This window comes from Ambystoma mexicanum, chromosome 9 (genome assembly GCF_040938575.1).
Source record: "Ambystoma mexicanum isolate Mex_15411 chromosome 9, UKY_AmexF1_1, whole genome shotgun sequence".
Lineage (NCBI taxonomy): Eukaryota > Metazoa > Chordata > Amphibia > Caudata > Ambystomatidae > Ambystoma > Ambystoma mexicanum.
Window position 1 is genome coordinate 1,521,295,395 of NC_090931.1, and position 72,089 is coordinate 1,521,367,483.

The 72,089-nt window shown below is 44.4% G+C and overlaps 1 protein-coding gene across 1 annotated transcript; it reads left to right on the forward strand.

The window, feature by feature from the left end:
* Positions 1–2,360: 2,360 nt before the first annotated feature.
* Positions 2,361–52,774, forward strand: LOC138489407 (zinc finger protein 391-like). The gene is made up of 2 exons (XM_069617130.1): positions 2,361–2,858; positions 49,793–52,774. The coding sequence occupies exons 1-2, from the start codon at positions 2,760–2,762 to the stop codon at positions 50,204–50,206; spliced, it is 513 nt and encodes a 170-aa protein (XP_069473231.1). The 5' UTR covers positions 2,361–2,759; the 3' UTR covers positions 50,207–52,774.
* The last annotated feature ends 19,315 nt before the right edge of the window (positions 52,775–72,089 follow it).

A 72,089-nucleotide genomic window follows, 5' to 3' on the forward strand; every position in this document is an offset into this window, starting at 1 on the left:
GCCTGTGTGCCCACAGGTGGATGGGGTGCCCCCAGTCCTGAGCTGTCTGCTGGGTGTACCCTGCCTGGATGTTATGTAGGGTGCTCCCGACATATGCAGGGTGATCCCTGTATCTCAACACGCTGCGTGACCGCAGCCCATGCTCCGCTGGGTGCCCCCAGTATGTCAGCTGGGTGCCCCCAGCCTTGGCTGCCAGCCATGTCTGTAGATCCCCTGCCGGGCAACTCTACCATTGAGAGCCGGTGACTCTGCTGGGCAAAACTAGCGTCATCTGGCATTGCAGGCCTGGGTGCCCCCAGGCCTGGAAGGAGCCCGTGTGCCCACAGGTGGACTGGGTGTCCCCAGCCTGGATGTTATGTCGGGTGCTCCCGACATTTACAGGGTGATCCCTGTATCTCAACACGCTGCGTAACTGCAGCCCATGGTCCGCTGGGTGCCCCCAGTATGTCGGTTGGTTGCCACCAGCCTTGGTCTGCCTGGCCTGGGTGCCCCCAGGCCAGGACATAACAGTGAGGTGCAGCTTTGTTCACTATGGCATAGCTCTCAACACATCCGCTTTTGGCCGGTGTCACCCGCCTTGAAAGCAGATGAATCACCCGCCAAGTCCCTCATACGCCCATTCACTTCTATGGGCCCCTCTCCCGCCCAAAAGAAAATTTGGTGTTTTCACCCGCCTTGGTGACAAAAAAGGTTGGGAGCTATGCCTATGTCACAGTGAGCAAGGGACCCACGTCTGGGCATACCCTCTCTCACATAGCGAGACCAACTGCTTATCAACTGCCTATTATCAAATCCTATGTAAGGAAGCAGTTAATAAGACTGTGGGCCTCATTACAAGTGAGGCGGTAAGGGGTTAACGGCACTGGTAAAGGTGCCGGCGCCGTTAACCCCCTACCGCCTCATTACGAGGTTCCCTCACAGGACCCGCTCTGGACGTCTGGTCAGACCAGACGTCCTTTGCGGGTCCCGCGAGGGGACTAGCATGCTAACAACGGGCCCGTTGTTAGCATGCTCCCCATTCCAATTGAGCCCTATGGGGGCTCAAATGGGAATGGGGATGGTCCGGGTTCCCTGAATGGGGAAATACCAGGCCCTCCAACTTCGGAAAGGCCCGGTATTTCCCCATTCAGGGACCACAGACCCGGACCCGAGTTTGGAGGCAGCCATGCCCTTATTAAGGGCATGGCTGCCTCCAAACTCGTAATGAGGCCCTGTATGATTTTATGATTTAATACACATTGGGCCTCATTACAAGCATGGCGGTCCGGGAACTACGGTACCGGTAAGCATGCCGGTACCGTAGTTCCCGGACCGCCATACTACGTGCTCTGCTTGCGGGTGCCATGGTTTCAACCGCCAGGTTTTTCCTGGCGAGTGTAACGGCACCCATGAGCAGAGCAAGTCGGATGCACCGGCACAACTCTGTATGTGCCGGTGCATCCGACCTCCCCATCCCGATTCAGACCTATGGGGCAGAATGGGGATCGGGAGGCCCTTAATTCCGGCACCCGCAAATAGGCAATTACCGGGTCAGCCAAGCTCGGCATGACCCGGTTCTTGCTCATTCGTGGGTGCTGGAAAAAATGCAACTCCGGCATAAGGGCACGGCTACCGCCAGAGTTGTAATGAGGCCCATTTTGTAAGTGTTTAATACATGCTAAGGAATAACATACCTCTCAACTCACATACTTTTTTGTGCGTGTCACCCGCCACTTAGGCAGCTCCCTCACCCTCCAAGCTCCCTACACGCCCATAGGAATCAATGGGCTTTCGCCCGGGGGTCTTCACCCACCCAAGGGCCATACAAGTTGGAGAGCTATGGAATAAACAGTCAGTGAGCATTGTATGAGCAGCTTCCTGATGCTTAAAGAATACATTAACTGCTCGTAGGAGGGAAATGCTTAGAACTGCTTGGGAACTGTTACTCAAACATCACACCTGCACCTGCCCGAGGAGTTCTTGGTTAGAGATAAGCAGCATGTCTCTTTGCCCAGGAGAGAGAGCGCAAGAAAAAGAGAAAGAAGGAGAAAGAAAGCGAGAGAAAGAGAAACAGAGGGGGAGAGAGAGAAAGAGAGCAAAAGGGAGAGGGGTGAGAAAAAGAGAGAAAGAGAGAGAGAGGAAGCGAAATAGCCGGCCCGTAAAAGCGGCATTTAACCGATATCTGACCAATGAGATCACTCTCACTCTTTCTCAGAGTGGTTCCTGAGGGGCCACAGGGGCGTGGGGTGCTCTGGGAGCCATTAACATGGGCTTGATGGAGCGTCTGTAGGGCCAGTCTCTGCGCATGCTCTGGAGAGTAGTGTCTCTTGATCTTGTGATTAGTGTCTCTTGTTCTGCGCAGCCTCAGTGCAGTCCTGGGACCCTCCACATCATGGGTCTCCCAGGACGCTCCTCTCTTCCTTAGTGGGTTTGCTCTGAATCCTGCAAGAGGTCCCTGCAGAGTAATCCATTCAGGATCTCTGGGGAGAAATCCATCCAAGATCACTGGAGGGGAATCGACCCAAGATCACTGGAGAGGAATCCACCCAAGACCACTGGAGGGAAATCCACCCAAGATCACTGGACGGGAATCCACCCCAGATCACTGGAGAGGACTCCATCCCAGATCACTGGGGATAAATCCACCCAAGATCACTGGAGAGGAATCCACCCAAGATCACTGGTGAGGAATCCATCCCATATCACTGAAGAGGAATCCATCCCAGATCACTGGAGATAAATCCGCTTAAGGTCACTGGAGAAGAATCTACCCAGGATCAATGGATAGAAATCCACCCAAGCTCACTCCACCCAAGATCACTGGAGGGGAATCCACCCAAGATCACTCTGGAGAAATGGCTGGGAAAGAGCCAGATGAGGTGAGTTGCCTCCAGGGTTGTTTCTTTAGGGACAGGGGCCATTGCTGCCAACTGGACCCATGTCATGGGGCTCATCTTCAGCCATCCCAGGCATTTTAGCCAACAGTGTGGCATTCTGGGAGTTGTAGTTTCAGGTGTCACGTTAATTACCGTCCTTTACGTGTTAATATTCCCAACCTGCAGCGTGATGTTGTCTAGACAAACGGGACAGGCTGAGGGGCCCTTTATGAAATGGGGCCTGTTTCCAGGTGTGCAGCACGTATAATTGTATTTATGGAAGAGGAAGCTGAGTGCTTCTATCAGAAACACGGTGCATAAATTATAAGGTTGGTGAGTGGAGCAATGGTCTAACAGGGCACTTTACAATGGCAGTGAATAGTGAGCAGGAAATGATGGAGGTGGCACAGGAGGAAAATACAAGTGGACAACCTGGGCAAGGGGCATTATAGATTGCCAGTACACATTGAACATTATTTATTCTTACTTATAATCTCCTGTAATTGAAGGTGAAGTTGGGGATTAATAGGGAGGGTTGATGGTACTGAAGCAAACCTACATGTCTCCTGCAGCTCAGGTGAGTCTCCAGAAACAAAACACTGTCTCCCAGCCTCTGCTATTGGCTTTAATAATGACAATAAATGCACTGTCTGGCAACCACACCCTCAGGCGTTCTGCAGGGCAGCACCAAGGAGATGGGTGGGGGGTGCTGTGCTGAGCACTGCACATGCCACATTTCTCTGCTGGCAGTGACCCTCACATATGGCACTCCAGCAGTCCTCCAAAAGTAGGTTTATCATTCCCAATAAAACCAAAATCTAAGCCTCTTTTGTCCAGCAACATTGTAACACATTAACTGTGTGTGCATTCTCATCTTAAGCGTATCATTCTCTGAGGATTTCTGTGCATGTACAGATCCCCAAATGCACACGCATAAATAGCCTGAGACCCGGCCTATCCTCTTCTAGAATTCTGTGGGTCTCTCAAACATAGCGAGGCCCTCTTAACATGGGAGAAGAAACGCGAGAAGGATGGCTACCCCAACTGAGTAGCAGATGCCAAAGCCAGGTACCAGCAAAGCCAAACTCTGAGGCTCTCTGAATGAGAGATTATGGCTCAGGGCTATAAACACCTAAATGTATGGGTGAGCGTCTGGAAAAATGAAATGCACACCAAGTCCATTGTGTGTTATGTACGTGGCGGTTCAAGCATAAACCCTCATATTACAGAGATACTTGACAAAGAGAAAGCTCTGTAGTCATTCATATGTTCTCGAAATTCCCTTTATTTTTTTGTAAAGCAGCAAGGATCCCTCATTAGTGCCATTTGTCCCATTACCCATTCTAAGATCGGTATTTACAGTACAATGGGAGTGTACAGGACTGTGCATTTTACAGTGAGATTCTCATATCAGAATATATTGTTTGTGTTTTGGTTTGCAGCAAACCTTACACAGATTACAAAAAATAAATAACAATACATACACAATTCATTGCAATCCATTCAAAGCAAATATATCTATGATTTAGAAAGAGAAATCATCTATATCATCATCATCAAGGTTTATAAAAAAATCTATAAACCGAAATAAAAAACAACATTGGGGGTCATGAATGATAAAGTGACCGTAGACCAGGGAAGGAAGGCAACTCCATTGCCATCGAGGAAGTTGGCCCATACAGACCCAGCCCCGGCTCCATTAATTTATGTGAGAAAATCCAGAACATCGCAAGGGAAAAATAAAGTCACCAAAACAAAAGTCTAGACCCGCGGGCAGTCAGGGCAAGCCGAAAGAAAAGGTGAATACCCAAGAAACATCAAAAGTACTGGAAAAGATACCTACCGAAAAAGCCCTATTAAAAATGAATCTGCCATCAAACTAAACGGGAGATTCCAGACCGACTAAAAGAACCTACAGAAAAATCAAACCCAAGGGCCAGCTTCTTTCTGAAAGTCTGAAACATTTCTTTCTGAAAAAGAAATTACATGCGGAGGAGTCATCTAAGGAATCAGCCCACGAAATCTCAGACGCCGGGCTTCTAGAGGGTGCAGGTGAGGCTTTGGATACCGAGATACAAGCTCCGCCTCAACTGCCAAGTGTCGAAGCAACTGATAAAACCCCTCGAAGGCACGATAGTAACAGCCCGCCTAGAAATGGCCCAGGGACGTGTATGGCGGGATCGGGAGGGAAATAACTAATCTCAAATGAGAATCCGATGTAATTAGAATCTTGTTGCCAAGTAAAATACCAAGTGACACAGTGCCGGGAATACCGTACCACATGAACAGTACGACAATTACGTTTAGAGAGAGGGGGAGATCGCATGGAGCTGGAATGACCATCGAGGATGAACTAACGGAGTCCAGAGGGATAAATCCACCACAAATGAGATCACTAGAAATAGATACCCCCAGATGAAAGTCTAGAGAGCCACATCATCAACCGCGTAGGAGTCATGACCCCCCGGAATGTCCACCAAAATAGGAGAGAGAAGATCGCATGACTCCCAGGAATCAAGACGGAACGACGCAGCAATGAAAACAGATCTAATGTCAATTATGTCTACGGTCACAATCGCCCTGGCCCCCTTCTCAAAATTGTACAAAGCTAAAGTACACCCCCCTTTTTGACTTTATCAGAGAAAAGGAAAAAGATCACAGAAAGGCCCTGAGCATCTCCCAAAACTTAAAGTCCAGTCAGTCTCTCGAAGTACAGCAGAGAGAGTCATCAGAGAATAAAAAGGACTTAGAAAGAAAAGAGAATAGGAAAGATCGGATCCCACAGACTCAGACTACATCGGTAGAGAGGAACAGGCCCTCACCAGATAACAGGAAAAGGAGGTCTAAAACTGAGGCAGAGGAAGTGAGAAGAGAAGAGCAAAGGAGAGAAAAACCTCCAAAAGAGCATAGAGATAAACAGACCCATCAAAAAAGCTCTACCTCAGATCGGAAAGATCAAAGACATAATTGCACATTCAAATTAGAATGTCTGCTGGAGAAACAAAATAAGTTAATTCTAAATAGGAGCACCGTAATGCAGATTCTTCACTCTGTTCCATATTTATGACAAATACAGTCGGAAGATATAAGGATTGTCGAATTTGGAATAAAACATCGAACAGACATCGTATACCTACACATACCTTCACCAATTGCCAAAGGAATGTTGAGAGATGCTATAGAGAATCTACGCACTGTAGGCTTTGATCTTACGCTTTGTGAATGAACAGACTGTAAAGAGGCAGAGAGAAAAAGAGTCACAACGCCAAGTTAAAAAGAGAGCGAGCCATTCAAGAGAAAAAAAGAGCTTGCCAGTTCCAACAGAAAACCTATCTAAGACTCCGCCCAAATATAGTGACCCATTGCAAGTTGCCAAGAAGCCATGTGGTCCAAGCACCAGTATAAAGGTCATCTTTGAAGTAGACAACACGAAAAATTGACCCTCGGCGAACGATGAAGAATCTGAACTGGAATGCAAAGGGTTACAGGGGGAGGACTGGTCCTGGATAAAAGAAGCACTATCAGGGGCACAAGAATAGCCATCCTGGAAGAAGTTCTATGAGGAAGTGACAACTCGAAAAGTTGTTTTACCTTCAGAAACACACTTAAATCAAGGCATAATCATGGCATCATAGAGCATCAGGGGATTTACCCACCTGACGAGACCTAGCGATGTGAACTTGTGAGCATATGACATCCTACGCCTACAAGAAACTTGGCTGTTGAAGACCCCTCATTTGGATGGTTTTCGTGTAATCACAGCCAATGCTGCAAAAGGTGAAAAAGGCCATCCTTCCTCATGTCTAGTGATAGCCTTAAGATCAGGATCCGTCATGAACACGCGAAAGACCCTGCACTCAGACCTTTACTGCCTGGCTACCCTTGTGGATTGGCAAAACACCCCAGAAAACAGCAGTGAAAGCAGAAGTCAAAAGATGGCTATAATTACTTGCTACTGGAACCCTCAGGCTGTGACAGAAGCTAACTTCCTCGAACTAATTACAACTACAATTGACGCTGTCCTGCTAAATAATATCGATGCACATATAATAATCTGTGGTGACCTTAACACTATCTGCCCATTGACTAGGAAGAGAGGAAACAATCAAAGGTCAAATTCAACAGCTCTGAAAAGGGGTAAATCATGAACAAGACTAATGAAAACCAGAGATCTACATCAAATGAAACTGAAAGAGGGAAGGGAGAAAGAGGTTGTTCCAACTTGGGAACGAGGGGATCAAATGGCTGACCTAGATTATATCGTTGTCTCTACCGAACTACTCCCGTATATTCGAGGTTATAAAGTCATCAGAACAGCAAACAGTGACCACAACTTATTGAGCATGACTCTTAGTTTGGAAACATCACCTTGTAATCAACATATGAAGGCTGCGGAAGCAGTGAATAACGGGTGGAACCGATTGAGACTCAAGTCAAAAGACCAAGTAGCCCTAACAAAAGTCTACACCAAGGGAAAGGAAGGAGACGGAAAGCCATGGAGGACGATCGATTTTAGACCGCTCTTAGAACCCTTCAGTACCAAGAAGTTGGGAAACAACACAATAAAAGAAACTGGCTGTCACAGTTACGATCCTACTCTGGTGGAAAAAAGGAGATCAATGAGACGTCTGAAGAGAATGGCAGCTGGGTCTAATCATCCTGACCTCAAGGCTCAAGCCCTTAAAGCAATTCAAGAGAATAAATCCTGGATTATCTCCTATAGGCACAATCTACTCCAACAAGACTCGGAAAATATGTTAAGAACTCTAAGCGGAAAAAAGTCTAAGGACTTTCATTAAAACACAGAGATAGGTCTGCAACGAGACGCAACAAAACTGCCTGAGTAACCAAGCCTGGAAAGAGTACTTCCTATCTCTGTATCATGGGTCTATATAAAAAACCCTGCCACGGATTCCCTGATACGAAGATAAACTGTGGGATTGTGAATACGAGGTGATAGATATCCGAGAGAAGATAAAAAAACTCAACAGATCAAGAGCCCTTGGTCCTTACGGACGCACCAACCTAATGCTATTAGAACACCCAGAGGAATGGTCGATCTTCATACAAGCAGTCTTCAAGAACATTTCAATACAAAGGAAAATTCTGGACCCATTGAAGCTAGCCACAATAGTTTCCATCTACAATAAAGGGTGATAAGACCAACCCACAGAATTCTAGACCTATCGCATTACTTGACGTGATAGGAAAACATTTTGGGTCCTTTTTATTGGCGAAATGTGTGGACTGGACAATGGCGGCAGACACAATAGATCCTTTCCAAACTGGATTTGTTAATTCAGTTGGAACCTCGGTAAGCATCATGCTACTCATCATACTCAAAAGCAAATCACATCAAGGAAGGGGGAGGATATTTATCGCGTTTGTGTACCTTGACCAAGCCTTTGATTGAGTGAACCGTAAACTGCTAGGGGCAAAATTGGAGGAAAGACAATGCCCTAGTGAGTTAATGGAGCCTCTAATTGCCCTCCACACTGACACACAGATCAGAGTTCACCTAAATTGTGCAGGACTACTCTCCTCCGCTATCCCTACATCACAAGGGGTAAAGCAGGGGTGTCCCTTGGCTCTGTCTATTTACAACTTCTTTAAATCGGATATTCAGGAATTTGATCCTGAGCTGAGAACCTTTCCACCAACAATCGGGGAGGAGAAGATCACGCAAATGCTATATGCAGACAACCTCCGTTTAATCAACCAGACCAAAATAGGTCTACAAAGGCAGTTGGACAGTTTACAGCGATATGTTAACCTCAACCAGCTCGAGATTAACCAATCAAAAACAAAAATAATGTGCTTCCAGCAACACACTTCTGAAAAAGATCCCTTTACTTGGACGTTGGGGACAAATGCAATAGAAAAGGTAGAGATATTCAAGTACTTGGGAATTACGGTAAACAACAGCTGTGCCGAGATTCCGCTGCAAGAATCTCTTTTGGACAGAGCAAAGACACTGGCCACGAAAGCCAAGCTTATGGACATGAAATGTGGGCGCTTCTCTTTGGTAGCTGCATTACATTTCTATAAGGGAAAGGTGATGCCCTCACTTACTTACGGCATGGAGGCAACTCTGGCCATACCTGAGAAGATATGGCCGAGTCTGGAGGCCATTATCTGGAAAAGGATTCTTAACTTTGCCGAAGTCAACTCCCATGGCAATAATTAGCAGAGAACTGAGTATTACATCTCTTCACGCATTTGTCAAATGGAAAAGGCTGGCCCTTTTTCGTAAAATCATTCTGCTGAATCCCCCGCTGGTACTGAGGATCATAAACCAAGAGATAATGAAAGGATTCTCATACCAGCTGACACAATGGGTCAGCAACAACAAAAAGAAATTGGACAATCTAGGTTGCTCAGAAGACGATTTAAGAACGAACCCCTTGAGAGTGAAAAGAACATTTCTAGAGCTGGACTGGATAACTACCTTAGATAGGGCTGAAGCCTGCAAACTTGTTAGAGACATACCAACTGTACACACAAAGCTGAACCAAGTATGTCCATACCTCTTGAAGTTTCCAAATAGATCACATAGAGAAACTTTCATGCAAATAGGTTTCAATTTGATGGAAACAAATGAGATTAAGGCAATCCGAGGCACGAACCAATCCAACCTGTGCAGGTTCTGTTTGGATCCAGCGAAAGAAGAAACAATCCGACACGATTATGAGCTGCCCAGGCCTGATTGACCTGGTTCACTCCCCAGCCAAGAATCCCTGGTTTGCTTCTCTGCCAGGTTTCCTTTCCCCCCTGATGAGATCCAATGGTCTGCTCTGATTACATGAGACGAAATGTTTGTCAGATTCCGATTAATAATTACATCCATAGGAATTCCAGGTTGGTGTTAGGGCTTGGCCCACTCTGAAGTGGACTTTACGTATATTGCAATCTTCTGTTTCACATGAGTAATACAGTGTAATTGCGCCAATTTTGCTGATTGTTTGACCGAGAGTTGGAGGATTTACCTCCAGCATTTTTCTCAAGGTAAATACTCAACTCCAGGACTCTACTTGTAATATGGCAGAGCGGGAAAAGTGGCGGTAATTCCAGGACCCTTCCTGTAATATGGCAGAGCGGGACCAGGACCCTACCTGTAATATGGCGGAGCGGGGCCAGGACCCTACCTGTAATATGGCCGAGCGGGATCAGGACCCTACCTGTAATATGGCGGAGCGGGACCAAGACCCTACCTGTAATATGGCAGAGCGGGAAAAGTGGCGGTAATTCACTCATATTGGTTTTGTCATGGTGTATGATAAATAAATGGGAGTCTGCACGCCGGAACTCAATGCTGCAGAGGCAAGGGCTAAGCCCCCTTACAACAGTGTAGTGTGAGCCATGCTTCTACCTTGGTTGAATGATATCATGGCTGAAGGTTAAGGTTGTGTCACGGGTACAGCCTACCTCTGTGGCAGAGAGTGGCCTGTGACATGAGCATCATGGAGATCAGAGAAGTGACGGACGAGCGGCGCATTGATGCCTAGCGCATAGAGTAGAACACAGATGGAGCACTGGACTGAAATGCTGTTTACTGCACAGGCAAGCTGCTACTCTGGAAGTGCTTGGAAGAAATACTACCAGCAAACATAGCAAAATGGAGGACTTCTGTTTATTGTATTGGGCATGTGCAAAGCAGTGTTCTTCTGGAAGGGCACACAATCAGTTCTGTGGAGAGCTCTCTCCATGCACATTCCAAGCATTGAGACGCTGATTCATGATGCAGTCCCTTTCTCAGCCTTCATCATGGAGCAGCCCTTCTGCATATCATGGCATCGTCCTTCTGTGAGCTGGTCCTTTTCATCATGGATCAGCCCTCCTGCATATCATGGCATCGTCCTTCTATGTATTGGTCCTCTTCGTCATGGAGCAGCCCTTCTGCATATCATGGCATCATCCTTCTATGCATTGTTCTTCATCATGGAGCAGCTCTTCTGCATATCATGGCATCGTCCTTCTGTGAGCTGGTCGTCTTCATCATGGATCAGCCCTCCTGCATATCATGGCATCGTCCTTCTATGCATTGGTCCTCTTCGTCATGGAGCAGCCCTTCTGCATATCATGGCATCATCCTTCTGTGCATTGTTCTTCATCATGGAGCAGCCCTTCTGCATATCATGGCATCATCCTTCTGTGCATTGGTCCTCTTCATCATGGAGCAGCTCTTCTGCATATCATGGCATCATCCTTCTGTGCATTGGTCCTCTTCATCATGGAGCAGCCCTTCTGCATATCATGGCATTGTCCTTCTGTGCATTGTTCTTCATCATGGAGCAGCTCTTCTGCATATCATGGCATCGTCCTTCTGTGAGCTGGTCCTCTTCATCCTGGAGCAGCTCTTCTGCATATCATGGCATCGTCCTTCTGTGCATTGTTCTTCATCATGGAGCAGCCCTTCTGCATATCATGGCATCGTCCTTCTATGCATTGGTCCTCTTCATCCTGGAGCAGCTCTTCTGCATATCATGGCATTGTCCTTCTGTGCATTGTTCTTCATCATGGATCAGTTCTTCTGCATATCATGGCATTGTCCTTCTGTGCATTGTTCTTCATCATGGATCAGCCCTTCTGCATATCATGGCATCGTCCTTCTGTGACCTGGTCCTCTTCATCATGGATCAGCCCTTCTGCATATCATGGCATCGTCCTTCTATGCATTGGTCCTCTTCATCCTGGAGCAGCTCTTCTGCATATCATGGCATTGTCCTTCTGTGCATTGTTCTTCATCATGGAGCAGCCCTTCTGCATATCATGGCATTGTCCTTCTGTGCATTGTTCTTCATCATGGATCAGCCCTTCTGCATATCATGGCATCGTCCTTCTGTGACCTGGTCCTCTTCATCATGGATCAGCCCTTCTGCATATCATGGCATCGTCCTTCTATGCATTGGTCCTCTTCGTCATGGAGCAGCCCTTCTGCATATCATGGCATCATCCTTCTGTGCATTGTTCTTCATCATGGATCAGTTCTTCTGCATATCATGGCATCGTCCTTCTGTGAGCTGGTCCTCTTCATCCTGGAGCAGCCCTTCTGCATATCATGGCATCGTCCTTCTGTGCATTGTTCTTCATCATGGAGCAGCTCTTCTGCATATCATGGCATCGTCCTTCTGTGCATTGGTCCTCTTCGTCATGGAGCAGCTCTTCTGCATATCATGGCATCGTCCTTCTATGCATTGGTCCTCTTCATCCTGGAGCAGCCCTTCTGCATATCATGGCATCGTCCTTCTCTGCACTCGTCCTCTTCATCATGGAGCAGGTCTTCTGCATATCATGGCATTGTCCTTCTGTGAGCTGGTCCTCTTCATCATGGAGCTGCCCTTCTGCATATCATGGCATCGTCCTTCTGTGCATTGTTCTTCATCATGGAGCTGCCCTTCTGCATATCATGGCATCGTCCTTCTGTGCATTGTTCTTCATCATGGAGCAGCCCTTCTGCATATCATGGCATCATCCTTCTGTGCATTGGTCCTCTTCATCATGGAGCAGCTCTTCTGCATATCATGGCATCATCCTTCTGTGCATTGGTCCTCTTCATCATGGAGCAGCCCTTCTGCATATCATGGCATTGTCCTTCTGTGCATTGTTCTTCATCATGGAGCAGCTCTTCTGCATATCATGGCATCGTCCTTCTGTGAGCTGGTCCTCTTCATCCTGGAGCAGCTCTTCTGCATATCATGGCATCGTCCTTCTGTGCATTGTTCTTCATCATGGAGCAGCCCTTCTGCATATCATGGCATCGTCCTTCTATGCATTGGTCCTCTTCATCCTGGAGCAGCTCTTCTGCATATCATGGCATTGTCCTTCTGTGCATTGTTCTTCATCATGGATCAGTTCTTCTGCATATCATGGCATTGTCCTTCTGTGCATTGTTCTTCATCATGGATCAGCCCTTCTGCATATCATGGCATCGTCCTTCTGTGACCTGGTCCTCTTCATCATGGATCAGCCCTTCTGCATATCATGGCATCGTCCTTCTATGCATTGGTCCTCTTCATCCTGGAGCAGCTCTTCTGCATATCATGGCATTGTCCTTCTGTGCATTGTTCTTCATCATGGAGCAGCCCTTCTGCATATCATGGCATTGTCCTTCTGTGCATTGTTCTTCATCATGGATCAGCCCTTCTGCATATCATGGCATCGTCCTTCTGTGACCTGGTCCTCTTCATCATGGATCAGCCCTTCTGCATATCATGGCATCGTCCTTCTATGCATTGGTCCTCTTCGTCATGGAGCAGCCCTTCTGCATATCATGGCATCATCCTTCTGTGCATTGTTCTTCATCATGGATCAGTTCTTCTGCATATCATGGCATCGTCCTTCTGTGAGCTGGTCCTCTTCATCCTGGAGCAGCCCTTCTGCATATCATGGCATCGTCCTTCTGTGCATTGTTCTTCATCATGGAGCAGCTCTTCTGCATATCATGGCATCGTCCTTCTGTGCATTGGTCCTCTTCGTCATGGAGCAGCTCTTCTGCATATCATGGCATCGTCCTTCTATGCATTGGTCCTCTTCATCCTGGAGCAGCCCTTCTGCATATCATGGCATCGTCCTTCTCTGCACTCGTCCTCTTCATCATGGAGCAGGTCTTCTGCATATCATGGCATCGTCCTTCTATGCATTGTTCTTCATCATGGATCAGCCCTTCTGCATATCATGGCATCATCCTTCTGTGCATTGTTCTTCATCATGGAGCTGCCCTTCTGCATATCATGGCATCGTCCTTCTGTGCATTGTTCTTCATCATGGAGCTGCCCTTCTGCATATCATGGCATCGTCCTTCTGTGCATTGTTCTTCATCATGGATCAGCCCTCCTGCATATCATGGCATTGTCCTTCTGTGAGCTGGTCCTCTTCATCATGGAGCAGCCCTTCTGCATATCATGGCATCATCCTTCTGTGCATTGTTCTTCATCATGGATCAGTTCTTCTGCATATCATGGCATCGTCCTTCTGTGACCTGGTCCTCTTCATCATGGATCAGCCCTTCTGCATATCATGGCATCGTCCTTCTATGCATTGGTCCTCTTCATCATGGAGCAGCTCTTCTGCATATCATGGCATCATCCTTCTGTGCATTGGTCCTCTTCATCATGGATCAGCCCTCCTGCATATCATGGCATCGTCCTTCTGTGCATTGTTCTTCATCATGGAGCAGCCCTTCTGCATATCATGGCATCATCCTTCTGTGCATTGTTCTTCATCATGGAGCAGCTCTTCTGCATATCATGGCATCGTCCTTCTGTGAGCTGGTCCTCTTCATCATGGATCAGCCCTCCTGCATATCATGGCATCGTCCTTCTATGCATTGGTCCTCTTCGTCATGGAGCAGCCCTTCTGCATATCATGGCATCATCCTTCTGTGCATTGTTCTTCATCATGGAGCAGCTCTTCTGCATATCATGGCATCATCCTTCTGTGCATTGTTCTTCATCATGGAGCAGCTCTTCTGCATATCATGGCATCGTCCTTCTGTGAGCTGGTCCTCTTCATCCTGGAGCAGCCCTTCTGCATATCATGGCATCGTCCTTCTATGCATTGGTCCTCTTCGTCATGGAGCAGCCCTCCTGCATATCATGGCATCGTCCTTCTATGCATTGGTCCTCTTCGTCATGGAGCAGCCCTCCTGCATATCATGGCATCGTCCTTCTATGCATTGTTCTTCATCATGGAGCAGCTCTTCTGCATATCATGGCATCGTCCTTCTGTGAGCTGGTCCTCTTCATCATGGATCAGCCCTCCTGCATATCATGGCATCGTCCTTCTATGCATTGGTCCTCTTCGTCATGGAGCAGCCCTTCTGCATATCATGGCATCATCCTTCTGTGCATTGTTCTTCATCATGGAGCAGCTCTTCTGCATATCATGGCATCGTCCTTCTGTGAGCTGGTCCTCTTCATCCTGGAGCAGCCCTTCTGCATATCATGGCATCGTCCTTCTCTGCACTCGTCCTCTTCATCATGGATCAGCCCTCCTGCATATCATGGCATCGTCCTTCTATGCATTGCTCCTCTTCATCATGGAGCAGCCCTTCTGCATATCATGGCATCATCCTTCTGTGCATTGTTCTTCATCCTGGAGCAGCCCTTCTGCATATCATGGCATTGTCCTTCTGTGAGCTGGTCCTCTTCATCCTGGAGCAGCCCTTCTGCATATCATGGCATCGTCCTTCTATGCATTGGTCCTCTTCGTCATGGAGCAGCCCTCCTGCATATCATGGCATCGTCCTTCTATGCATTGGTCCTCTTCGTCATGGAGCAGCCCTTCTGCATATCATGGCATTGTCCTTCTATGCATTGGTCCTCTTCGTCATGGAGCAGCCCTTCTGCATATCATGGCATCGTCCTTCTATGCATTGTTCTTCATCATGGAGCAGCCCTTCTGCATATCATGGCATCATCCTTCTGTGCATTGTTCTTCATCATGGAGCAGCCCTCCTGCATATCATGGCATCATCCTTCTGTGCATTGGTCCTCTTCATCATGGAGCAGCTCTTCTGCATATCATGGCATCGTCCTTCTATGCATTGCTCCTCTTCATCCTGGAGCAGCCCTTCTGTCTAGGTCCCTTCACTCTTCCTTTTGCACGGTCTTGTCCTGGCTTCCTCCCTTTGCCTTTCCCCCCTTTCCTTCCCCTGTTACTTGCCGCTTGCTAGGTGGCTCCCTCTCTCTCCTTCGCCTCCGCTGTCCGCTTACTGGCTCATCCCTCGGGCTGGTCTGTACTGTTTCCACGGTTGCTTTTCAGAGTCTCATACTGCGGTTCTCAGAGTCTCAAGCTGCGGTTCCCCCCTTGCTTGGCCCCTACTCCGTGGGCTCTCATTCAGTCCTGTGATTCTCCGGCTACCTTGTCACTCCTTGCTATTTTGGACTTCCAGCAGATCTCTTCCTGTGGACTACCTTGGAATTTCTCAAACTCCTCTAGTACGTGGATTGGCGATCTCATCTACTCAACATCCTCAGGGGTTTTCTGCCTTCACAGGATTTTCCCCTACCTGGCTACCTCTGGGAAGGGCCCACTAGCTTTCCAGTGCACAAGGCAGGCATAGTGGATTCCCTTTGAGGTAGGCCGCATCTGTTCAAGAAGAAAAGATCCTCAAGAAAGAAGAAAGGGAGAAACAAGGAGCCTACCTCAAGTCAAGAAGATTCAGGTTAGGAAAAGGGACGACACTGACAGCATTGACATACTGGGCCTTTGTGCTTCATGGTCATCCTAGGTGTTGGGAAGTTAAGAGTGGAGGCATGTCAGAAGTCCTCTCGCCAGGAGATACCTTGGAGGCACTCCCTGTTGGGTTAGTGACGGAGCTTTGCAGGGTGTAGTTCGGGAGATGGGAAGTGGATGGCAGGGGTTAGGATACTGCATTGAAGAGGTTCTTGGGTGGCTGTTCCTTCAAGCACACAAGCTGGTATCCTTCTCCCTGGGTATTCGGTTTCCTACAGCACTCTGCAGAAAATACAACCAGCTTTGAGACGGTGTCCAGGTGGCTTACGAGTTGATTGGTCCAACCAACTCAGGGGAAGAAGTCGTCCTTGAAGGTGCTTCTCTGTCGATGAGAACTTGGAGATTTGGACCTGCAGCAGGGTTTCACCGGGCAAACCAACGGTCCAGGAGTTGCAGCAATCGTCTTCGTTCAGCTCGCCTTTGGTTCTTTCGTTCCAGTGATCGACTCTGCCTTCCCGCAGGGTCCATGGCGATATTTTTGTATCGCTATATTTTTGCAGGGATATTAACACATGGAACCCCCTTCTGCATATGGTAGCATCATCCTTCTGTGACATGGTCCTCTTCATCGTGGAGCAGCCCTTCTGCATATCATAGCATTGTCCTTCTGTGCACTGTTCCTCATCATCATTGAGCAGCCCTTATCATGGCATTGTCCTTCTGTGCACTGTTCCTCATCATCATTGAGCAGCCCTTATAATGGCATTGTCCTTCTGTGCACTGTTCCTCATCATCATTGAGCAGCCCTTATCATAGCATTGTCCTTCTGTGCACTGTTCCTCATCATCATTGAGCAGCCCTTATCATGGCATTGTCCTTCTGTGACCTAGTCCTCTTCATCATGGAGCAGCTCTTCTGCATATGGTGGCATCGTCCTTCTGTGACCTAGTCCTCTACATCATAGAAAAGCTCTTCTGCATATGATGGCATCTTCCTTCTGTGAGCTGGTCCTCTTCATCATGGAGCAGCCCTTCTGCATATCATAGCATTGTCCTTCTGTGCACTGTTCCTCGTCATCATTGGGCAGCCATTATCATGGCATTGTCCTTCTGTGATCTAGTCCTCTTCATCATGGAGCAGCTCTTCTGCATATGGTGGCATCGTCCTTCTGTGAGCTGGTCCTCTTCATCCTGGAGCAGCTCTTCTGCATATGGTGGCATTGTCCTTCTGTGAGGTGGTCCTCTTCATCATGGAACAGCTCTTCTGCATATGGTGGCATCGTCCTTCTGTGAGCTGTTCTTCATCATGGAGCAGCCCTTCTGCATATGGTGGCATCGTCCTTCTGTGAGCTAGTCCTCTTCATCATGGAGCTGTTCTTCAGCATATGGTGGCATTGTCCTTCTGTGAGCTGGTCCTCTTCATCCTTCAGCAGCCCTTCTGCATATGATGGCATTGTCCTTCTGTCAGCTGGTCCTCTTCATCATAGAGCAGCCCTTCTGCATATGGTGGCATCTTCCTTCTGTGAGCTGGTCCTCTTCATCATGGAGCAGCCCTTCTGCATATGGTGGCATCGTCCTTCTGTGCGCTGGTCCTCTTCATTATGGAGCAGCCCTTCTGCATATGGTGGCATCATCCTTCTGTGAGCTGGTCTTCATCATGGAGCACCCCTTCTGCATATGGTGGCATTGTCCTTCTGTGAGCTGGTCCTCTTCATCATGGAGCAGCCCTTCTGCATATCATGGCATCGTCCTTCTGTGAACTGGTCCTCTTCATCATGGAGCAGCTCTTCTGCATATGGTGGCATCGTCCTTCTGTGAGCTGGTCCTCTTCATCCTGGAGCAGCTCTTCTGCATATGGTGGCATCGTCCTTCTGTGAGGTGGTCCTCTTCATCATGGAACAGCTCTTCTGCATATGGTGGCATCGTCCTTCTGTGAGCTGTTCCTCTTCATCATGGACCAGTCCTTCTGCATATCATGGCATTGTCCTTCTGTGAGCTGGTCCTCTTCATCCCAGACCTGCGCTTCTGCATTTTGTACTGTTGAAGTTCCATGTGTTGAAAGTTCCCACCTTGGCCTTCTACTGAGCTAAATATGGGAACACACATGTGTAAGTTGTTCTTAAAACACATTTTACTGTTTACGGTCTCCATCTACCATGAGCAGGGGTTCTTATAGGTTAGAAAGAGCATTCACCCTGAGCCCTAGACCACAGACCTCTATGTGCTATTGCTTATTTCCCTCTAAATACCCAAATGAAATACAGTGATCGACAGTGGAGCCTTTGAAATCATCCTTAGATTAGCCTGAGCAAATGCACTGTGGCATGTTGGCAAACTCCCAGGAACCTGTCTATCCCCCCTTATCAAATCTGTTCACATCAAGTGCTTTAAAGCAGTGCCCTTATTACATGGCCTGCGGTATGCGCCCAAGACTCTAGGCCCTGGCCACAACCACCGCAACATAACACACTCATGCAAGCAAATATTTTGACTGTGGTATGTGGGCTGCATAGGGGGTATGTTTTCAAAAGTTTGTGTAGGGATTGCTAGTAGTGTAATAGTGTTTATAGGATAGTGGACATGATGTTTGGTAGTTGGTTTGTTGGATTGTGTTCAAAATGTTGGTACCTAAGACTCTAGGCATTTTGGGTTGTAGTTAGTGGTCAGGGGTTCGTTTGCATGGGTGTGTTATGTTGTGGTGGTTGTGAATTTATTGTATACTTATTGTTTGCTTTGTTGAGGCTGTATGCAGAGTTTGGCCAGGCCATGCAGTCAAGACTGTAGGCCTTGGCTACAACCACTGCAGCATAAGACACCCATGCAAGCAAACATTTTGGGTTGTGGTCTATGGTCAGGTGGGAGAAGGCCGTGATGTGATCCCGGTGTCCGCGGTCACCGTAGTTGTCCACGGATATACTAAACACTGGCCACACTCCTGGGTATTTTACTATGCTCCGATGTATTGGTTTTGGGTAGTTAGTAGAGTAGTGGGTGAAGAGGGTATGTATTGAAGAATTTGTGCATTGGTGTCATTTTTGTTTTAGAATGTTAATTGAAGTGGATAGGTTTTGAGGTGGTTGTGTTATGTTTTTGGGTTGTGGTCAGTTGGCAGGTGTTTGCTTGCATGGGTGTGTTATGCTGCGGTGGTTGTGTCAGGGCCTAGAGTTTTGGGTGCCTGGCTGAAGACCTTCGGCCAGGCACCCAAGACTTTAGACCCTGGCAACAACCACTGCAACCATAACACACCCAAGCAAACATTTTGACTGTGGTATGTGGGCTGCATAGGGGGTATGTTTTCAAAGGTTTGTGTAGTGTTTGCCAGTAGTGTAATAGTGTTTATAGCATAGTGGACATGATGTGTGGTAATTTGGTTTGTTGGATTGTGTTCAGAATGTTGGTACCTAAGACTTTAGGCATTTTGGGTGGTAGTTAGCGGTCAGGTGTTCGTTTGCACGAGTGTGTTATGTTGCAGTAGTTGTGACTTTATTGTATACTTATTGTTTGCTTTGTTGAGGCTGTATGCAGAGTTTGGCCAGGCCATGCAGTCAAGACTGTAGACCTTGTCTATAACCACTGCAGCATAAGATACCCATGCAAGTAAACATTTTGGGTTGTGGTCTTTGGTCAGGTGTTTGCTTGCAAGGGTGTGTTATGTTGCAGTGTTTGTGACTCCAATTATTATATACTTACTGTTTGCTTTGTTGAGGCTGTATGCAGTTTTTTCATGACATGGGAAATTGGAGCAGACATTGTTTTTTCATTCTCTGTGATGAAAGAAAATATCACATTAGTCTAGGTAGTTTGTAATGAGTTATTGCATTGTATAGTAGACATTTCTGTACTTTGTCAACCCTCATAGTTAGTACTTTACAAGCACTATGCTTCAAACCACTGTACTGTGCTATTTGCTCAGTTCCTGTGTGTGTTCGTAAAATCATTGGGTCTGTAGGAAAAAAAATCAATGCAGGATTTTAAAAAAGCTCTCTACGTTATGGCACAGTATTTTTCTGTGGTTGATTTTAATAGGAGGGGCTTCCAAGACGCTAACATGTATCGGAAGCTAGGCGAGCGCTTCATTGGTTACCAGTGGAGTCAGGAATCAAGTTCAGAACCCTGGTGATAACCTTTAAATGTAGAACGCAAATGATGCTGCTTTATCTTCAGTGCTACATTAAAGGTGAAGTAAATACAAGATTGTTAAGATCAGGATCTCAAAATCTTCTTGAGCAACTCAGACCAAGAACTGCCAAGGCAGAGAACGGCGCTTTTGTTTTCAAAGCGCCTTGTGTGTGGAACCAATTACCAGACCACCTGCGTAAACACAAACTCCTTGCAACATTCAAGAAATCGCTTAAAACCTTTCTTTTTACCTAAGATCAGCTCTAGGGGTAGTGCCTTTGTATGCCTTACCCCTTTTAGCCAGATCTTAGGTAAGCTTTAATTGGTCTTTAGAAGAGTAAGCTGCGTTCACAGGTAGCCATAATTGTCTTGTGTGTCCTGTCCTTCTGTTTAGCACCTCCATGCCTGCGGGCCCATAGTTGCGCTATTTAAATACCATGTAATGTAATGTAATGTAATAGGTGCATGGTTTTTGGTTTGGAAGTGGTGGTAGTATTGTTGCAATTAGATACCAGTTGGCATATACTAATTGTTTATTTCTTGTTGCATTTTAGCAGTATTCATTTATCTGTTTGGTTGTTGCAGAATTTTGGGGCAGTTAGATACCTGTTCGCTTATTCTAACTGTTGTTGGTTTTGAAGTTGTTGAGGGTATTTTTATACATAAGAAGTGTTGCAGGGTTTCCTTAGAAAAATGTATATTGTCATTTTCTGGTTATAGTTAGATACCAGTTGGCGTATTCTAACTGTTTATAGTTTTTCACTGTTAGATAGATGTTGTCTTATTCTATTAGTTTATGGATTTAAAGGTCATTGAGGGCATTTTGTAGATGTTTATATTCAGATTAGTGAATACATTTTGGTTTTAAGAATATTAAGTTAGCGTTTACAAGATTTGCTGGTAATATCTGCTTTAGAGTAATGGAAGTATCATCACATTTGAACCATCCACAATGCTTCTTTATATATGCAGTGTAGTGACCTGCATTGGTTGTGGCTCCTGTGTGGTAGATTATGCCTACTGTTGTGAAGGTTTTCTTACCAAGTGGTACTTGTCCATGTGTGAATTCAGTCAGCTTGCAGTTGTTTTTGGTACCATCTGCATTGTAACACAAAAGCATTACTATTACGTATTCACCATGTGACTGTATTTGTAAGGTGGAACGATTAGCGGAATTGCAAGTAGTACATAATCTGCCATTGTTTGCATTGTGTACAAGTTGCTGAAATGGAATGGATTCACAGTTAGGTATGGATACATACATGAAGCGTTCATTAGGGGCTTGTTCCTGTGCCACATGGCTGCAGAGAGTGCATGTATGACATCTGGAAGATTTCATTTATAGGTATGTTTTTGTTTTCCAGAACTTGTAGTAAGTAAATTAGACATTCTTGTGGATCTTCTTGTGTGTTTATAGTGAATCTGACCATTCCAGCACAGTAGTCCAATTCCTGCCTTATTCCAGAAAGACTGTAAGTGTTGTCAGGATTGTTGGTTGCATTTCTGTGAAGGACCAACATCTGCAAACATAATTGGTCCATACCGTTTAAGTAAATGTTTTCCTACAATTGGTGGCAATTGGAGTAGAATATTGATTGCTACATTTGCATAGCAATTTACACGAGTTGTATTTGAAAATTTGAATGGACCAGACAGTTCTGTGTCTAAGTCATTTGTTGGGAGTGTGCGTTGTTTCTTTGAAGAGGTAGTTGGTTTTGTTTGTGCAGTAGATCCTTCTTTGGTTGTGGTCATTGATGAAGTATTAGCTTCTTTTAATTTCTTTGGAGGTATTGTTGTGAGATCCTGTATAATTTGAGTATGAACTAGTTTTCTTTAAAAAAATGTGTTTTTTGAGGAACAGTATAGGCTTTGAGATGGGGTGTGTAGAGTGCACGTAGTCTATTGTATTCTACGATGCAAGGAATATCAGCGTTTACTTTACTTGCATCAAAGTTGACTAGAAATAGTCCTTCAAGTGTATGTAGGCGTGATAGTGCTACATAGCTCATGCCTTCTTTAAACACTGTGCTGTCAATATATATCAATGATTGATCTAGGGTAAGACCTTGTGATTTATGAATGGTGACTGCGTATGCTATAGATAGAGAAAATTGTTCTCTGCGTGCATACATGTCTTTGAAAAGAAGGAATCGGGCTGTTGAGCATCCTATCCTTTTAACTTCTGACAGTTTGTCTAAGTGAATATTGACAAACTGAATGTTGTCACGTGGGTATGTTTGAAAGCCAACAAATGTACCAAGTGCTCCATCAACTAGTCCTTGCTCCACGTCAAGGTGACGTTTGAGTATTATTCTACAGTTTAAAGATATATATTTTTTTAAAAGGTAGCAAGTATTTTTTAATTGTGTATACATGAGCAGATATAGTGGCGAGCAAAAAAAACAAACAAATCACAGATTCAATGAAGTATCGTGTTTTGAGGGCAATCCTCTTCATCAGAAGCCAACATTGAGCTGTTGATAGTTGATGATGAATAACAAGAAAAAAACAGAAGGAAAAGATAACAATAAATAAACAGTTCTATGTTGCCAACTGAATATTATGCTGAATCTAGACACATTTAGAGTCTAAGGTAAGAAATCAATGTTATCAATGTAATAGTGTACATAAAATCCGATTGAATTGGAATAGTATTGGAGTAAACGCTTAGCAGATTACATACAGGAGAAGGTTAAGAACCCTTTGAGTCACTTACAAACAAGTCACAGGATTACATTATAGATAATTTTAATATTTTCTCCAACCCAGCTGTATTAGAGATAGAGTTTTCTAAGGTATCGTGCTGTGGCTTGTTCACACATGGGTAGTGTCATACCGTGCACGTCCAGTTTGACTGTGGAGCAATTTTGAACTATTGGTTGCATTTTTTTTTTCATTGAATTATGCACAGATTGCAAGAGTTGGCATCAAGGACATACAGTTTACATTTTTGTGTGCTGATTGTTCCATGACATCAGTAGCACATGAGTTATGGCCGCAGAGTGCATGGATGTGCCTGGTATTTAATATACATTGTGCTTCTTTAGATAGTACACCAACTTTAATACTTTTTAAAATGTTGGTGTAGGTGAGGTCTGCAGACTGACACATGTTTTCAGTTAATTCTTTGTATTGGAAATGTTGCCAAAGATTGACATTTCCTATGCTGAGTTTTACGGCATAGTTTGTGCCCTAAGTTTTTAAAAATAGGTTCACCTTTAACTGGTGTTAATTGAAGAAGATCTCTGAAAACAACCATGTGTTTTCCTCCAAAGAGTTCTTCGTAGTCTGTTTTGATGACCTCTTGTAATCAGAGGTGAATCAAAGCTAACGTTAGGTTGGAAACCATGCTCACCTCATCTATTAGCAGCATTTTCATTTATTTCAAAACTCTGCGCAGTTCCATTGCAGCTTCCGGAGAAAGTTTGCAGTAATCTAATTTGTTTTGGTGTTCTACTGGAAGGAGTAGTAATTGGTGTAAAATGACACCACCTATGTTGTAGGCGGCTAATCCTCTGGGGGCAGTTACAACAGCTGACAGTTTGTTGTTTGTCAATTGTTGGAGGAACTTGCTGATGATTTTTATTAAGAATGTTTTCCATGAACCAGCTTGAACACTCACATAGAATAGTATAGGTTTGTATTCTTGACAGGTACAATTTTTAGTTTTGTGCTGCATACCATGTTCAATTTGTTTTGTTATTTTTAGGAAAATGCTACGCTTCTCATTGTTTAGTTATGATTTCAGTAGAGCAAAGTCTTCTGCAGATTGCTCATACTGACACATGGTGTTTTCTACTTCAGTCATGGCTTATTCTGCCTCATTTGCTATGAGTGGGGTTCCAAGTGGTTCTTGGCTTCCTGTTAGAGAAGGTTGACTGCTGTCAGGAGTGTCTACATTTAGTTGTGCCTGGAGTTCTTCTTCTTGTTGCTGTTCATTGTCTAACATTGTTTTGTACTACATAATGTTTATGTCTGTTATAGTGCTTTCATTTGCTTTGAAAGCATCTTCATAGGAGTCATGGGTATCTAATACATCTTCTTTGTTTATCCATGGTTTAAAAAGGTGTAGTAGAGACATGTAATACAGTTCTTTATGTTGAGGAGTTTTTAATGACAATTTCATATGATTAATTAAGCTTGGTTTGGTAAGTTTCACTAGCTTCCTTCACTCTGTATCTACCTTTCTTCTCATCTGGTTTAGTATTATTTTTGTATGTGAAATTTTGGGCTACGTGGTATAGACACATGGTTTCCAAAGTAGTACTCCTGTTTGGGTAGTATGAGTTGTTTTTCAAAATGTCTTGGCTGTTGGGATCATTTTTGGCTATTTTTTCTATGTCTTCATATGATTTGAGAACTCTTTTATTCTGGATGCAGCAGGCCCTAGGCTAAGCCATACTATGTTTTCAGATTTTCCATACAAGGCAGTACCGGTTAAACGGTCTGCGGCTTCGTAGCAGCCACATTCTGTATGGGAGAGCATTTGTATGCCTAAGCTGTACAATTTCTGTGACTGTGTTTTGTCAGATGGTATGTCGTCCCAGAGGTCTTTGAGCTCTGTTTTTTCTGCTTTGGTTAAGTAGGCTGTGACATATCGTGCAACTGCAGTGGAATTGTCTGCAATGTACTGCACATCCATGTTCAGATTCCATCGGAAGGCAATGATTGCTTTGTAATCATTGATGTACTTTGATTCTTCTGTTCTTTTTATGAAGTATGCGTTCTTAGGTGATTTACCTTTGTCACTCTGTCTAACTGAAGACATGAAGTTGTTCACTTGACCTGTTGTTGAAACTGGTCTAGGGAAACCAAAGCAGCATTTGCTGTAGTATTTCCCTTTGTTTTTATATTTGCGCCGACAATACTTCAAACACTTGTGTCTTTGAAATTGTAAAATGTGTGCATGTGGGTCACTATGTGTAATTTGTGAAGGGATTTCAGATGTGACATATTTCTGAATGAACTGCAAAACAGTGCCATCCCTCTCCTGACCAAATGTAGGAGCATCTTTAATCCACAAAATCATGTAGATGTGTTGTGCTCCTCTGGCTTGGTATTCTTTTCTCCAAAAGAAGTGTTGCACTTCTCTGGGGGGAGGTACTGTTTTATTACAAATGAAGTGTAGCATAGCAATAACGCGATTATGGAAATATTTTGATACATTTACAGGATCTAGAGAGCAGAGTTCTCCTGGTGTTTTTATATCTATATTAGTTTTGTTTTTGTTTGCTATGCGTAGGAAATCGTGCAAATCTTCCCATGCATATTGCATATTCTGCACAACTTAATGTAACAAACTTTGTGGGTGGGTCAAGGTTTCTTATACAGCATACATCTGCACGACATCGGAACCAGTATTCCTTTGTACCACGCCTGTTTGCTAAAGGATTTGTAAAGCTTGACTGTAAAACTTAATCTTTTTCTTGCACCTTTTGTAGTAATTGCATAGCTGACATATTTTGAAAATTGGTACCTGATTTCAATTTGTGTGCAACTCCGTAGCATAGAGTTGCTAGTTCACTTTCAAAGAGAAGGTGGAATATGTATTCCATGTTTTTTCTGAATCTTGGGTCTTCAGAATACATTCGTAAAGAGCAGTATTTTGATGCTGTTATTTGTGTGGGTCTTTCATCGTACCTTCCTCCTTTTCCAGTAGGAAAGAGTAGAGGAAAGGCTTGTGCTTCTACACTTTTTTCCCATATGCTGATTGGCGATCCTTTGGCTTGCCGCATTTTGTAAGTTTCCAGTCCATCATCTATGGTGTCTTTAGAGTGCAATGGATGAATTGTACAGTGGTCTAAAATATTGGATTCTGTTGTAGGATCTAGAAGTTCAAATTGGGCAGTTCCTGAGGAGTCTTGAATTATTTTGGTGAGGTTTCGCTCAGGTTTTCATCAATGTCTATTTCTTTGTAGTATTCATTGTTGTCTTATAGATATTGCAGGGCTTCTCTAACTTTATGTAAGTCCACAAGTTGCTGCCAATTTTTTAAATCTTTTATAGGTACGCCATTTACTGGGATAATCAAAGATTGATCTATTGGCCGTTGCACTCCCAGAGTGTGTACATTTTGTTTGAGATCTAATGGCAAATAAACTACTTTGTCACAAATGCCTTTTAGTAATTCAGAGGGAGTTAGTTTTGCTGTTTTTGAAGGAGTATTACTGCTTGAAATGGGTGCACTGTTTAAATTATAATGCTCTGATACAGGTTAAGTTGTTGCAGTGGTTTTGGTAGTGGGAATAATTAAGTTATTAGTGATAGCACGTAAAGGTATTTGGTTGTCAAGTTTTTCAGTGCAGTAGCTGCAAAGTATTGAGGGGTTTGTCATTTCGTATTATTTTTCTGCTACAAGATAGAGAGCTAATAGAGAGCTAAATAGAGAGCTAATTGGAACCACTTGGAATCTTCATTGTCGTCTATTTTGTACATTATGTCTACAGTGTTTGTGCTATTTGTATTAAAAATCCTGCGGCAACGCACACACACATGGTTTGGTACTTCAGCAGATGCACTTTTAAACATTAGTATTTTTTTTTATTTTTTTTTTATTGATATAGTTGGAATACAACTTTTCAATATTTCTAATTTATAAAATACAAAAATATATCAGAATTTCATACAATAGCATTAAAAATAGAACAATTCATGTATCTCGCATAGGCATGATATATAGAAATAAAAATACACATCACATAAGATTTAGAAAAACATCACCATGATCACTATTTAAATAGTTAGAGAGAAAATAAAAAAATAAATACAACAAAGGAAAAGCAAAAACAATTGACATGCTGAACTATACTCAATTTTCACAAGGCCAGTGGAATGACAACGTGGCCAACATATTTTTACCAAACAATTTGTCAATATTGTTGACATTGTTTCACACATTCTTTGAATCTTCTGTAATATATGTCTCTAAATCAAGTGCTATTAAGTAATTTACAATTGCAATTCTATTTTTATTAAGAGACGTATTATACAAGGTAAGCCATAATTGTTCAGCAGTTGTAATAAGCAAACCCTCAAAGTGATGTTTAAAGTGTTTTATGCGATGATTTAGCAGCATAGGACAACTTGTTACTAAATGAGGTAATGTCTCTGTTTCACTTGGATTTTTACAAAAGCGACAGATGTTTTGCAATGGTGAAATTAATTTCCATTTAGCCAGAGTTGCCCTTGTATGCCAAACATCCAATCTGATGAAAAGATCTCGAAATCTCGCATTTGGAAATTGCAATAAGTACGATTCTGGTGTTCTGACTTTTTTAATTAAAGTGCAAAAAACTTTTGAGTGCTTAGTTGCAAGACATTGAGATCTTGTTTGAATCCAATCTGAAAGCATTATTTTTTCCTTAGCTTTTTCAGGATTATTAATCAGCAACTCCTCAGTGACACTTGATTCAAGTAGATACTTTTTAGTTTCTAATTGCCATTCTTTCATGTTTTTGTGAGTGGTTTCTTCCTTGTACTTAGAGGCTATAATGCATTTGAGGCTTTAATGCATTTCCGATAGAGACTGCAGATCTTCCGCATGTACATAGCATACAGGGACGTTAGTCCTAGTTCATATCGTATCAAACACATTGGTACAGATTTGGGTAAACGCAATAGCTTTTTCCAGAACGAGCCTTCTATGATTGTCCAGAATGAAGAATCACGCCATGCTCTTGTATCAGAGCCATATAACACCGTCGGTATGGTTTTCTGGCAATAAAAGATCAAAGCTGGCTTCATGGAAAATTTGCCATATTTGTGGTTTAGTATTCTTGCCTGTGATGTGGCTGTGTTCATTTTGGTCCTAATTTAATTATAGTACGGTGCATCAGAAATAACGTTGTTCACATTTAGGCCCAAATACTTATACTCTGATACAATCTCCAGAGGTTTCTTCTGCATGTACCACAATTGCCGAATTCTTCGCTTTGCGTTGTTAGTAGCCACAATCATAATTTTAGATTTCTCCAAATTTATAGTCAGTTTATTCTTGGTAACATAATCGTGTAATTGATCCAATAACATTTGAAGTCCTCTTGCTGTTTTTGCTAAAAGTACGAGGTCATCAGCATAGAATAGATAAGGTATCGTATAATTTAGCAATCGAGGAGAATCAGATGTTATGTTCATGAAATGGTTCATTATATCAGATATGTAAAAGTTAAACAGAGAGGAAGCCAACAGACAGCCTTGCTTCAATCCTCTATATGTGTGTATGCATTTGGAAAGTTTTCCATCCATAGAGAGTCTTATCTGGATTGAGGTGTCAGTGTGAAATTCTCGTATCCAATGCTGAAGATGAACAGGGCAAATGCTTTTCTGCAGTTTGTCAAAGAGAAGGTTTCTGGAAATTGAGTCAAATGCCGTTTCTAGATCAATAAAGGCCATGAATATTGGTTGTTTTAATTGCCACTCTTTGTGTTTGATGGCATGCAGAATATGTAAATTAACAGATGTTCCTAGGCCAGCAATAAAACCTGTTTGGTATGGATCGTTAGTGTTGGATTTATTTGACCACTCAACAAATTCGGCCAGGATTAGTCGGGCAAACAGTTTTCCAGGCACATCAAGTAGCGCTATCGGCCTATAGCTTCTGGGATCTTGTCTATTATGTTTTTTATAAATAGGGAGAATAATGGATTTGCGCCTCGACTGAGGTATTCGTTGAGATATAATTATTTGATTGAAAATGACTCTTAATATGTTAGCCCATGCTTCTGGCTGTGACTTTAGCATGACATTAGATAGACCGTCTGGCCCTGGAGCTTTAGACATACTGAGTTTTTTTATGTTCCTTAATATATTGCTAGGATTTATTTCTAAATGAGTCAAGTTATGTGGAGGTATATAGGTGGGTTGGTTGGTCCATGGAAAGTCTGCATAGAATGAACTATAATATGCGACCCACACTTCCTCAGATACTGCATTAAGTTGTACAATGGATTGTTGGGGGGTATAGATGGTCTTGATTAAGCCCCAAATCATGGCTGAGCTTTTTGAAGCTATAGTTCGCAGCATTAACTGTGCATCTTTTAGTTGCATGCTAGCTTTATGCCGTTTCAGCCAGTTGGCATATCTGTTTTTGATTTTTCTTTTTTGCAAAATTCTTTGGTCTAATGACAGATATTTTAAGTCTCGAATTTGCTTTCTCATTATGGCTTTCTCTTTCTTAACTAAATCATCCCAAGTATGCTTATGATTTTTCTTTATATTAGCAGAGTTCATAATTGTGTTTGTTCTTTGCTCAAAAGTCCGTAGGGCTGCAACATAAGTTCCATCTCTGATGATGATGTCGGGACATAGAATGTCTGGAGGAAAGGAGATGATTTGAAGTAATTCATTCAGATTTGTGGGGGTCCATTTATATTTGAAACCTGCTGATGCAACTGCAATCTGGGTGTTATACTTTTCAGGTAGGATTATTAACGGAGATATTGACCATTCCCAGATCATTTCCAAGATGTCATGATCACTAATGTGTTGTTCAATCACATTAAAGGATGTTAGGGAGGAAAGAAGACTGGCATCAACAAAGATGTAATCTATCAAGGATGCTTGCTTGCCTCTCTTCCAAGTATTTTTCGGAGGAGCATCATGGTCTATAGAATCATTTACCATGTAGAGGCCTCTCTCCTTCATGAGGAGACTCCATCTTTTTATTAAGTTTTGGTACTTGTTGCCTGATTTCTTCAAGCAGTTCATATTAAGATCGCCTGCTAAGATGGTGTGATCTATATCAGGGTCTGCGGCAATGAGGTCCAGGCATTTTTCTACACACTTAAAAAATTGTTCATCTCGAATGGCTATATGATTCCAGTATAAGTTCAGGCAGGCTATCTGTCTCTTGTGAATGGTAAGTCGAGTTAACTGTATGTGATTACTTGGGGCTGCCCAGAAGGTGACAGTGAGATCTTTGGTGCTTTTTACAGCTGTTATAAGTCCTGCCATGGGTCTTCCTCTGAGCACATTTGAGGCTGGATTTAACACTAGTTGATGGTTTTCCCAAACTGGCGCAATGGTTTTTTGTATGTGTGTAGTAGAAGTTTGCCCCCTGTAAAGTTGTTGCTAGTCTCTTCTAAAGATATTGAATTTTGTAAGTGGCTTTCACTTCCAAAATATTTTCTCTGGATGTGCTCTATTTCTTCGAGTAGTTCTTTGGCTGTACCATGTAGTAGAATGTTATTTAAATTGGCCAGTGCTAAAGCAGGACGTTTGGCATAGCAGAGTTTATGAATGAAATTTCTTACAGTTGAATGGTGTGTTCCTATCGGTTACCAGTCAATTGGTCGAAAACATATGGTCGACAGGACAATTGGTCGACACCATTTGGTCGAATGCCAAATGGTCGATTTTTTTTTTTTTTTTTTACCCCTTTTTTGGTTTTTTGGGGGGGGTCCACCCCCTTTTTTTCTTTTTTTTTCTTTCCCCACACGAAAACCCACAAAAAAAATATATAAATAAAAAAAAAAATTCGACCATTTGGCATTCGACCAAATGGTGTCGACCAAATTGCAGTCGACCAAATTGCAGTCGACCAATTGACAGGACACCGTTCCTATCATTTTGATTTTGTTGAAGGTGCTTTTGCAAATAGGTCCCGAAATGCAGGATAATGAATGTCCTTGTAGTCCTGTGTATTTGCGCACTGGACAGGAGTCCATAATTTGTAATAGTTTTATTTTCAATTTGTCTTTGCCTTTCACATGCTGATTGAGGAACTGGCGTAAAAATGTGAAAGATTTTTTGCCTATGTTACACATTGATGTGCACGGCCATTTGTTGACTGGACGTATTGGTTCAGTGGCATGGAGAGTTGATACTAAGTTTGCTGGAGATATTTGTGTGAGCAGCATTTCTTGTTCCATGATGGTATTATAACATTTTTCATACCCTTGTCCACTGCTATGTACGGCAATTGGGTTTCTTTGCTTTTGTTTGTATGTTTCTTCATTGAAATGTTTTTCTGTGCTGGTGGTGTGACTCCACTCACCTCCACAGATGTTTGCAAAGCTATCTTTGTTGAAATAATGTTTGTTGACATGCCTTTGTTGTAGTTTAGTAGTTCGTTTTGGTAGTGGTTTGATTCTGGTTAACTTTTTCATACCCGTGTCCACTGCTATGTATGGCAATTGGGTTTCTTTGCTTTTGTTTGTATACTTCTACATTGAAATGTGGTTCTGTGCTCGTGGTGTGACTCCACTCACCTCCACAGATGTTTGCGAAGCTATCTTTGTTGATATTCCGTTTGTTGAGATGTCTTTTTTGTAGTTCAGTAGTTCGTTTTGTTAGTGGTTTCATTCTGTTTAAAACTAAAATAAATAATTTCCTTTTGAGAAGGATTGCACTGTCTATGAGAGCTTCCAGGATTCGTTTTCTGCGGTAGGTTTTAAGGGTTGAGCATCATTTCTCTCCTGTTTTTATAAGGTTCTGAAGGACTCTGTGGCGGAACATTTTTTGTAAAATAATTAATTGGGTATGTTTACTTGTGGCAACATCAAGATTTAGAGGTGCAGTGTTAGCACTGGTGGTAGCTGCAGTCTTTTTTTAATAACTTTCTGTTTAGTTTTACATTTTGAAAAGGAGTCAAAGTTTCTTTACTGGAAGCTGCTTTAGTTTCGCTTAGCGACTGTATTAGCTGTTTTATTTGAACTTTTTGTATAAATTCTGCTAGAGGTGGATGCTTATTTTGTACACTTTTATTTTGATTTGCTCTATTTCTGCGTTGCTTTCTATGGAGTTGCTTTTTGGTAGGCATTCTTTGGTGTCTGATGGAGAACAAAAATAAAGTCTGGGTTGAGGTGTTGTGCAATGTATGTGTGCATTGTGCATGAGTGTCTGAGTATGATGGTAGGTATGTATGTAGAGGTGTGTGATTGTTGAATGGGCTATTTCAGGTTGGGAAGGCTATTCTCATTTTTGTGTGTTGCTATACTGGTGTTGAGATAACAATACAACGTGTGCTTTTGTTGAGGTGCAATCAGTAATACTGAATCTAAAGCTGTAGAGTTAATACACTTGTTTGTTCTACAATACTAGAATTCTACAGTGTTTGAGTAACAGAACATTATGGCAGTATTGCACTTACATTGTTGGATGCAAAGAGTAGGTTTCTCCTGGGTTTTCTCTTGTAATTCAGACGCTGCTGGTTTTCAGGAGTGTGCTCTTCACTGCAATTGTGAAATAAGGAAGTTAGTATATATGTGTGTTAATGGCACTGTTCTCAATGTAGACATGTATTTGTTTGCTTTTGCAGTAATAGTGCTTTCTGTTAACTGTGCATAGGATGTAGATGCAGTTTCCTTTGTCTATGTGCATTCTGGGCATTTTACATAGAATCTGTCAGTTGATCTTGCCTTAGAAATGATAACAATAGTAAGCACACAGAGCACACACAGCTTTCTAAGACAGTGTTACATTCTTTAGTGTATCCTACTAAAGAATGTGTATAACTATAGGAATGAATGGAGTGTACTTACCAGTTTGTTTTTCAGTTTTGCTGTTACTGATTTGTAGGTGTGCTGTTGATATTTGCTTTGCAGTTTCTGTATAAAGCACCAGTGAGGTAATTCTGCTGGAAGTATGTGTTATTTTTTTGGTATGTTCCATTATGTTTCATATGCTATGTAATTGGACTGTTGGTGTCTTTCATATACAGTTTGTATTTTATTTATATGCTGCTCTTTGAACATGTTCAGTGTGTTTGTTGTATGATACAACAATGTAAGATGCCCCCTGAGCTCTTGGACTGTGTTGATGTTGACCTAGTCCGTCCGCGGACATTTGCACAGTCCGCGGACATTCCAACCACTAGCATGGGACAGGGGGTTCAGTGCATAATCAAGTATGTAGTTCATTGCACATCTTCAGATGACCCCTGACACTTTGTCAACATTACATTCACAACCCCTTGTAGGGACTTCCTATGAAAAGTAAATAGAAATGTGATGTCATCAATGATATTTGTGATGTCATCTTTGATATCATGGGTGTTATTCTTAGCAGTGCACGTGGTGGCGTGAGTTATGATTGCTGAGCTTACCATAACTGGTGAATTTCAGGGGTTTTTTGGTTTTACTTGTAACCATAACGCCCCTTTAACAATGTTTTTTCATTGAATTGCATAGGTTTTTTATTAGTGCAACTTAACCATAACGTCCCTTTAGCAAAGTTTTTTCATTGATATATATTATGTATGGCCTGAAGCAAGATGGCCATCGCAGCAGTTGCAAGGGGAGCAGTTCTGTCCCCATGGTTCAGTGTGGTGAGTGTTCTCTTCTCCTCTGTCTTTGCCCTCCTCTTAACCCTTTTTCTTGCACACATAAACGTTCCTCTATTCATTATATTATAGTCAGATTTCCTTTCTCCGGTCTTTCGGAGTGGTTGGGGCAAGCACTTGTGATCACTGCAGCTGCTTCTCGGCTCCTTCGCAAGCACCTTCACACAGAAGGCCCAACAAAGAATGGGAAGTGTCCTGCTGACACTCTTGATCTGGGACTTTAGGTGAAAGGCACTTCTTGGGTTGTCAGGTGGATGAACTAAGATGGCCTTTGTACTTTATGGTCATCGTAGGTGTTCGGAGGTTAAGAGTGGAGGAATGTCAGAAGTCCTCTCCCCTGGACATACCTTGGAGATACTCCCAGTGGGGTTAGTGAGGGAGCTTTGCAGGGTCTTGTTCGAGAGATGGGAAGTGGATTGCCAGAGTTTCCAGAGGGGTTGGGATACTGAATTAAAATGGTTCTTGCTTGGGCTGGGGGTTGAGTGGTTGTGGTTGTGGGTTTCATGCTTTTGGGGACGTCTCTGTAGAGTGAGGTTGGGGTGTCTCTCCAATGTCCCATGGTGATTCGGCTGGCAGGGTGCTTGACGAGGTTGGGATCTTTGTTCTCAAGGGTGGGGGCTTTCTACCTAATGCTTGCTCGTAATGCCTTGATTTGCCCTTGCATACATTCCTCCTCCCTACATCTTTTCTGCACTATGCGGGACCCATTGGGGGATGGTCAGGCAAGAGGAGATAGTCTTACTTATTTGGCTGCAGCCCTGTGTGCCACTGATCTCCTCCCAGTATAGGATCTGCAAGGCTCATCCATTTATTATATTCATAGACATCCATACTCTGCAGTATGGACTTGTTTTGTTGGAACCCTTTTGAAGCTTCATCCAACTCAGTATTTTGGTGATCTTGTGACGGATCACCTTCCAAAGTACTTGAGATTCTCCCGTAAACCTGATAGGTTTCAGAATTACCTCCACATCATTTGTCCAATTTGCAATAGTTTCTCAATGTACCCTCTTCCTGCCCTTAGGCTTGTGATTCTCTCTACTTTAATGGATTCCTACTCTTTCCCTTCTATCCTTATGTCTACATCTTCCCTGATGGCTCTCACCAGCAAGCTGAATTCGTTCTGTACTTCACATCACACTGCGTAGTTCTTCCCCATTTACACGCAGCTGGACACTCAGGTCAGTTGACATTTTCAGCATTTCCGACTGGGTCCAACTCGACAATTGATTGGTTTTGGATCTTCGTCTTACTACCATGACACCCGTCCTTTCCACGTCTCCCTATTAATCCACAGAAACCCTCTTCTTCCTCCAGCAGGCTTTACCAGAGAGTGTTGATACCTCTTTCCTATGTTTACAATTCCTTATTCATGCATTCATGCAACAGGGTGGTCTGGTTACTGTCTGTCTAGTGTGAGACACCAGAAGGTGTCTCACCCGATAGTCCCCAGGGATCTGTCATCCAGCTGGCCAGGACTCGGCCATCGCTTTTGGATTCAGTTATCGGGGGTGGACCAATGCGGGAGGATCACCTGGGTGAGGGGTATTCGGGGAGTGGAAGTGGGACACTGGATGGTGAGACACGGTATCCCTACCCTGTAACACCTTTACCTCATCTTCCAGGTAAGATATGGTGGAACCTTACCCCCACCCCGTTCCCTTCTCTAACACTTTCACATCGATAGCCCACTCTGGGAGAAAACAGACTCACACCCGAGCAGTGGATCTGACATGTCCTGCTACTATGGTCAGGCACTGTCAGGCAGTTACTGACAATCACTTACACCTGACTTCCAATAAAATTCCCTGCACAGATAAAAGAGCACACTCTGAGCGAGGCAAAGCCCCCAAATAAACAGCAGTTTTGAGTCGGCTGCTGAGCGAGGGGAGAAAGACGGCAAACCAAGAAGGGTTTATAAGAAGGCAATGTCCTTGACCTTTCCGGCAAGACGCTGTTACTTTCAAGAAACCTTTGAGGCAGAACGTATAAGGCCTGGAAACCAGGCTGAAGAATCCTGTATTGTGTGTCGGAGATACCAAAGGCCCTCCTGCATAACTGACCAAGGCGGGGAGGAGAAGCAGCAGCCGCTGTGGTATCATCCCTGTCACTCACTTCTTCATCAGAGAGCCACAGAGGAACAGACTCCTTCTACCCCTTCACGCCATCTGGACCTGCACACTCGATGAGAGAGGCAAGCGGTCTGCATCTCACATTTGTAAGGGAAATTCAAATAATGTTTTTATATAATTCGTCATCTGTGCGGTTTTTACTGCAGAATTGCAATCATTGACTTGAACACATTCTATGTGTCTCAGAAGCACCGCTTGCATAGATTAAGTTCCATGCTCTACACGAAGCTTCAAGCTGCCCACCACCTCGAGGCCCTTCCAAGATGGCTGCTTGCATCAGGCTATAGTATTCCCACACCCCTCTGTTCTACCCAGCTGCATCATGCAGTGGCATTGGCCAGGGCTGCCCTGATACATCCAATGACAACACCGGCAGGCCCCTATCTAAGGCCCTGTATGTGCCTGTCGAGGACTTGCTGGGCATGCAGCCCCTCTTCTTGTTACTGCTGGCAAAGAGCGTGTAAAGACTGGAAAGGGGTGTCTGTTCTCCTGCCCTCTATATGGTAGAGTAGAAGCACAGAGCACCCCAGCCAGGAATTTGTATAGGGTAGCGAAGGACGAGCAATACAAGCTTAAGCTCTCAGGAGGTGATGCAGGCTGGTTCTTAATTTCACTGGAGTCCCCAAGCCCCCAACAAAGGAATGTTCACACACTATATTATGTGATAACACAGTTCTTTATATAAATAAGGTTCAACATATATGCACAATTTTTTTATTTTTTTTATTTAAGTGTATTTGGTTTATTTCAAACCTTTCACGATCAGTAAAACATTACATTTCATAAAGAGATCTGTCGTAATGAAATCACATCAAACTAGACAAAGCAACGGTCCAAAGAATAAGTAAAAGATAAGGGGTAACTAAAAAGATAACTAAAAAATTAACTGAAGAATAACTAGAAAAACCGGAGAAGGCTAAACTAATTTAAAACCCCATTCGGGTTCGAGTGGAGAACTTAAAATAAGTTTTGATTACCAACAATGTTAATTAAGATAAAATTATTAGATCAATGGTTTGGAGTAACAAGTGAATATCTAACATTAACTCAACACATCCTTTCAGTCGTTCAAATTCATTGTTTACGATGTGTTTCCCTCATCGATATGGTCTAGCCTTTTTAGGGTATTTTCTAGAAATTTGACCGTTGCAAAGTTTATTTTTGGGGATTGGCAAGCGTAGATTAGACTGCACCATTTCTCCGCATCTAGACCGCATAAGTCAGTGATGTTACTTGCTAGAAACAAGTTTCGCAGGTATCTTAATTCTGTGCAGAATAACACTAAGTGAGTTAGAGATTCTTCGCTTCTTTTGCACAATATGCATTTTGTACATATTTCCTCTTTCGTATATCTTGCTTTTGTTGTCTTGTTTTGTAGAATATTCAGTCTGAAACATAATAACAGATCTCTTTGTTTCAAATTTGGGAACTTTTTCAAATAGTCTGGTAAGATAGACATCACACCACAATTGGATTTCAGAAGTGTATGGGTTTTTGACAAAGCTCGTTTTATTTCAGTATTCGACCAGTCCTCAGCCCAAAGCGCTCTTTTTACAGCTGTTGGTTTCTCCGCTAGTGTTTGGGTTTTAAGGCCAAATTCTGTCAGGGTTTGTTCATTTCCGTTTTTCCAATCTTCTACTGCTTTTTCTTCATAGTTGTTGGATTTGCCCAATATTTCAAATTGGGGAGGTGTTAGATTATTCATTGTTTTTCTATACAACATCAATTGATTGTAGCGGATGTGTATATATATTGATGTTAGACCTAGTTCATGGCGAATTACCGAGATTGGAATTGCTTTTGGTATTGGGAGGACGGTTTTCCAAAAAAGACCTTCTAAAGTGGTCCAGAATTTCTCTGGGATATTTGTACCAGTTTCTGCTCCATATATTAGTGTAGGAATTACTTTGAGCCTGTAGAATGTTATCACTGGGCAGAGAGAGAATTTTCCGTATCTTTTGTTGATGATGATTGCTTGGGCTGTTAGCTGTTTAGTTTTTGTCTTTAGCATCTTTTTCCAGGGCTCTTCATTTTTTTTCCGCTTATTTGTAAACCCAAGTATCTCATTTCATCACATGGTTTTATCCAGGTTTCATTCACTTTCCATTCTTCATTTTTGGTCTTTTTCCATCTTTTATCACCGATTATTAATATTTCGGTTTTATCTGCATTTATTTCTAGGTCATTATTTTCTATATATTTTTCAACCTGATTTAAAGCACGTTGCAGACCAATTTGTGTATGGTCTAAGATTATCAGGTCGTCAGCATAAAGCAGATGGTTGACTGGTTTACAGTTTAATCTCAGTGGAAAAGTCCTGATGTTTTCAAAGCATTGTTGCAGGTCTTCGATATAAAAGCAGAATAAAGTGGCTGCTAGCGGGCATCCTTGTTTAAGGCCTTTTGCTGTTTTTATATCCTCAGATAAATTTCCACCTTGATCTAGTTTAATTCTTATTGAAGTTTCGGCGTACAGTTCTTTGATCGCTTTCAAGAGATCAGAGGGGCACCCTTTGGAGGCCAATTTTTCCCAGAGCCGACTTCTATTCACGCTATCGAAGGCTTGTCGTAGATCAATACTGGCTATATACAGTTTTTGTTTGTTTGTGTAGGCCCTTCTTTTCATCAGTCCTAGAATCAGGAGATTTAAATTACACCCCACATTTTCGACAAAGCCTGATTGTCTTTTATCATAGGTATTCGAGTCCTTGATCCAGGTTTTTAGTTGTTTTATCAAAATAGCGGCAAACATTTTTCCAACACAATCTAGCAGGGCGATTGGTCGGTAATTTTTAGGATCCATCCTATTAACTACCTTTTTTAAAAATAGGAACGATGATAGCCAACTTCCATGATCTTGGTATTTGGCCTCGCTTCACAATTCTCTTAAAGAGTCTTTCGCAGAAAATTGCCCATTTTCCTGGATCTTCTTTTAGCACTGCGTTTGACAAGCCATCTCGACCTGGGGCTCTTGATATGTACAATCAATAATTATCTTTGTGCTTTGGCAAATCCTATATGGTAAATATGTACAATGTCTATGTGGTACCATAGCTAACTCTTGACTCCTTTAAAATGTACCAACTGCTGACAGTTTCAATTGCATACAAGTCAAATAGCATTGGGAATCAACATCAGACATAGGAAAGAAGACAAGTTAGGTTAAACAATGGCAGAATAGTACTTTAGCTACTACGTCACAGTTCTGTGTGAGGATCCCCACCACCTGGTCAACCTGTAAATAAAGTGTATCAACACTTCCAGTCCATATATGTCTAAAATAGTCTTGTCTCCTGCTAAAATGTTCTACTACCCCAATGTACCTGAGTTTAGCAGAGTTTCTTCGACAGTTCATCGACGGATCCCTCGTGGGTGAACTCCCTTTAAAACAGGAGCCACAGCCGTTGATAGTCCTCAAAGAAATATGAACACTGTCGTCTAGATAGCAGCTTCGACCTTTGCGGTGCTCATCGACAATCAGTCATGGAGGTCTTGTGAAGGCAAAGCGTGCGGTGCACCTTGAGGACAACAGTTTGTTGCTGCAAAGATGACTCGATGAAGAACGTAGGCCTGACAGCAGGCATCGGATGTCGGCATCGATGATCGTGACTCAACTACGGCTGGCTTTCGGATCTTCATTGGTCTTTGTGGACTTCGGGTGGCGGGAAACCCACTGGCAGATTCTCCTCAGTTCGTCGATGACCTCGACTTTCTCCGGTGGGACATAACAGTCAACGGTGATGGTAAAGGAGTTCTTTGTTTCAAATGTCTTAGGCACAGGTGGAGCATTGCGGCTCCGGTCGTCGGCAGCTCAGCGTCAAGCTGTCCCTGCTTCTGGGCAACCTGACGTGACGGCTTCTAGTGGTCACGGCGGTCCTCCGCACCCTGGTTGATGATAATGAACTTCAATGTCCAGGTGCTTCACTTCAGGATTCCTCGGCAGACACCGTCTCCAGTCGGCGGCAGCCTTTTGGGACTGACTTCCATTGTGCCTTGGTGAAGATTAGTTTTGGCATAAGCATGCCCTATAGGAATCTATGTGCTCTTGAATTCTAGGTAACAAACGTTAGAACTCAGGCACTGCGGGCAACGTCACATATGACTTGCCCAGGATCACACAATGAAATGGTTGCTGAAGAAGTTACCAACCTGGGGTTAAAGATTCCAAAGGCGAAGCAAGAATTTAGCCACAGTGTCCTACTTTTCTTCAGCACCAACCAGTTGTGTACATCACCTGATTTCTCTATAGGCCAGTCTGACTCCAAACAACCAATTCCTGCATTAGGCTCGGGCAGCCGCATGGACTCTCGCTCCCACATGGATGGCCGCCGTTGTGTGTCTGTGAATTCTTAAAAGAACCTTATCTTTTAACAGTGTTTGAATAACATCAGTTTCTCCCAGCAGGAAAATAGTGTTTCAGGAAGAAAGGAAGGTCAAAGCACTTTGCGCGTGTCACTTGCTAATACCACTGTTAAATGTAGACGGAAACATGGTATCTTAATTATTGATGATGATACCTAACGGCCAGATTAAACACAACATGTTTTTATAAAGGCTACAGGGATTTGCACACTTTGTAGATTTATTTCCATCAAACACAACATCTCTACTGTAAGGAACTCATGGTGACAACAAGTAAGACAGACACAAATGATCACAGTTCCAGGGTGTTTATTTGAACAATGAAAGGTGTATGCAGGTTGGAAAAATGCCTAATCTGATCTAAATCTAAGATGGGGACAAACACCGACCATAAAATTAAAATAAGGCGGTCCTATTGGCGTTGTGTCAAACTAAAAGACCTATACTAAGCAAACAAATTGCCAATTCCTTACGCTAGATACAAAAGGGTGTATGATAAGTTTCAAGAAAGAAAGAAGTGTTCTCAAATAATAAGTCAGGAGGCGGTAGCCTGGGTCTCCCTTCCCCACGGTTAACGCAAAGGGTAAGGCTGGAGCTTGGAGCTTGTAGCACAGTACGGTCTCTAGCTTCTAGTTCTTTGATGGCCAAGTCTTGTTTCTTTAGAAAGTCACTTCCCCTTGCGGGCCAGAGGTGTTAGAAAACGACAAATGTTCCTTTAACAAATGATAGTTCTCTTGGGTGATATTGGGTCACCTCTGGGTCCCCCTCTTCCAGGGCCGACACTTATTAGCTCTAAGCTACAGTTCACACAGAGTGTTTTTTTCCACCCTCGAGTCCCCCTCTTCTGGGGCTGAACCTTCTTATTCTGTAACTCTGTTTTCTTCTATTTAAACTTTGGGTGATAGCTCTCCTATCTGCCAGCACTTGGGTGACGACTTCACCCTCGGATCTCCCTCGGTTGGGCTCGGACCTCTCTCTACTGTCAGTGTTTGAGTATTAGCTTCACCCCGAATCTCCTTTGTCCGGGCTCGGACCCTTCTTGGATTTCTGCCTCCCCTTTCTGGGTTTTCTATGGCTTTCTCCTCTATGTAGCGGGATCCAATTCCCTTACTTTCTTAATGTTTGTTCACACAGTTCGGTAGACACCCCTCTTCTGGGTTCCCCTTTGTCATAAATCTGTTTCTATGGACTTTTAGAATTCATCCCTTCTCTCGGCCATCCCTCCTTCGGACACACAATTGCCTTTGTGGTGCTTTCAAATTGGTTCACGGGATTCACGTCCCTTTCTTTCATTCACCATGCAGGATTCACTTCCCTTACTTCTAGTCAACTTCCGGATCAAAATCTTTTGAATGTACAGGGCTTTTGCTCAACCCTCTCTGAAGAACACTTTGCTTCCTTTGGCAGCCTTTTCTTTGGCCTTTTGGCTTCCGTAGTTTGCTTCTAGAGGGCTGCAACCAGAGTCTCTCGAGGTAGCACTCATGTGGTGCCTGCTTCCCTCTTTTGCTGGTCTCCCCTTAAGCCTCTTTTTACAGTTCATATACAGTTTTTTGCCATATGCCTCAATCTTGCCACTTTGTGATCTTTACTCAACACAGCCCAGTTCTTATCGGTTCTCCCCTGACTCACCGGCTGTGCTGAACCTCTTGGCTTTTGGCATCTTCGGAGTCAAGGCCAGTAGAACGGGCATGGTAGCTTCCCTCGCTTCTGCTTGTGCTATTGTTCACGGTCTCATCATTGAAGGTTCTGCGAGACTTGGACGAAAAGGGGCAGGTTACTTTCGTCCTCGCCACCCTCTCACTTCCTACTGCCGTTCTCCTTCTTTTGAACTGCCGCTTGGTAGCTGTCTCGTCTTGATGTCTGCTATGCTCGCCTTTCTTGCCTTGCTCGTACTGCTCTCTCCTACTCCACCTTTTATCCATGTGGGGAAAGGGAAGGGCAGTCAGGTGTGTGTGTGATTTGAGTCAATTGCCTGACTTTGACTGACCCTCAGGATGGGACATGTCAGGTACATAGGTTTAACATTAGTTTGCAGTTTTGAGTGTGAAACAGTATTCATGTAACAGAAGGGGGGGTTTGGAGTTCCAGAGTATCTTAAGGGACGGGATAGGGACGGTTGGTGAAATGAGCAAGAGTGACCGGATGTAAAACTGAACAGAAGGGATTGTGAAATAAACAAGGGAAATTATGGAAAGTGTAGTATGTTACCTGAGCAGGTTGGGAATATGGGAAATAATAATTGGAGGGACACTAAAAAGAATGATTGGGAGTATTCTGATGGGAAATGTAAAAACAAGGATTCAAAGAAGGATGGTTTTCTGAAGGCGGCGGATTCATCAGAGGCAGAGGGGATTCTTTAAAAGGAAGCTTATCGAATGGAAGGGAGGTCGAGTTGATATATCCCACACACTCTTCAGGGACCTCATCTTCCTCATCCCTTTCTCCGATGTAATACTGCGTCTCACCTGGGTCAATCTCCCAAGCATAACCTCGGGTTCCCCTATTCAGGTGATCTCCCCCACTGGTCCACCCCCAGGAACTGGATCCAGCAGCAATGGCCGTGTCCTGGCCAGCTGGATAAGGGAATCCCGGGGTCTTACTGGGAGAATACCCTCAGGTTTCTCAAACTAGTCAATGATTTATATGTCCTCAAACTAGGCAGATGGAGGTTTGGGTAAGGTGGAGGACATGGATTGATCAAGTATGTTATCAGTAGTAAGTAGTAGTACACCCAAAGGGCATGAATCATGCCCTTTGGGTGTACTAATACGTACTACTTTAAAAGTACAGTAGTAGCCTAAATTAAATGTTTAAGGCATACATCAATTTAGATTCTGGTATTTGGGTATATCTTCCATTTATGATGGAGAAAAGGAGGTACAAATGGTTATGTATTGATTTCTTTATCAATATTTCCAGTTGGTTTAGCATGTGATTTGTGTTCTCATGTATCATGTGAAAGTCAATCAGATCTACAAAACTGAGTAGTATTTTAAGCGGGTGGAAACATTTCATGTTGCATGCTACTAGCCAGCCATAATAATTGACTTGCCACCTTAATTCTACACATACACAGAGAGTATTATCAGTAGCCAATTTGTATTTTGTATTTATTTTATTTATAGAGTGCACCAGGACCGAGAGCATCCGGGTGCATGTTTTAGTTACAACATGATAAGACAAACATGGCAATACAATTTTACAGTTTATGTTACAAAATAGAAATTACGAAAGACATTATAGACATATATACATAAATCATACATATTTACAAAAAGCAGTTACGGGAGAGCGAAAGGACATAACCTCATAACCTATGTACCATGAGTGAGGATAGGTGGTAAACGCATGGGAGGTGATTGGTAGATGGGTGATGGGTCTTGAATAGCCAGGCTTTAGCCATATTTTTGAAACTGTGGAAGGACGGTTCAGATCTTATCAAGTTGGGAAGAGAGTTCCACAGTTTCACCGCCATAACTGGGAAGCTGGCTCCGCCAGATCTTTGCAGGTTAAAGCGTGGTATAGCGAGGCAGTTAGTCTGAGCAGTTCTGCGGGGTCTGTTAGTGTTGTGTAGAGTGGATCAATTGGCCAAGTAAAGTGGTGCTTGGTTAGAAAGGCATTTGTGGGTGAGGGCGAGTGTTTTCAGTGTAATTCGTTGGGAGACGGAGAGCCAGCATAAGTTGCGTCTGGTGGCTGAGATGTGTTGGTTCCTAGGGATGTTGAGGGCAGCTCTGAGTTATTTTGGATGATTTGTAACATGTTTAAATTACATTTGTTAGTGCCCAGATAGAGGGCATTGCAGTAGTCACTTTTTGACAGCACAAGAGTCCTGGCAAATGTGACACAATTGGCTGGTGATAGGAATGGGCGGCTAGCTGTAATAAGCTTACAGGTGTAAGCCGCTGCAGAGGAAACTGCATTTGTTTGTCTGGCCAAGGATAAAGTAGAGTCGAGATAGATCCCTAGCGTTTTGGTGTCCTTGGTTGCTTTGATAGTGTTACCATCGATCATGAAGGAGTTGAACTCAGGGGCCAGTTTGGATAATTTTTGAGGGGAGCCGAGAATGAGGAGCTCTGTCTTCTTGTCATTCAGACAGAGTCCGTGTTGCACCATACAGGCTTGGATGACTAGGTAGATGGCATTCACAGAGAGAGAGTCGGCGACATAGTCTCCAGAGATGGGGATGAGTACCTGGGTGTCGTCAGCATAATTAGTATATGTGACACCCAGATAGTCCAAAATATCAAATAGAGGTTTTGTGAACACGTTGTACAACCCCTCAGGTGACGGGTGCCGGCGATGCTGCTGCTATTGGAGAGAAGACATGCATCGATCTGTTGTCCAGGAATGAGGCGATCCAGGCTGTGGCTTTATCAGAAAAATGAGCGGCTAGTTTAAGGTGCCGACACAGAATTTGATGATTGACGAGATCAAAGGCCGCCGAGAGATCTAGAAGAAGTAGTAGAGCAAGTTTGCCCTTATCTCTTAGATCTTCTATTTGTGTTTTGAGGATGATAAGGGCAGTTTCAGTTCCATGGCGGGGTCAAAATCCAGATTGCTTTAGACCCAAGAGTTTATTAGATTCAAGATAGTCTTGAATCTGTAGGTAGGCTGCTCTGTCAAGGATTTTTAGTAGGAACGGCACTGTGGTAATGGGCCTGTAGTTTGTGGGTATATTGGCATCCAGGTTTGGTTTTTATAGGAGCGGGATAACCCAGGCATCCTTCAAATTGTACAGGTACTGGGGTACGGTACAGTCCCTGTGCTGAATGAGGAATTGATGAGAGTTGTGATGAAGGGAGCTAGCTCGTGGGCCGCTTCCTTGATGATGGGCGCTGGACAGAGGTCCCCTTGGCAGTTAGAAGGTTTGAGGCTCTTGATAATATTATCTACTTCAGTGATAGTTAAGGGTGAGAAACTGAACAGAGTCAATGAATCTGGGATAGAGTAGTCTATAGTGGGGAGAGAGTTAGGTTGCAAGTTGGATTGTAGGCTAGTCTGTTTATTGTTGATTTTGTCTTGAAGAGTGGCTATCTTACCAAGGAGAGCGTTTTGGATATTCGAGCACCAGCTGCTGTCTTTGATGAGGTGTCAGGTGCAGTGACAGGGGTTTCCAATTCTTTCAAGATTCTGAAGAGTTCTTTGGTATTGGATTTGGCTTGCTCAATGCGTTTATTATAAGTGACTTTTTTGCCTGGAGTATAGCTTCCTTATAGTTTAAAGTAGCTAGAGTGGTAATAGATGTATTGTCTTCTGTACGGTGACTCAGTGAGTGCACATTCTGAGCACTGATTTTAAGTACTGAAAGTCAAACATTCAGTCAAACATTCAGAACTAATTGCACCTTCCTGCAAGAGAAACATTTTGTTCCAAGATGAGGAGAGCATGTTGAAGATCATTGTAGCTAACAATGCTAGGAGCTTATGTGTTAAATGAGGTGGTTGGCTCGCAGTCGGCACTCCAGGGAACGGCTGTCCGGGAGGAGGCTTGAGTTGCTTTTTATGGAAATTTACTGGGTAAGACAGAGGCAAAGGAGCTCCATCAGAGGTACAAGATCGGAGAAGTAGGGTGGAACCTGGATATAACAAAGGACAAATTAATTGGGCTGATAAAAAGAGCTAGCAACTCCAGAGCCCCGGGCCCAGATGGACTCTCAATCCAAATCTTTAAACAGCCACCGGAAGAGTGGGCATCCTTCTGCATGAATCTGTTTGGGGAGATCATGATCAGGCGAAGGGTGTCTGTTACAAGGAAAACGGAAGTGATAGTACCAATATTCAGGAACGGTGATATGACGGATCCAGAGAGCTATCGCCCTATCACTCTTCTTGATGTCCTGGGGAAGGTTTTTGCATCCCTTAGTCTGGTTAGATTGAAGCGCTGGGTTATGGACTCTGGGTATTACGATGTGAGACAGACAGGATTTGTGCAGGAAGTGGGGTGTAGCCTGAATTTGTTTCTGTTGAATATCCTTAAGGTTAGAGCCATACAAAAGCAACAGAAAATTGATATTGCTTTTATCGATTTTGCAAAATCATTCGATAGTATGGATCGGGAGTCACTCTGGACCAAAATGATAGTGTGGTATTGCCCGAAAGATCGTCTGGCACCAATAAGAGCATTATACTCAAACACATCTATCCAGATTAGATTAACCCAGAAGGGTCTTTTATCCAGAGAAATCCCCACAGCAAGCGGTCTGAAACAGGGCTGCCCAATCGCGCCAGAGTTGTTCAACTTGTTTATATCAGATCTAACGGCCACAATGGAGACTAGCGGTGCATTTCCGCCAAAAATCAATGGAGAGCCTATAGGCTGGATTTTATATGCGGACGATCTGGTCGCTCTGGATCAAACGCTGATCAGACTGCAAAGAAAACTAGACACCCTCAGATCTATGTAAACAAGAACGGTCTAAAAATAAATGCATCAAAATCAAAGATATTGGTTCTGGAAAACCGAAAGGGCGGTGAAAGTAATCTATTCACCTGGTTACTGGGGAACGAAAGGGTGGACATCCCAAGAAAGGCTAGATATCTGGGAAGCCTAGATGACAACCCACGCAAATTGGAACTGAATGCTAGAGATGATAAACGTGGCTACACAGTATACATAATACGTTTGGTAAATTCTCACTAGTACTGGAGCTGAAATTGTATTAGCAAAATGTTATCCCCATTATAGTGTACGGAGCAGAAGCCTTGTTATGCTTGCCATGGACAATCTGGCCAACGCTGGAAGACTTGTTCTGGAAAAAAGTACTCCACCTGCCCAGAGGAATACCAATACCAATAATAAGACATGAGCTAGGGCTCCTTTCAATATACGTCATAGTGGCTTCGAAGTCCCTATTGCTATACCGAACACTAATGATCGTGAAAACTCCCCTGCATTTCAAGATACTGAAACCCAAACAAAATGGGAACAAGGGGATTGGAGTCATAGAACTTTGGCGAGAGCGCTGTGCCACAATACTGTGTGGGGCAGGCATCAATGAAGCACTGCTGTGGTCCAACCTGGACGCAGCTAAAAATAAAATATGGGAGTGGGATTGCATCTCTACTGAAGCGCTCAAATCCAGGTTTAAGCTCTTTGCGCATCTTGGCAAGGAACCAAAGGCTCTGAACACACTGCATAGATACCTACTTTGTCCCAGTCCGAAACATTGGGCCTCATTACAAGTTTGCCGGTCCGGTAACTACTGTACCAGTTAGCTTGCCGGTACCATAGTTACCGGAACGGCAAACTACGAGTTCTGCTCGCGGGTGCCTTTTCACCCGCCAGGTCGGATCTGGTGGGAGTACTGGCACCCGCGAGCAGAGCATGTAGGATGCACCGGCACCATTCACGAATGGTGCCGGTGCATCCAGCTTCCCCATTCCCATTGAGCTCTAAGGGGCTCAAATGGGACTGGAGAAGAATATTTTCCGGCCCCCCGGAATGGGTGATTACCGGGTCCGGCAAGGGCGTAATGACCCGGTAATTGCCCATTCCTGGGCGCCGGAAAAAAAAATGATACTGCTGGTAGCCGTGCCTGTACTACAGGCATGGCTACTGCCAGGGACATATTGACCCCCAGTGTGCCATTTATATGAGATTTAGGATGAATTTAATACACACGCAAGAGATCCTCAAAACTCATAATCGCGCTGAGAGAAATGTGCAGAAATGTAGACTTTTTAAACCCCACAAAGAAACACTGACACATTTGACACTCTACTTTATTTATTTATTTATTTATATTTATATAGCGCGCAAACAGCCCACGGGCATTGAGGCGCTGTTACTTGCAAGAGCTTAGTTACAGAGGTACTGGCATGGTAGCAGTCGTTGGCACATTATAAATCAATACAGACATTGGGCCTCATTACGAGTATGGTGGCAAAGGCAAAAACGGTGCCGGTATCGCTACCGGCACTGTTGTTACCATACCACCATACTACGAGTTCTGCTCGAGGGGGCCCTTGCAGACACCTGGTCTGACCAGGTGGCCATACCGCCACCCGCGAGCAGAACTTGATGGTAATACTGGTACCGTTATTAACGGTACCGGTGCTACCACCCTCCCCATTCCCATTGAGCCCTATGGGGCCGAATGGGGATGGGAAGTCCCTTACTACCGGCACCCACGAATGGGCAATTACCGGGTCCACCAAACTCGGCATGACCCGGTAATGTGGAAAAAAAGGATACCGCCAGCCTCGTAATGAGGCCCATAGTTATCATTACAGTTTATGCAATTGGTCTTTACAGCTTATGCAGTGGGTCATATGTATAGTATTCATGCTGATACAAGGGACCTTATGAGAAGAGGATGGTTTTCATTGCTTTACGGAAAGCGAAGAGGGAGGCCTCACCTTGGATTGTGGGAGGTAGGGCATTCCAGTGCGTGGGTGCGAGATATGGGAAGCTGGATCCGCCCGCTCTGGCTCTTTTTACTAGTGGCACACAGAGCATGTTGGTATAGGGTGATATGATTGGTCTTGTAGAGGAGACGGGGTGGATCCTTTGAGAGAGGTAATCAGGAATAGTGAGGTGAATGCACTTGTGGGTCAGTGTCAGAGCTTAGAAGACGATTCTTTCCTTTATTGGGAGCCAGTGGGCTAGTTTTCTAGCCTCCGAGATGTGTTCCCTTTTAGCGATGCCTTGTGCTGCACGGAGAGCACTGTTCTGGATGACCTGTAGCCTCTCCAGGTTTTTATTGGATGTTCCTAGAAAGAGTACATTGCAGTAGTCTAGCCTGGAGCCAGTGATGGCTCTGGCTGTGTTTGTGCAGTTCTTTTTGGAGAGAAAGGGCCTGTCTGCGTTGATCAGTTTAACATGATATGCAGCTGAGGAGGCAATTGCGTTGACTTGTCTGTCCATGGATAGGTTGGAATCCAAATAGACTCCAAGAGTTTTGACTGAGTCTGAGACAGGTATTTTGATGGCATCGATGGTGAAGTGACTAAATTGGGAGTCTAGATTTTATAGCGTGTCGGGGCAACCTACCAGGAGGAATTTGGTCTTGTCAGAGTTGAGGCCTAGTCCATTGTCTGCCATCCAGGCTTGGATGGTGTTGTAGAGGTTGTTAAGGGTCAGGGAGTCAGTGTCATAGTTGCCAGTGAGGGTGAGGAGGATCTGAGTATCGTCCACGTAGGTGGTGTAGGAGATACCCATTGCGTCGAGGATGAGGAAGAGGGGTCATGTGAAGATGTTGTAGAGGGTGGGGGAGAGGCAGGAGCCTTGGGGCACACCACAGAGTATGATGGTGGGTGAGGCGGAGGCTAAGTCAGAGAATACTTGCATGGTTCTGCCTTGTAGGAAGGCGGTAATCCATGCTGTGGCATCAGGGGAGAACTGCCCTGCAATAACAAAACTGAGAACACACTTCTTGGGGGAGTTTGTACAAGAAATACCCTCTAGAAGCACATCAGAATTGTGGGATCATTTGTGCTGGGGGAAAAATGTTAAACTGATCTTTGCATTAACAAAGTTTATCAAAGAAATATTTAAATTGTTTTAAATCAATGAGACCTTAATCAGAGAGGGATTTCTTAAGCTGAAGTGTTTTTACATTTTGTTTTGTGAAAAGGTTATATATGAAGTATAATGTAATATAGAATGTATTCGTATGTTAACTTTCACAGTATTTTAAAGTATATATTTCCCATCTCTCTTTTTATCTTTTTTCCCTTACTTCATTACTTTAGATTTCTCTCTCTTACTCTTATTTTCATTTCTTTCTGCTTTCCCCTTCTTGGATTGTTTTAGAGTGTCTGTTTATAATTAACAGTGGCTTGTCCTTTTAATTGTACTCTGATGCATAAACTAAATGGTAAAAAATTAAAAAAGTATAAATAATAAAGGGTACCTCTGCTTCTTTCAACAGAGAATGAGCAGCCATCAGAGGATGCATGCTGGGGAGAAGTTCTACGAGTGCACGGAATGTGATAAGCACTTTAATCCGACATCAAAGCTGAGAATGCATCAGAGATCCCACACAGGGGAAAGATCTGTCGAGTGGTCAGAGTGTGAGAAAGATTTCCCTTATAGTTCAAATCTGCAGCAGAATCAGAGGATCCATACTGGGTTGCGACCATACCAGTGTACAGAGTGTGAGAAAAGTTTCACTGACAGATCAAATCTGCACCAGCATCAGAAGATCCATACTGGGAGTGACCCTACCAGTGCTCAGAGTGTGGGAAAAGCTTCACTCAGAGATCAACTCTGTCCAAGCATCAGAGGATCCATACTGGGGTATGACCATACCAGTGTACAGAGTGTGAGAAAAGGTTTACTGTGAGCTCACATCTGCAGCAGCATCAGAGGATCCATACTGGGGGCGTCCATACCAGTGTTCAGAGTGTGAGAAAAGCTTCAATCAGATCTCAGATCTCAGATCTGCAGAAGCATCAGACGATCCGTAGTGGGGTGCAGCCATACCAGTGTATGGAGTGCGATAAAAGCTTCACTCAGAGCTCAAATTTAAAGCAGCATCAGAAGATCCATACTAGGGGGCGGCCATACCAGTGTACATAGTGTGATTAAAGCTTCACTCTGAGCTCATTTCTGCACCAGCATCAGAAGATCCATGCTGTGGAGAGACCATACAAGTGTACAGAGTGTGATAAAAGCTTTACTCTGAGCTCACATCTGCATATATTATTAAAAATAAATTGCATTAATGAGGAGTCATGGGCAAAACATATAGCTATGACACTTGGTAGTGACGATTCCGTTGCTTTAGCCCTGCCGATTCCAGAGATACCGTGGGTATGTAAAGCCTCTATCTTGGATATACATCATCGAACACTTGAAATCTTCCCGTGCTGCTGGCCCTGATGGCATATCCAACCTAGTCATAAAAAGGGACCCATCATTATGGGGCGCTGCCCTGCACTTATTATATTGTCTTATTGGCCCACATGGAATTTTACCACCATCCTGGAAAGCCAGTAACATTTTGACAGTTCATAAGAAGGGGGCCTGGGACGCTCCATCAAATTTTCGCATGCTGGCCATGCTTGACTCCACTTCAAAAATATTCACTAAAGTCTTCCTCCATGAATTGAATTTATGGATTGACACTAATAAGATTCTTCCTCCCACACTACACAATCTCCTTATTTTAAGCTCATCAATTGAACATTCGTGGGCGCGGCGGAACTTAGATGTTTACTGGGCTTTCATTGATTTTTCCACCGCTTTTGATACCGTATGTAGGAATAAATTATGGTGCAGATTAGCTGAATGGGGGATCCCTCCAGGTTTGCTCCGAATGCTTATGCTTCTTCATGCAGACACATCAGTTAGTGGCCGTCTTAACGCACTGGGTAAACTTTCGCAATCAATGTCTACCAAACGTGCCGTTAAGCAGGGATGTATGATAGCCGCCACACTCTTCAATTTATATTTGGCCGACATGATTGCTTCGTTTAACATCCATGCTGCCAACCCTATTACGATCAAGAGTGTGGCTATAGGTCGGCTTGCTTACGCCGACGACCTTCTACTTTTCGACTATACGCCTGCTGGTTTACAACTGATGTTGAATGCATTAGCCACATATGCATCCTTAAATGGCCTTTCGATAAATAATTCCAAAAGCAAAATCATGGTTTTCACTAAGAAATCGAGGCTGAGATGTTTTCAATGGTCTCTATCGAATGCACCAATAGAACAAGTCTCATTCTACAAATATTTGGGTGTTATCGTTGATGATAAGCTTAAATGGGACTTGCATTGGTCAGAGGTAAAACTGAAATGTGAGACTTCGGTAAATGCACCAAGCGCATTTATTGGTCGGAACAATGGCTATAGTGCTTCTGCAGTTCTATCTATATACAATTCAAAGATTACATCAATGCTGTCATACGCAATTGCCATCTGGGGCCATAAATTCCAAAAAGTGCTAATAAGATTTGAAGCAAAATTATTAAGGCATTTGTTTCGACTCCCTTCATGCATAAGCATAGAATATTTATACCTTGAGTTCAATATAAAGGGCATCTGGAATGTATACATAACCCAGTGTGTAATGTTCTACCAACGATTGATTACGGTGCCAACTGATACGATAATCACCCCATTTACACATGCTTACTTAAATCTTGAGGTTATCTCTCTGATAGGCACTATTGAGACCTTGAAGCGTACCCACACTAAGTGGCTGTATGAAAGCAGCATCCCATATGTCTCAGGCGACATTAAATATTGGCTCAAAAATAACTGAGTCTGCCTTTTTTATCAAATATGCGCCATCATGAAAGTCTAACGTCTGCCACTGAATACTGCCAGCAGAGATGGCATCGTCAATTCATGCCGAAATACATTCTGGCATACCCTAGTCCAAATGTTTTTCACACGTACCTCCTGCTTAAATTTAACGTATCAGTTGCACTTTCACCAAAAAGTTGGATGAACAAATACTGTTGAACAAATACTGTTGGATGACCACAAATACTGTCGACTATGTCGTAATTTCATTGAAGAAACATTACTGCACTTATTCATAGAATGTGAAAGTCTTAACTATTTACGAATGAATTATTTTAAATCTTACAATAATGCTATTAAGGTGACAGACATCCCTAAATTATGGGAAGAATTTTTACAAGGTGATGATATTAACTTAATATATTTCTTTGTTAGATTCTACATGCATCTTGTACAGATTTTTAATTGTTTTTTATAACAGGTACCATGTTCTATGTGCCAATATCTGAACAAAATTTGAATGTGTATATGTTTTTATTTTCCTCTTGCTGATGTATGGAATTTTAATCTGTGTTATATGAAATGTTATACAAAGCTTGTCCTATAAGTATATCAATCAATAAAAAAATAAATATCTGCAGCAGCATCAGAAGATCCATACTGGAGAGCGACCATACCAGTGTACAGAGTGTGTGCAGAGTCTGTGAAAAGCTTCACTTCATTCATCAAAGGATTCATACGGGAGAGAAGCCCTATCAATGCACAGAATGCAAGAAAAGCTTCAGTGACCCCTCAGCCCTGAGCAGTCATCAGAGGATCCATACCGAAGTGAAGCCCTATGGGTGCACATAATGTGGTAAGCACTTTAAACTTGCATCAAGCCTAATGAATCATAAGAGATCCCACACTGGACTGAAACCATAACAGTGTACAGAGTGTCAGAGGAGCTTCACTCGCCAACTAACTCTGACTAGCCATACTAAGGTACATACTGGGAAGCGTCCATACCAGTGCTCAGAATGTGTGAAAAACTTCACTCATAGATCGATTCTGATCCAGCATCAGAGGATCCATACAGGAGGGAAGCCGTATGAGTGCACAGAGTGCAAGAAAAGCGCCAATGACTACTCAGCCTTGAGCATGATCAAACGATACATACTGGGGAGAAGCCCTATGGGTGGACAGGATATGATAGTGATATGTTATGATAGTTTATATAGCGCCTATTCACTATGTGTTTCAATGCGCTTCAAGGCAAGGGAGGGAATAAGGGAAAATACAATGGGTCTCATTACAAGTTTGCCGGTCCGGTAACTACGGTACCAGTAAGCTTGTTGGTACTGTAGTTACCAGACCGGCAAACTACGAGTTCTGCTCGCGGGTTCCTTTGCGCCCGCAATGTTTGACCCGGCGGGCGTACCGGCACCCGCGAGCAGAGCATGTCAGATGCACCGGCAGCATTCACGAATGGTGCCGGTGCATCCGACCTCCCCATTCCCATTGAGCCCTAAGGGCTAAGGCACTAAGGGGCTCAATGGGAATGGGGCGCAATGCATTCCGGCTCCTGGCAATGGGGAAATACAGGGTCTGCCAGGGTTGTAATGGCCCTGTATTTCTTCATTGCCAGGTGCCATAACAATGTGCAAGTTTGGCGCCAAACTTGTAATGAGATTCAATGACATTCTTACAGGCCATGAACAGTAAGGATGTGAAATTAACTATCGTACTCGGCCTGACGACATTTCTGGTAGAGCTGGAGAAAAACAAAAGGTGAGGGAGAGGGGTGCAGAAAGGGAGGGGAGGAACAAAACAAGTGACTATCGTACTAGGCCTGATGACATTTCTGGTAGAGCTGGAGAAAAACAAAAAGTGAGGGAGAGGGGTGCAGAAAGGGAGGGGAGGAACAAAACAAGAGACTATCGTACTACGCCTGACGACATTTCTGGTAGAGCTGGAGAAAAACAAAAGGTGAGGGAGAGGGGTGCAGAAAGGGAGGGGAGGAACAAAACAAGTGACTATCGTACTAGGCCTGATGACATTTCTGGTAGAGCTGGAGAAAAACAAAAGGTGAGGGAGAGGGGTGCAGAAAGGGAGGAGAGGAACAAAACAAGTGACTATCGTACTAGGCCTGATGACATTTCAGACAGTGCTGGGGGGGAACAAGCAAGGGTATGGGGGTAGACAGACAAGGTTGCTATCATACTAGGTCCAGGGACAATTCTGATAGAGTAAGTGCATAGAATAAAGTAAGGGAAGGAGGGGAGGAGATAGGAAAAGGGAGAGGATGAGAGAACAGAGAGTAAGCAGTCACAAAGAGTGGAGAAGCAAGAGGTGAGAGTGAAAACAATTGCAGAAGTCAGTAGTGACACATCATGTTGCAAGCCAGGATACAAGATGAAGATTGGACAGCATGATTCAGGGCCACCGTGAGTACAAGATTCAAAGGAAATCCAGCATGAGAGTTGAGAAAGGGTGACGCACCATGAATGAATGAAGTCCATAAAAGTCAAATGCAGCATTGGCCACAAGACGGTGATGGTGAAACCAGAAAATATCAGGACAGACTCCTGCAGAAGTAGGCTGGAGGTGGGGAAGGGGTAGCAGGGTAGAAGAATCAAGCAAAACAGGCAACACCTGTGTGGTAGAAGGGGGCACAAGGGAACATCATAGGGGGCAGCAGAGGGGGTGGGGATGGCTTGTGTCACCAGAGGGAGAGAACACATGTTGGTGCATGCTTACCTGCTGTGTGAGCAGGGGTTTGGGCCCTGAGTCCTCCTGGTCCAAACAGGCCCAAAGCGGAATTGCCCTTTTCTTCATCTGCCCTTGTCTTCATCTGCCCTTTGCTTTGGATGCCCGGGCAAGAGACGCCCTTGATCTAACAGTTAAGAGCAGAAAGGAAGAGGCAGGGCTAAGAAGGTGGCAGGGCTTAGGCCAGGTGACCTAGACCCACTGGCACCTGCTCCCCATCTGCAAAGGGAAAGAGGCTGGACGGCTCCTTAACTAGGGAAAAAGAGCTGCAACCAAGAAGGCACCAGGTGGGCAGGGCTTGCTAAGTGGGTAAAAATAGCAGCATGTAGTAAGCACTTTAATTGTGCATCAAACCTGATGACTCATCAGAGATCCCACATCGGAGGGAAACCCTAACAGTGTACAGAGTATGAGAAGAGCTTTACCCAGAATACATGTCTTTAAAGGCAACTGAGGTGACATACTAGAGACCGGCATTACTAAACTACAGAGCGAGAGAATCTTCATTCATATCATTAAAAGCCATGTGCATGTCGGACAAGGACTTCCATGACAACAGTGCATTATTTATTGGAAATAAAATCAAGATATATTTTGCAAAAAGAAATGTGTGTATTCCTAAGAGTTCTGCAAGTGCTCCATCTGAAGGCTACGGGTTATATGGAGGCCAAAAAGTGGAATTCCCATCCAACTACTGTTCATTTCCTGATGATAATCTGATCTTTTGGGAATCTTGGAATTTCTGCATAAGCAGCGCTGCTGCGCTCTCCTGTTGTCCAAGCACTCAGCGCCAGGGTACCTTTTGGGTGAATGTTGCATATTATAAATATGTTCATAGGTTAAGCACCCACAGAGAATGTCTACTTATAACCTGGATGGTTCATGCACCATTCCCATTATGATAGCTCAGCAGGTTGCCCGACTGCTGCCGAAATTTAGATGCCGGATATCGAGCCCATGCCAAAGCTTGGGGTCAAGGGCAAGGCAGTCTGCGGGAGTCCGCCACCTCAACAGCATCCTGTACTGCCGCTTTCCTGTTTGTTGGCCCTGCTCACCCTGCTTCAAAGATGCTAGCTATCAAGCCTTTGGCGAACCCCAGGGACAAGGGTTAGGCAGTCCGCCTCCACTTTAACCCGTCCTGCTGCTTTGCTGTTCGGTTGGCCTTGCCCAACCTGCTCCAAAGAACACTGCATATCAAGCCATTGGTGAAGCCCGGGGACAGGGGTAAGGCAGTCTGCCGCCTCCACAGGATCCTGTGCGGCCACTTTGCTATTCTTTTGGCCAAATCCACCCTGCACCAAAAGACGCTAGATATCAGTAAAACAAGGGTGAAGGGCTGAACGCCTGTGAGCCTGTATGTTTTCTATACATACCGTTAAAAGTACTCTGAAGTAAAATAAATGTTTTAACTATTCTTCTTGCCATCTTGACCCAGCTACAGATTTATAGTGTGATCTGAGACCTGCTCCATCAATCACAACTGACTTTTAACTTGTAATATATATGTGAATTTGCAGTACAATCATGTTATCATATCTTTCCCATCTCGACTTCAGTGGGACTGGCCTATGGTGTGCATCTGCTTTTATATAAAGATTTGACATCATTAGGAGCAGCACAGGGAGAGAAATACTAAAGCTGCCCCTTAAGCCCGTCGGGCGTGCCACACTGACTAGGTTCCATATTTTATGATACTCTTTACATCTTACTTCAAAGAGGATGTTGAATCATTAAGTTTCACCACACATTTCACCTGTCAGTGGCTCACACAAAGTGGCCTGCCTGGTTGCACTCTTAACAGAGGTAAACTTGTACATATATAAGATTGAGGGTCTCTTAGACAATATTAAGGGTGCAGCTGCAGCACCTGTATCAGACCTCCCTCTATAGTTCTTCCCTATCATGTGCTAATTATACATAGGTTCCTTGGGCCAATGGTACACCCAATGCATCCCTACTCCTGCAATTCCCTGCATGTCCTTCTCCGATGGTGTGACTGCAGTTTGTTTGTATGCCTGTGTTTTACCCCATAGATGGTGCCTCGTTTTCCTTGCTTAATCTCGCAGGTGGTAGGTCCGACCCCTATCTGGCGCTGGATCAGCACCTTCAATACATTCCCCCTTCGATCGATCTTTTGATTGACATCTCTTTTCCACTCATTTCCTTCTGTACCGACAGCCCTGTGACCCTCTTTATGTCCCCTTGCTCTTCATACTCTTTCAGATATTTTCCAAGTACCAGTATTTTCATCCCATTGGTGTGAGCACTCGCTCCATGGAGCCTTGTATTTTTGTAAGTCCTGTGGGGGTGATGTAAACATTACCTCCACTTCATCTTCACTCTCACTTGCACTTGGGGGTTCCTCACCTACCACTTTACTGAGTTCTATTTTGTTTACAGACATAATATAACAATTTCTTCTTTGCTGGCACTTACACCAGCTGATGACCCACCAGCCAATGCAGTGGTGACAAGCATCCTGATGAGCAAAAGGACAGTTATTTTGAATATTGCTGCCAGCCAGTCCAGGTCCCAGGCAAACAGGGTGTCCATCCAGTTCTTTGACGTGATGTCTTGTGTTTCCCTTGTAATTCTTTCATGTATTGCTCGTATCTCCTCGACAGCATCTGTAAGGGTTCTGTTAGCTGCATCATTTGTGGGTGTCGCTGTGCAGCATGTGCTACCAATTTTATGGCACACGCCCCCTTCCATAGCAGTCATAGGGTCCAATATAAAATAGTTCCGGATGGCCTTTAAATCCAAAGCTCTAAGCTCCTCTAAGACGGCATTTAATCCATTTTCAATTGCCTTAGCCAATTGAAGCAGCTCATAACGTGTAATCTGGATCCATTTCGTGTTAGCTGCCGTTTGCACCCCAGGAAGCATGAGGGAGGGGAAAAACACATACACCTTGCTGAAGAGTCTCAAATGTGGTGGGATACCTTCCAAACTCTGAGTAGATGTTACTGTCTGTCAGACACTCCACCTTGCGCGGAGGTAGCACGTACACCTGCCTCCCCGTTGGGTTTTGGTGCCTGGCTTGGTAATAACTCAGGAAAGAGGGTTAGGGTCCGTTGGAGTGGATAGGTAGGGGGAATTAGGGTAACCGGGAAAAGGGTAAGGGAGAGATAATGGGTAGGTAAGGGGGTTTTAGGATAGATTCGTCTAGTACTCCGCCCTGACACTCACTCTTACATTCAGCAAACTATGACCTCCGAGACCTGCTTCGTCTCAATCTATCATGATAATGGTACATGCACATAACACTTTACTGTTTGGTGGAAGCGTTCCCTTTACTCTTCCTGGGCTGTTCGCAGTCTCAACCCTCTATCCTCCCACACAGATGCCCCCTGGAACAAGTAATAACAAACACAACAATTGGAATAACCCAAAAGGCACTTAGCTTCATGTGATGCTGCTAGAAGGTATGCAAGCTGTACCCCAGTTCTTGCCGTAACACTAACGGCGCCGATACAAGTTCTTGCTGTACACTACAGTGGAGCGCCGCTACAAGAAAACCAAAGACAAATGTGAGTTTATGTCTACAACCGTGTTTCCTCACACGGCACAATCACACGTTCATGCGTTCCGTGTCAAGTCAGACAAGTTGTGTTACTTCACACTACTTTTTGGCATTGGGTAAGTAATCAATCAATTCAGCCTTTAGAATCCCACCCAAGGTTGTCGGGGCTCCCCCCACTTCCGACGTGTACATACAGCGTCGGACTCCAATCGGCGTGTTCCTGCACACGCTGAAAGTATTTGTATTTCACTACAAGCGAACGCCTTTTCGCATTAGTTTGCTTTGCCCACAAAATAAAATGCACTTATCTGTCACGGTGCGCGGGGCCTGCAGTTTTTCGCAGGCGGGGTGTGGCCCCGCGGGTCGCTGCCTGCAGGAGCCCTCTATCCGCACGTCTTCTCCGGTCCAAAGCTTTTAGCACAAGCATAGCACGCATGCGCTGATCTTCGGGCGTTGTCCTGAAGTAGTTCTTTTGCTCGCGAGCACGCGCGCATGCTGGGAGATGAAGTCCCTTCCAGTTCTAATGCCGAATGCTGCATTCTGCTGCCTCCAGGTCTGCTTCCTACAATAGGGACACAACAAGGTCCTGAAATACGGACGCTTGGACCACAGCCTGCTTTTTCCAAGTCCAGACTGTTGCCCATTATACGTAGTGTGCACCAAATGTCCCAAACCCACATTAGCCACAGGAGAAATCCTGACAGTACTCCCCGTCCCAACAGGGCCTGCTTTAGAGGGGTTGTTCTTATGAAAGATACGCACCAGCCGGGGCGCATGAACATTCGACGCCGGCTCCCAAGAGCGCTCTTCGGGCCCATAACCCAGCCAATCTATTAGGTAGTACAATTGCCCCAGACGAAAACGCGAATCTAAAATTGCTTTCACTTCGAACTCAGGAACCCCATTAACAGTGACAGGTGGAGGTTTCTTGGGGCGAATGGACACTGGGGCAGGTTTTAACAATGCCACATGGAACACAGGGTGAATTTTCATTTGTGTTGGCAAAGTAAGGCGAACTGCCACTGGATTTAAAACCTTCTCTACCGGGAATGGCCCCACAAACCTGGGCTGGAACTTACGTGGGCCTATCAAGTGCAGATTTTGCGTGTTCAGCCACACCATATCCCTGACCTTAACGCTGGGCCCTGTCCTCTATTGGTATCAGCGTGTTTCTTGAAGTTTGATTTGGCAGTGTTTAGATAAGTTATAATATTACGCCACACGCCTTCAAAGTGTTTTTTAAGCAAGGTGACAGCTGGAACTTCGGCAATGCTTACTTGTGGTACCGACTGGAAGCGTGGGTGAAAGCCGTAGGTACCATAGAAAGGAGTTGTTTTGGTGGATGAATGCACAGCATTGTTGTACGCTAATTCCGCCAGCCAGATCACATCTGCCCAAGAGGATTCATTATCATATGTCATACAACGGATGTATTGCTCCAGGGTTTGGTTCACCCTCTCAGTCTGCCCATCTGTTTCGGGGTGATAACTGGTGGATAATTTTAGCTGCATACCTACGTTGGCACAAAAGGCTTGCCAGAAGCGGGACGTAAACTGCGCCCCTCGGTCGGATACTACATGAAGGGGAATACCATGGAGGCGTACTATGTTCTGGAGAAAAAGACCAACTAAGGCTTTGGCCGTGGGGACCCCTTTGCAAGGTATGAAGTGTGCTAGTTTAGTTAAGGAGTCCACGACCACCAACATGGTGGTGAAAACATGACTCATTGGTAAGTCCACTATAAAGTCCAGAGAGATAGTATGCCATGGTACTGGCGGTGTGGGTAATGGGCGTAACAGGCCAGCTGGTCTTCGATGATCTGCCTTATTCCGTAAGCAACACTCACACGTATGTAGATACTGTTGAACATCATGTTTCATTTTAGGCCACCAAAAATGACGTGTCAGTAATTCGTAAGTCTTGGTTACCCCGGGATGTCCCACGAAGGGAGAATCATGGCACCACTTGATTGCTTGATGCCGAATGGCCGGCGTGGGCAGATACAATTTAGTTCCAAGAAAGGGAAGCCCATCCTTGACTGTCTTTTTCTTGCTAGGGTCACTCCATTGGGCGAGTTCTTGTGCTGTTAATGCTTTTCTGACGTTGGTAAACATATCATCCACTATAACGCTACCTATGATGCGTGTTGTTGGTACAATGGGTTTAGGCTCTTCTTCTGTATTACATTTGACCTCTGGTTCCGGGTAACAGGACAGGATGTCCGCTTTCTTGTTCTCTACCCCAGGACGGTACGTGACCACAAAATCAAAGTCAGCGAAATACATTGCCCATCGTAGTTGGCAGGGACTTAGAGCCTTGGCTGATTTCAGGAATTGTAAATTCCTATGGTCGGTCAATATTGTTATTGTATGTTGGGCCCCCATTAAATAGTAACGCCACTCACTAAAAGCTGCTTTGATGGCTAGCAATTCCCTGTCCGCTATCACGTAGTTACGTTCTGCAGGCAACAAGGTACGAGAGAAGTACGCTACTGGATGTAGTTGACCAGTGTCATCCCGTTGGGATAGTATAGCACCGAGAGCATAACTTGAAGCATCTGTCTCTATCACATAGGGGCGAGTGGGGTCTGCATGTAACAAGATAGGAGCTGTTGTGAATGCTTTCTTCAAAGCCTGGAAACTCGCCTCCGCCGCCTCGTCCCAGTGGAACACCATCCCTTTCTTCAGTAAACGGGTGATCGGCTGTACTTTCTTGGCAAATCCATCAATGAACCATCGATAGAAGTTGGCGAAACCTAGGACAGTCTGCACATCCTTAACAGACGTGGGAGACGGCATTCTACTATGGTTAGCACCTTGCCTTGGTCCATGGTAACTCCTTCTGGTGAGAGAACAAATCCCAGAAATTCTACGGTGGTCTGGTGAAATGCACATTTTTCTAATTTGGCATATAATTGGTGTTCTCTTAGTCGTTGCAGGACGGCCTTAACATGGTCTTGGTGTTCTTCTAGACTCCGGGAATAGATGAGTATATCATCTATGTACACAATGGCAAAGAGATCTAAATAACCCCGTAAAACCTCGTCTAGGAAGTGCTGAAAGGCGGCGGGTGCATTGCAGAGTCCGAATGGCATGACTTGATACTCATAGAGCCCGTACTTGGTCCTAAAAGCAGTCTTCCACTCGTCCCCCTCACGCACCCGCACCAGATGGTAAGCACCCCGTAAGTCGAGTTTGGTGTAAATTTTAGCATTTCGTACCTGATCCAACAGGGTGGGTATCAAAGGCAGTGGGTATCGATTTTTTATTGTTATTCTATTAATTGCCCTATAATCAATACAAGTTCTTATGTCTTCGGTCTTTTTGGGGACGAAGAACAAAGGTGACGACACCGGTGACATAGAGTGACGAATAAACCCATTAGCCAAATTCGTGTCTATATAATCTCGCAAGTGTTCATTTTCTGATTCGGTCAATGCGTAGATGCGACTACACGGTAGTGCTGCACCAGGCTCTAGATCTATCCTGCAATCAAATGTGCGATGAGGTGGTAGGGTTTCCGCTGCGGCCTTGCTGAAAACATCCCTGTAGGTTTGGTAAATTGCTGGTAGGGTCTCCGTTCTTCCAATCACGTGTCTTTGCCTAGGCGTACTCTGGGTTTTATGGTTTTTTGAAACCTTAACTGGGTTCCCAAGACAGTGTTACAAGCAGTGGCAAGACGAAAAATGTAAGGAACCCTGAGCCCAATCCACTTCTGGATTGTGAGTTCTCAACCAGGGCAGCCCTAGGATCATTCCGAACTGGGGTGCTGCAATTACATCGAACCTAATGTCTTCATAATGCTGAGAATTACATTCCAAATGTACCCACCCAGTCTGCTTAGTAACGAGGCCAGAAGTGAGTGGTGACCCGTCCACTGACTTCACTTCTTCCTTGCATTCCTTGTCATGTAGGGGTATTCTCAATTTACATGCTAGATCCTGATCGATGAAATTGCCTGTGGCTCCTGAGTCTATCATCAATGATACTGGTACTCGTTGAGCCGCCCAACTGATATGACCTGAAACTGTCACATGAACCAGCTCCACGTGATGAGTATTTGCCAAGAGTTTCGGGGTGTTTTCTGATTGGCTCGCCCGGACCACCCTTACTGGCGAGCTTTCTCGTTTCCCGGCAGCTGCCCCTTGGGTTTGTCAGGGCATTCCCTTACAAAGTGTCCACCCTTACCGCAATATAAACAAAGCTTTTCCCTACGTCTTTTGTCTTTTTCTTCTTTAGTTAACGGCCCACGCACCGTTCTTATCTGCATAGGTTCATCTGCTGGCTTCTCATTTTTACTAGGTTTTGGTTGATGATCTAATCTGGCCATTGATCTCGGTTCCCACTTCCTTCTGTCCTGTCTTCTTTAGCTTTGTCTCTGATCTAAATGCAATGCTAGATCTATCATAGAGGAACAGTTGTCAGGCTGTGGATCCACTTGCGCTATGATATCCTTCATCTCATCTCTTAGCCCTTGGTAAAATAATGCCAAACGCTTCTCCTCGGGCCAATCTGTTTCCACCGCTAGCCGATTGAAAATGGTTACATAAGTAACCAAGTCCTTGCCTCCTTGACGCAGGGTAAGTAACTCTCTATCTTTAATTAGGGTTGCTGCCTTACGATTAAAGATCTTACCAAATTCCTCTAGAAAGGTATCCCAACTATAGAGTATAGCATCATCCTTTGATACCAAGGGCGTAGCCCACGATGCTGCATCCCCCCCCAGATATGAGATCATAAATGCTGTACGGGACTGAGCGCTGCGGAATATGGTAGGCTTGGTGATAAAATGCAGTTGACATTGCATGATGAACTGATTGTATCGTTGCGGATCTCCATGATACCTTTCAGGGGCTGACAAGGGCAGAGGTGGTTCAGTAGAGACGTGTACCTGAACTGGGGTGGGCGGAGCCTGATCCCTGGGCAAGGGGGTAGCCTGGGCATTACTCTGAACGGTAAGTGTGTGCACTTGACCAGCAAGGTTTACATAATCTTGACGGGTGGCTTGCAATTCCCCTTTCAACTCTTGCAATGCTGCCAGAATCTCTTCCATGGTGTCGTGCTACCCAGGCGCTTAATTATACTTGGCCTTGTGCTACTGTCAGACACACAACCTTGCGCGGAGGTAGCACGTACACCTGCCTCCCCGTTGGGTTTTGGTGCCTGGCTTGGTAATAACTCAGGCTTCCGCAACCCGCCGGGGAAAGAGGGTTAGGGTCCGTTGGAGTGGATAGGTAGGGGGAATTAGGGTAACCGGGAAAAGGGTAAGGGAGAGATAATGGTAGGTAAGGGGGTTTTAGGATAGATCCGTCTAGTACTCCGCCCTGACACTCACTCTTACATTCAGCAAACTATGACCTCCGAGACCTGCTTCGTCTCAATCTATCATGATAATGGTACATGCACATAACACTTTACTGTTTGGTGGAAGCGTTCCCTTTACGCTTCCTGGGCTGTTCGCAGTCTCAACCCTCTATCCTCCCACACAGACGCCCCCTGGAACAAGTAATAACAAACACAACAATTGGAATAACCCAAAAGCACTTAGCTTCATGTGATGCTGCTAGAAGGTATGCGAGCTGTACCCCAGTTCTTGCCGTAACACTAACGGCGCCGATACAAGTTCTTGCTGTACACTACAGCGGAGCGCCGCTACAAGAAAACCAAAGACAAATGTGAGTTTATGTCTACAACCGTGTTTCCTCACACGGCACAATCACACGTTCATGCGTTCCGTGTCAAGTCAGACAAGTCGTGTTACTTCACATGACTTTTTGGCATTGGGTAAGTAATCAATCAATTCAGCCTTTAGAATCCCACCCAAGGTTGTCGGGGCTCCCCCCACTTCCGACGTGTACACACAGCGTCGGACTCCAATCGGCGTGTTCCTGCACACGCTGAAAGTATTTGTATTTCACTACAAGCGAACGCCTGTTTGCATTAGTTTGCTTTGCCCACAAAAGAAAATGCACTTATCTGTCGCGGTGCGAGGGGCCTGCAGTTTTTCGCAGGCGGGGTGTGGCCCCGCGGGTCGCTGCCTGCAGGAGCCCTCTATCCGCACGTCTTCTCCGGTCCAAAGCTTTTAGCACAAGCAGGGATCCTTGCGTGCATCGCGCGCATGCGCTGATCTTCGGGCGTTGTCCTGAAGTAATTCTTATGCTTGCGAGCACGCGCGCATGCTGGGAGATGAAGTCCCTTCCAGTTCTAATGCCGAATGCTGCATTCTGCTGCCTCCAGGTCTGCTTCCTACAATAGGGACACAACAAGGTCCTGAAATACGGACGCTTGGACCACAGCCTGCTTTTTCCAAGTCCAGACTGTTGCCCATTATGCGTAGTGTGCACCAAATGTCCCAAACCCACATTAGCCACAGGAGAAATCCTGACACTGTCCCTCTTTCTTCTTGTTATCTTAGGTTGTTCTTCTTGTGTCTCAGTGGAACCTGCTGCTTTGTTCTTCCCTTTCTGAGCAGATAGGTTGTTGAATGGTGTCAAATCTGCACCGCCCCCTCCAGCACCTGATTGGCTAATTCTCTGTGTGTATTTGGGTACATAGACCCGCTGCACCCGTGAGGCCCTCACTTGTTCCCGCTATCCTGGTGAGTGAATTTAAAGTAAATTGCCCATTTTTAGCCCACCTGAGGCCCTAACCACGCTCCCCACTGCCTGCAGCCCCTGATTCCCCTCCCATCAGACCCAGCTCGCTCTCAGCTTCCTGGTCGCTCTCCTCCCGTCCCTGCACCATCCCCTCCAGCACCTGTTGGTCCTGACAAGAGGACTCCCATTCATTGCCAATCCGCCCAGGGCAGCCCTCTGCCCGGCAGCCCCATCGGCTAAGGACCAGAGGCAAAGGACGGCCCCTTCAGTGACGGCTCCAGGTTGTATCTGCAGGTATCCGCAGGAGAAGAGCAAGAAGCCAACAACAAGTAAGTGTGGCAAGCGCAGGTTCAGAAACAATTACTTCTGACCATACTACCCTACCACTCAACCTAGACATCCTCATATTGAGCTAGCATTACATTTAGAAGTGTGCATTTACGAACAGGTCTGTGTTATAGCTGCATTCCTGTGAAAAGCTGCTTTTAGAAGTGCACCTAATAGCCTCTCTGTGATTTTTTGAATTTAGATGTGCATTTTGAAGTTGAATCTAGAAGTGCCCCCTATAGCCTCTCTGTGAAAAGTTGAATCTAGAAGTGCGCCCAATAGCTTCTATGTGAAAGTTGAATTTAGAAGTGTGCCCAATAGCCTCTATGAGAAAGTTGAATTAGAAGTTTGCCCAATACCCTCTCTGTAAAAGTTGAATTTAGAAGTGTGCCCAATAGCTTCTATGTGAAAGTTGAATTTAGAAGTGCATTTAGAAGTTAAATTTAGAAGTGCACCCAATAGCCTAGCTGACAAAGTCGAGTTAGAAGGGTGCCCAATATACTCTCTGTGAAAGTTAAATTTAGAAGTGCATCTAGAAGTTGAATTTAGAAGTGCGCCCAATAGCCTCTCTGTGAAAGTTGAAGTAGAAGTGTGCCCAATATCCTCGCTGTGAAAGTTAAATTTAGAGCTCCGCCCAATAGACTCTCTGTGAAAAGTTGAATTAGAAGTGTGCCCAATATCCTCTCTTTGAAAGTTAAATTTAGAGGTGCGCCCAATAGCCTCTCTGTAAAAATTGAATTTAGAAGTGTGCCCAATAGACCCTATGCAAAAGTTGAATTTAGAAGTGTGCCCAATAAACTCTATGTGAAAGTGGAATTTAGAATTATGCCCAATTGTATCTCTGTCAAAACTGAATTCTGAAGTGTGCCCAATAGACTCTATGTGAAAGTTGAATTTAGAAGTGTGCCCAATGGCTCCTATGTGAAAGTTGAAGTTAGATATGCGCCCAATAGCCTCTCTGTGAAAAGCTGAATTTAGAAGTGCGCCCAATATCCTCTCCGTGAATCTTTGAATTTAGAAGTGGGCCCAATAGCCTCTATGTGAAAGTTGAATTTAGAATTGTGCCCAATAGCCTCTCTATGAAAAGTTGAATTTAGAAGGTTGCCCAATAGCCTCTCTGTGAAAAGTTGAAATTAGAAGCGCGCCCAATAGCCTCTCTATGAATTTTGAATTTAGAAGTGCATTTTAGAAGTTGAATCTAGAAGTGTACCCAATAGCCTCTCTGTAAATCTTTTGATTCTAAAAGTACGCTCAACAACCGTGGAGAATCCGACACAAAACGGAGCGGGGAAGGCTGAGAAAACTGCCTTTCCAGCAGAGCCTACGCGTGACTGCCCAGTGGCGCTCCGTAATCCTGTGATACGTCGGAGGCGGCCGGCAATAAACAGTGGTCCTGCGGAGTTCGTGAGGCCTGCCCTGCCTCTCCCCCCGAGGCATCCGCCTCCTGCTGTGGAGGGACCGGTGGAATCACTGTTGCTGTATCCGGCGCTGCATCCACCTTGCTCTCGCTGACGTAGGAGCCGACTGGAGCACAGGGAGCGCTGGCCCACAGGGAGAAGGTACACAGCGGCCCCCCTCCCCCATCACCACTAGCAGCACCACAGGATCACCCTGCGCCACCACCCGACCTCCCAGCTACCCCGGCGCCTGCTGAACAGGGCACCCGCATGCCAGTCCCTCCCCCCCCTCCACCGGAGGATCGCGTTATATGCAGGTGGACCTGCAGGCGCGGCGCCTGGGGCCTGCACTTGAGGGAGAGTCCGAGGAGCAGGAGGAGACCTGCATGTGAGCAGAGGACCCATCCTCCCTCCAGACTCCCCGAAATGTGCGATTGCTCTGAATACTGCCCAAGTAGGCAGAAGTCAAGAAATGAAAGGGGAGGGAGGGGGAGAATAGAGAGAAGGGAAAGGACAGAGAAAGAAACAGAGGCAACAGAGAGCATGGACCCCAATCTCTGGGGCCCTGAACGCTACCACTCGAGTACCTACCTTGTTTACAAACAGAGGCAACAGAGGGCATAGGCCTCAATCTCCGGGGCCCTGAACACTACCATTTGGGCACCTACCTTGCTTACAAGACACTGCGCGTCAGGGCAAACAGTGACTATATGAGCCCTAGTATTGCACTACCATACTTCCTGACACCCTCCCTAGTGCATCTTTACTTCTAGAAGGCAGCATCTGCACGTAACCCCACAATAACATCTACACCGGATGGGCACTTTGTTGGGGGATCCCCCACCCAGGACTCGCTCAGAGGCACTGCACCTAGCCCATGCTCTACAGAACAAAATTAACGCGAGCTACCTTACTCTAATGAGCTGTCCCACGACCCTTGCATTATGGAGAGTGACCTGCTAGAAGGACGTGGATACGACTTACCCCGAATCAGAGGCACTAAGGAGTGTTCCCAGCCCCAGCAACCAAATAGCCTCCATCGGTGGTGCTACCCCAGACTACCTGCTGTCCACTACAACCCACGAGCACTAACAACCAGTGAAAACTGAACCACGAATAGACTTTATACAGAACGGCGAATTGGTACACCCGCCCTCCCTGAGAGACACAACCTCGGATGAGCCCCCCTGGAGACATATCCTCCTCCATGCCAGATCACCTATTGAACCCCGCAGGGGCCTCTCCGGCCCCGTCACGAACCACGCAAAGGCCTGAACGCAGGGACCAGCACTGCTCCCGCCAACCTGCGCTCCTACAAAGAGGGTAAGGCCCCAGACTACGGGGCGTGTGCCTCCTCTGACCAAGGAGCCACCCTATGAACGCAAAAAGTAAGCTTGCCAAATATACCTATGCCCCTTCCTCCCCGGCCCCTGAACAGAAAACGACAATGTCAACAGACGCTGCGGAAGCAGGAGCCGCCGCTAACAAGGGGGACATTGCCCAAGGGGGAATGGTTATGGACCCCGCACAAAAGGGTACAACGGAAAATTAAAGGCCACCCCATCTTGAGCACTATATGGAGTATTTGGGGTGTGCAGTCAAAAGGTCGAAAAAAATAAAGTCGAATGACAAAAATGTCTAAAAACAAAATGTCCTAAAAAAAAGTCAAATGTTTTATTTTTTTATTTATATGTATTTTTTGGGTTTAGTAAGTAAACAAAAAGGGTAAAATAAAAAAAATAGAAAAAAGGGGGGTTGGGGGGAACCCCCCTTTTTGAATAAAAATTGTATTGAAGAAAAATTGGACCTTTTTTTCGGCATTATTTTTTCTATATTTTGACTTTCGACTTTATTGTTTTCGATATAATGACTATAAACCAGTATTTGGCGCTCAGGCAAAGAAATGCGCAGAATCACCACCTGGCCGTCCCCGCTCAGCCACTTATGGTCACCCGGCATGAACAACCACATAGCAGATGTGGGCAGGTTCCAAGCATGGTATGAGGCAGGCTTGGAGAAGGTAGGGCAGCTGCTAAAGAAGGACGTATATATCACTCTACCGGACCTGACGGAGGCCTTAGGTATAGGCACCCTTTCCACATTTCAGTACATCCAACTAAAATGGGTCTTAACAAAGGCAGAATGGAGAGACAAACTAAACAGAGACCTCACCTCATTTGAGAAACTTCTAGACTCTAAAACCGAGATGAAAGGCCTCATATCTGCGATGTAACAAGAACTAATAGCGGCGGGAGACGGATCAACGGAACCCCTCCGAATGAGATTGGAAAAAGATTTTGGAGAGGAAATACACCCCGACCAATGGGAAACAATGTGCAGAGCAGCCTCCAAAACATCCGTATCCAGCCAATATAATCTTCATGCTATCAAACTCTTACACAGATGGCAATACGACCCCTTTAGACTTTCTAAAATGTCCCAAACGATGAGTCCAACATGCTGGAGGAAATGTGGAGAAATAGCCACCTATTGGCACATGTGGTGGGGCTGCCAGCACATCAAAGTGTTTTGGAACGAGGTCCTGGGGTGGATAAAGAAATAGAAGGCATTGAAGAGACTCCGACCCCTACCTAATACTATTTGGCCTAGAAGAAGATGAGGATGAATGGACCAGAGTGAAAGGCTTGACACCCCACTTACTCCTAGCGGCCAGGGCCCTCCGGGTGATTAAATAGAAATCCACAATAGTGCCTAGTAAAAAGGAATGGATCACTCTAGCCACAAACATTTACTTGATGGAGACGATAACCGCCTCTCTCCATGGCAAAGCTGCCCAATGTGAAGCCCTATGGATGGACTTTAGAAGTAAACATCTCACAACAGACTCTGAGCGCTGATTGAAGGTGCCTGCTGGGTTCTGAGGAAAAGGCAAAAACTGACAGAAAACAATAGGGTAAACCTTGCAACAGGTGGTTCCAGACCGACCAAACAACGAATATCTGAATAAACTCTTTCGAAGTTCCCACACTTTAACGACATTCAATGGACGTGTGCTCAATCATGATAGGGAGGGGGTGGGGGGAGGGTGGACATTGCGAGGCTAAGATGGATATACTCTGATACAACCAATGTAACATGTGCTACGAAGCTTTTCTCTTACTAGTTGACATTATGTGTACCTTCCGAGTTCCGCAACCACATGCTTACTATGGCAAAGTATGTAATATGTATTCCATCTTGTTTGTTCCTTTGTTAAAACCAATAAAATCAAATTTTTTTTAAAAAAAGTACGCTCAATAGCTTCTATGTGAAAGTTGAATTTAGAAGTGCATTTAGAAGTTTAATTTAGAAGTGCACCCAATATCCTCTCTGTGAAAGTTAAATTTAGAAGTGCATCTAGAAGTTGAATTTAGAAGTGTGCCCAATAGCCTCTCTGTGAAAGTTGAAGTAGAAGTGTGCCCAATATCCTCGCTGTGAAAGTTAAATTTAGAGGTGCGCCCAATAGACTCTCTGTGAAAAGTTGAATTAGAAGTGTGCCCAATATCCTCGCTGTGAAAGTTAAATTTAGAGGTGCACCCAATAGCCTCTCTGTGAAAGTTGAATTAGAAGTGCGCCCAACAGCCTCTCTGTGAAAGTTGAATTAGAGGTGTGCCCAATATCCTCTCTGTGAAAGTTAAATTTAGAGGTGCACCCAATAGCCTCTCTGTGAAAAGTTGAATTAGAAGTGTGCCCAATATCCTCTCTGTGAAAGTTAAATTTAGAGGTGCACCCAATAGCCTCTCTGTAAAAGTTGAATTTAGAAGTGCACCCAATAGCTTCTATGTGAAAAGTTGAATTTAGAAGTGCGCCCAATATCCTCTCTGTGAAAGTTAAATTTAGAAGTGCATCTAGAAGTTGAATTTAGACGTGCGCCCAATAGCCTCTCTGTGAAAGTTGAAGTAGAAGTGTGCCCAATATCCTCGCTGTGAAAGTTAAATTTAGAGGTGCGCCCAATAGACTCTCTGTGAAAAGTTGAATTAGAAGTGTGCCCAATATCCTCGCTGTGAAAGTTAAATTTAGAGGTGCACCCAATAGCCTCTCTGTGAAAGTTGAATTAGAAGTTCGCCCAACAGCCTCTCTGTGAAAGTTGAATTAGAAGTGTGCCCAATATCCTCTCTGTGAAAGTTAAATTTAGAGGTGCACCCAATAGCCTCTCTGTGAAAAGTTGAATTAGAAGTGTGCCCAATATCCTCTCTGTGAAAGTTAAATTTAGAGGTGCACCCAATAGCCTCTCTGTGAAAGTTGAATTTAGAAGTGTGCCCAACAGCCTCTCTGTGAAAGTTGAATTTAGAAGTCCGCCCAATAGCTTCTATGTGAAAAGTTGAATTTAGAAGTGTGCCTAATAGACTCTTTGCGAAAGTTGAATCTAGAAATGCGCCCAACAGCCTCTCTGTGAAAATTGAATTTAGAAGTGCGCCCAATATGCCTAATAACCTCCGTGTTCAAAGTTGAAACTAAAAATGTGCCTAATAGCGTGCCCTGGTTGAATTAAAAGGGCACTCAATGGTCCACCCTGGCTGAAGTTAGAACAGTGCCCAATTTCCGCTCTGTCTAAAGCTGAAACTAAAGTGTCCCAAAGCCTCACTGAACTTGAAGTTAGAAGCGTTCCTAACATCCGGTCTGTGCAAAATCTAACTTAGAAGTATACCTAATAACATATCCGGGTAATGTGGAATTTAGAACTGTGCCTAATAGTCTAATATCCCCTCTATGTAAAGCTGAATCTAGAAGTGGGCCTAATATCATCTCTCTGTACAGTTGATTTTAGAAGTGTACCTAATAGTCTAATATCATCTATGTGTACAGTTGTTTTTAGAAGAGCACCTAACAGTCTAATATCACCTCTATGTAAAGCTGAATCTAGAAGTGTGCCTAAAAGTGTCTCTGTGCAAAACTTGCATTTAGAAGTGTGCCTAAATATCCTCTCCGCCCAAAGCTGCATTTAGAAGAGCACCTAACAGTCTAATATCACCTCTATGTAAAGCTGAATCTAGAAGTGTGCCTAAAAGCGTCTCTGTGCAAAACTTGCATTTAGAAGTGTGCCTAAATATCCTCTCCGCCCAAAGCTGTATTTAGAAGAGGACCTAACAGTCTAATATCACCTCTATGTAAAGCTGAATCTAGAAGTGTGCCTAAAAGCGTCTCTGTGCAAAACTTGAATTTAGAAGTGTGCCTAAATATCCTCTCCGCCGAAAGCTGTATTTAGAAGTGTCCCTAAATATCCTCTCTGTGCAAAGCTTAATTTAAAAAGGACATAAAAGCGCAATACAACTGTTGACGAGGAGAGGGAATTACTGACGGGCCCATTGGTCAGTACTCACCCTCGAAAACTAGTAATACAAGATAGCTGCACCATGCGAGGACAGAGTGCGGGATTCAC

Bases quoted from the DNA above. Each gene is read 5' to 3' on its own strand.
- LOC138489407 (XM_069617130.1), top strand. From the start codon at position 2,760: ATGGATAGAAATCCACCCAAGCTCACTCCACCCAAGATCACTGGAGGG. The intron at 2,859-49,792 runs GTGAGTTGCCTC...TTCTTTCAACAG, and splicing joins CTGGGAAAGAGCCAGATGAG to AGAATGAGCAGCCATCAGAG.